Genomic DNA, 71389 nt, shown 5'->3' with positions numbered 1-71389 from the left:
TAGATCGGATCAAACTACCACTGCTATGATACAGTGTAGCAACATCCAAGATACCAGTTCTCTGTTGTTCAGGATGTTATTTAACCTGTATTACATGGCTTTGTTGAATACTCAGTTCTGATTGGCCCGTGAATGCATCCTGGGGTCTGTTATTCCTGTATAACAGGCAGCTGTTTCACATCTAATCAGCAGTCAGGAAGTCTGGTCCATTTTGTTGATTTCTAATCAAATTAACTGATACCTTGGTTACAGAAAACAAACACTCAGCTAACCTAGAATAGAAACATGGAATAATGCAATTTTCCCAGTGTTACATTTAATTTATTTGAAGAGCACAAAATCTTTTATTGCTGTTTAGAGGCTGAATGATAATCTTACCAAATTGTTTACATTGCAATGGCTGCAGTTCTGCTACAGTGTAACATGGATGCTAGAGTATCTACAGATGTTTCTATGGTGGTTGCAGTCCTGCTGAATTATTTTAACTATTACTTTAGATTGTGATTCTAAAATTCATTCAACCTCCAATCTAACACTGGAGGTTGACTGCACATAAACTTATTACGAGGATATACCCTTTGTGCACAATCCCTATCTCAGTCATCTCAATGCTTAGAAATCCTTCTTAACCCATCTCCTCCCATTTATCTACAAGTCTGAAGTGGATTTAGGTAAAATCTAGAAGGGATCGTAGCTTTCCCCTGGATTCACCTGGTCTATTTCATGGAAAGTGAAATATTGCAATATTGAAATATTGTAGAAACTCTTAGTCAAATTGATGGCCCAACAAAGCATTATGAGATTGGATACAAGAAACTATAACTAAGATTCTTTATTTATATCAACACTTCCTCTCCTCATTTGAATATACAGCAACAAAGTTTCATTTTTCATTTTTATTTCAGAGGATTTAAGAAGCTAAGCATCAAGAAACAACACAATTTAAATGATTATTCTGTATTTAAGACTAATAGCAATACTTAATCTCTTCCTTTCCTTTCCAGCCTGTCAACGGATGTGTGCTGGCAGCAGTCGGGGGGGAGGTGTCGCTGCATGCCCCCCGGCTGCATGGCCTCCGATCTGGGAGACACCACAGAGGACGAGGAGGTGCAGAGGGATCCGCGTGCCACTTCCACCTCGCTGTTAGAGGAGGCGCAGGTTGGATATAGTTTTTTCCACCTTAAACTGTCATGACCAAGTCATGTTAATGTCTTACTGTAACAAAATAGAATGAGAGGTCACTATTAAGAAGGTGAGGCTTGTGAGGTTAAAGGTGCTACGTAAACAAATGAGACCATGATCAAGATGGTCAGGTCTCAGTCAGCTTTCCTACTTCCAGCTGGTACTGTATGCCAACAACTACAGTAAATTAAAGTGCTATGTGTAGCATTTTTAAACATTAATATAACATTGACAAATTAACTGTGACACTTTGGTGTAATTATTGTAAAAAAATGAGACCATGGTCAAGATGATCGGTAGCCTCTGTCTCACACCAGTGGCATTGTTAGTGCTAGTGTTTTCCAAAATTAAGACCGCATTTCCCATAAACCCTGTTGCTTCTGGTCACATGGTGGTTTTTGTCCCCCCCTCCCCCTCCTTAGCACCCCCTCCATTTGTTTCCTCTGTTTACTGAAGAGGATAAACACGTTATACATGATTTTTCCGTAGGCTTTTCACTCCTTCCACCATCTGCAATTTTGAGAAAAAGTTTTAGCTCTGTTTGCACTGGAAGAACTCCCTTCCTTCCTGTTTTGTGCCATAAAGTAATCCCACAGATTTCCTACGAAATCCGACCTGGTGGCACACAATGTAAAATGCAGTGTAGAGGCTGCCAATCTTCTCAGCGATGGTAATTATATGAATGTCTCAAAATGAATGTGGTAATGATTTATCGATGTTAAAATTCTACACGTAGCACCTTTAGTAACAAATTAGAATTGCTATAAATGCAGTTACACCCAATGCAATTCAAATGAAATCTTCATTACCACCATCCCCCTTTATCACCCTCTCCCTCCCTGCCCACCTCCCCCCTTTTGCGCAGGTCGACCCGCGCAAATATTCCCACAGCAGCTCGGCAGAACGCTTCCTGGAAAACTCCCACCCCTCTCTGGACCGGGCCTGTGGTCTGGGCTATGCGGAGCTAGACTGCGGCCGCTCCTGTGACTACAAAGTGGGCTCTCCCTCGTATCTGGATAAGATCGCCTGGAGGGAGGGCAAGCCGCAGCACTACTCAGAACCTAAGCTGATCCTGGATCTGTCTCACTGGAAGCGCAATACTAACACTCTGCCTGTCCCCGCTGAGCCTATCGGAGGCAGTGTGGAGGACCTGGGAGAGGCGAAGGAGGAGGAAGCAGAAGAGGCAGAGGGAAAGGGAGAGGAGGAAACGGGGGATTTATTCCAGGAGATTTCTCGCTGGGTGGAGAGCACCCAGTCTCGTTTGCACTCGCCCAGCCCCCCTCTGGGGCCCATCTCCCCCTCCTGCTACACCTCCTCTCCCCCTCTCCCTCTCTCCCCTACCGACCTCCCGACTCCGCTCTTCCATCGCTACCCAGAAGTCGTGCGCCAACCGTCGGCCGATTACGACGAAGACAGACTAAGCCCTCTTCCTCCTGTCACCTCTTCCTCTAACTCTCTTCCTTCACTGCTGCCCTCGTCTCCCACCTCTCCGCTCCCTCCTCAGTCGCCTCAGTCGGTCTCTCCTCCCACCTCGCCTCTTCTTCCTCCCCGAGAGTCTCCACCCCCGTCTTCCACGTCCTCCCATTTCCAAGCGGTTAATGACGATCCTTTGGAGCCGCTGCCCGTCAAGCAAGAGGAGAGACTGTTTGACCTGGATGTGTTCATCTCCCGGGCGCTGAAGCTGTGCAGGCAGAGTGAGGAGAAAGGAGAGGGGAAGAGAGGAAAAGAGGGAGGGAGGAAGGAAGAAACCAAACAGGTGAACATTAATCGAAGGGTGCCCAGGCTTCCGCCGCCACAGACTCCCAACTCGTGATGCTGAAGCTCAGTTCCAAGGCAACCGCAGATACAACATAGTAATGGGTTTCCAAATGCTCACAGTGCTTTACATAGTGAGTATCAACAGTTACATAAAGTTGAAAGATTAGGCCTTAGTCTCAGCACCTGTTGTCCTTGTGGTACAAGATCTATTGCACATTAGGTGACTAAAACCCTCACTTGGCGTTGAAGAAGAATGTCCGCACTCACAAAATATGATTAAATGGGTTTAAACGCACAGCAGGCCTCACTTGAACAAGCAATTCTGCTGCTTCGCCTAGAGGTGCTTTCAGGCAATAAACATGAGGAATGAGAAAAGCATTCGGGTTAAAATTAAAGAACCATGCTTAACTTTGCAACATATAAAAGGATTTCTTCCGTCACAAGAATATCCAGAAATAATCAGCCAGTTAGCGAATGTGATATTCATGGTGTGCTATCATAAGTCAAGGGAAAGATGTGCTGGACTTTGACTTGAGAGTGATTTATTCTGTTACAAAAAACATCTGCAAATGTCTGACAGTGAGCAGATAACAAGAGCTGGGCTACTGTGCGCTGCATAACAATAACTTGCAGGAGAGGGTTCACTGCCTCTGTTTGGTTTCAGTTTTCTTTACATCTGTTTTCCTAAACCAGATCCCCTGCTGTGGTTCAGTCCGTCATTTTTCCAAAAGTCAAACAGTCTTCCGCCACTGTAATTCACCAAATAATGAGAGTGACACAGGAAAATTTTCTTTTGTTTGTCAGTTGGACGTTTTTCTTGTCATAGAGACAATGTGGAGTCTGAATGTATTTACTGATAAACAATCAGTCAAAATCTGCAGCTGGGTAAACCATGAGGATGTTAGTGTTATATTTCTCACTGTTTTAACACTCCCACAGTGACATACTGAGCTCTGTCACTGCTGTATGCCTTGTAAACTTGTATAAAATCCCAAACTTTGTCGTCATATTTAATGCTATAGTATATTTCTGAAGACTGTTGTTGCTGATATTCTTTGTTGACTGCTGTTAGCACAGTTCTATGTTTATTTGGAGTGGGTTTTATCTTGTTTAAATGTGGAGTGCTATGTGGTAATAATTTATGATTATTCAGCAAACTTTGCTTTATTTTGATGGTAAGCGGTTTAAACTATCACATAAGTGCAAATCCTGTCTGCCTGATGCACTGAACAAGGTCATCGTCTGCTGTATTCCTATTGTGTGTCTGCAGAGGTACTATTCGCCTCAGTACTAGTCAGCTAAATATCTGTCTCCATTTTGCTCAATTATATGTTAGTCACAGAAAGCTATAGCCTAAATGCAAAACAATGGGACATACAGTGTATTTATTATCTATCTCTTACACCCTTTGGAGAATGTAGTTCCTTTACAACCTTTATAGGAATTAATGATTGACATGCTGCATACCCAATGCTTCTAATTATGCCCGTTAACCGTATAAATATATGGGATGGATAATAAAAAACATATATTTTTGAAATACTTTTCTATCCAGACTGTTAGACAGTAGACCCTCAGAATGTTACTTATTCTGGCATCTGATGTCACCTCGCCAAGTTCATCATATCAACATTCATAACAGATGTAATGTATTGCTGGATGAAGCCTGCTGGCCTTTGCCTAGTACAGAATTCACCTCACTCATCCAAATTTAATAGAAGCTAGTAGTGATTATATGGAGAAAAATACTCCTGTTGGGCTAGTGCCAAAAATACACAAGTTCCATCCCCATGCTCCATATTCTACATTTTAACCTGGACTTAATATTCAGTCACATAAGCTTACGCCATCCCTAGTCTCACTGTTTAACTTGTAAAGCTTTACTGTGATGAAAATGAAGATGTAGAGGAAACACTGCCAACACAGCTACAACACCTCAGAAGAAGTCATGCATCACATGTACAGTGGGCCAATTGTCGTTCAGTCCAATATTTCATTCTGACCTGACCAAACCTCCAATCAGTTAGCACCGACTCTTCTGTACCTATCCATTTGTATCCTCCAGCTATACAAGCTACAGCTTTGTAACAGTAGCAAGCCTTGTAGATGATTTACTACCATAACTGATAACAGACAGCCTCAGGACTACATCCATCTCTCTACAATACCCCCAGCTGAAAAGGTTAAATGGGAAAAAAGAAAAGTTTCTTTTTTTCTTGTCAAATGCTTTTGCAGCTGTCAACTGTGAATTTACACATTAAGTTGTTCTGAAACGGTTGACTTCCATAATGTTTGAACCTATTATACATAGGTTATAAGCAGATCATCACTTGCACAACATCGTATGACTTTCCTAAAGGATCGAGCCATACAAAGGTATCAAGGTATATTCTTATCTATTCACAACAGACATAAAGCACATTCAATTTTAGACTCACTAGCACATTCAGAAAGGCAGGCCTGTTTTCCTCAGTCACACCTGAAACAATACCATTGTCAGTTTCAGTCAATAATGTATCTCTATGGTAACAACCAGACCTGAATTGGAGTGCTGGATCAATTGACCATGAGCAGGACGAAAGCGGTGATTGTTTGATTAAACGAAAAGTGCAAATTCTGTCCATCTTCTGTTCCAGAGCCATTTATCTGTTTATAGAAATAGATACAGAAGCTGTACTCCAGGCAAACTAATTGAAAGGAATTTAGTTAATAATTGATACAGGTCTGGTCACATTTTGCATCAGTTTCCTCTGCAGGTAACCTAACAGCCAGCAATAATTTCAGTGACACATAACACAAAAATAACACATATGGTTGCTGAGCCTAAGTACTTTCTTTTAAGTGTGTGAAGCAATGTAGAAAATGTGCCTCAGTACACCTTGATGCTTCCAGCTTGCTGAATGTAACATATTCTCTCCCTCCTGCATGGCTTTCTGAACTAGCTTAAACTTTGTTGTTTTTATTATGCGTCACTTTGTGAACCAGTCAAAACTTTGTGGGCTCTTCTCTCTTTTGTACTCACACGCTTTAAGGAGGCCTCAGCTTTTCATGGGAGAAGAACTGTGAGGTTTTTAATGCTCAGTATTTGATTGACAGTATCTCCTTTTGCAGTTTCTGTTTTTGCTGAAACATATGTAATAAAACACTACTAAAACTATTCTTTGACATGTGTTTTCTTTTGTCTTGGTGCAATTGCTGATGTCAGATGAATGTTAAATTAAATATTGCTGATACTAGTCTTTCAAGGTTGTTTCCTATGTGTCCTGGTGTGACTGCTTGTGCCAGCGCTGCAGTGAGAAAGGGGTAGAAATCCTAAATGTAATTTGGCAAACCTTGGGCACACTCGACCTTCAGTGTGAAGCACAGCACAGGTACAGGTACACAGGTGGGAGGGAGAGCTGTGAAAGGCTGGCAGTGATGAGTGCATCAAACTGTATCAGAAGGCACTGGGTATACTTGGCCACACTGGCTCTCTTTTGGTTTCAGAGTGTGTCAAAACATATTAAGTCACAAGTAATGTGAATTAAATAATACTTAATGTGAATAAATATGAGTTAGAGGTCCATAAGTTAAACCAAGGGAAGTAACTAAAGTATGTCACTGTCATTATGTAATGAAATTTCAAAATGCGAAGAGAGTTTTCTCTCTCTCTCCCCTCCCCATGCACATATGTGCGTATGTTTAGAGAATAATTTACCCTCCAAAAGCTCCAGATTCTTTATTTTGGATTGCATTTTGAAATCTGAGGTTAAAAACAGATTAAATACATCCCTAAATCCAACCCATGGTCCAAGCAGACCTCTGCTGTCCTCTAGTGTTTATTGTTACATAGTGCACATGTAGATTCTTGCTGCACTGAAAATCCTGCAGTAATTCAAGAAGCCAAGGACCTTACAGTGGCTGCTATAGTGCAATATTATAAAGTAAATGTGTAGATAATGTCTCTGAATGGCTTTTAAGGGGATGTCTCTTTAAGGGGAACACTTATGGGGTGACAACATGTGGTAGGTGTGCAGCACTTTAATATCTAATTTCTCCATAACATACATTTAGGAAATGAGTGTTTGTGTTTATTTTGGATGAAAAGAGGTGTCTTTGGCGTGTGCATATAGGCTTATGCATGCTGTATTATAGAGATTGATTGTACATTAATTATTACCACCAGTAGTAATTTCATGCATGCAGCTGTTTAATTTAATTTTAGTTTAGTTAAGTTTAGTTTTTAGTTTTTAATTTTTTGTTTTTGTTGTTAGTTTGAAAGCACACACAACATCAGATAATGTAAAACCTCCTTAGAGATAACCCTAGATTTACCGTAACTACGAATGATGGGCCTCTCAAAAAACCTCTTGCGCATGCCTTTACGGTAGCTGAGGAGGAAATCCTGGCATGTGATTGGCTGAGCGGCTAGGTTCCTCCACACACCGCTTTGGAGCTCATCTCTCCACCGGCTTTTCGCATCTGACGCTGCTGTCAAGGGACAAACGAAGCGGTCAAACTGCGGTTGTCCCCTGAAATCTTGAAGAAATATGCTCTGTAAACTGTAATCTGCAAGGGGAAAGTGCGGTTATACAATCATATTCAAGCAGAGGTAAGGTGACTCGATTTTCTCCAAACATTACAAGTCTGTAATCTGTGATGTGAGAACTTTCCGTTTCTGAGTCAAGACATTCATTCACTAGTGGCTAACGTTAGCAAACTGGGGCTTCTAATGAGTGGCAGCATGCTAGTCTTTAGGATGAACATCTCTAACAAGTGTTGTGTTTTCGTGTCAACATGGGAAACCTTTACAAATAGTCGGACTGCGGGCTTTTAAGCTTTTGACAACCTATTCGTGGAAGCTGGAGCACGATATCGCCTGTTCTGTTTTAGTTCTTAGCTAACCGTTAGCTAGCAGCTGTCAGCTGTGTGTGTGGCTGTCTGTGAGGGTGCTAAGATAGCTAATTAGCTGTCCATTGGAGCTGGTTGCAGATGCTGATACATGCCCACTCTATCTGAATAATAAAAAAAAAAAAGTGGGGTTCTGCTGACACATTTTGTATGCCATTCAGACACTTTCTTTCTTGCTTGATCCTGCAAGCCTCGTGTCTGCTGTTGTATTTCCATTTTGTTTATCTATCTAAAAATAGTCTTTTGTCATTCTCATTCAACAGTAACATCTCAGTGCTTTTCCACAATTTCTTTAAATGCTGATCCTTACATGTTCTCTCACTGTAAAGGTTTTGATCTCCCCACTGTGGTTATCACCCCATCTACAGTGTAGACAACTGTGCAACTCTATTCTAAATCCTAATCCAAAACATCTTCTCAGATAGGGAATGCATATCTATTTGGGGTCCTGAATGAAATGAAGAAGTTGAGGACCCCCTGTCCTAGACCGCTTCTCCACCACTTCCAAAATAACCAGTTCATTCAAATGTCACTAAAGGTCAAGTGTTGCATACAGCTAACAGGAATAGCCTGTCTTTGAGGCCAGGTAATTGAATTGTGTGGTAGATACAGATATGCTATGATTGTCAAAGGTAGGACACTGCTATGGGCATTTTGTTACATGCAGATGAAGGACAAGATGACATTTGTTTGTCTGTCTGTCTCTGTGTGTGAGAGAGAGAGAAAGAAAATATTAACACTTGCCACTAAAGCCACACCTAACTCACCTATTTGTGTAATTACAATGAGCCTTGCCCTTTTGTCAATGTGAGATATAATGACACTATATAATACTACTGTCTAAACTACTTAGGTCTGTTTCTCTTTATACCGGCGGTGTACTCTGATCCTTGTAAAATTCAGCTATAAAATTACCATAATAATGCTACACAGAGAAACCGGTGCGTGGGTGGTTGCTTACTTGTTAGATTAGAGAGGATGCATACTCGATATAAAAGAGAGGAGTGGCTTTCCGTTTACCAAGCCATTTCCTGAGTGAAACCCATCGTGATTACATTATGTCTAGGTCAGTCAATATGCCTAGCCATTGTTTGCCCAAATTATTTCTATGTTAGAGTACCTCCAGAGCCAGTGATATGGGCTTAAGAGTTTGGCCAGTTTATACTATGTGTCCCATGTTGCTGCTACTTCTGTTAAGAATCAAAAAGTGAACATTTCATAGTAGCCTACATTAATATTACCACAGAGCCAATGGAAATGTTAATGTGCAAATCTTATCATGTTAGTTGTGAGGACTTGGACCTGTCATATTCCACCCTTGTCAAGATATTTGTTTGGAGAACTTAGCAAGAGCTTTGAATAACCAGTTTACTATAAGTTTGTTCAACATTGAGGAAGTCCACATGCTAGAGTTGGTTCCCTTCATTTATGGGCAAGGTATGGTGTCACACTTACTTGCTAGGCTGGAATTCACACTTGCTGTATTCCAGCTGCTCCTCCCTCTAAATATAAAATCAACAGAGTATTAAAACGTCTGCTGATTGTTCTCACTGCCATTTATACAAGCCGGCCTATTTGGCTCTGGCTTAGCTCTGCTTTCTAGGTAATGTTTCCTGGAGATGTGATCATAAGCCTATGACGAGGGCAGTTGGCTACGCTTGTAACGTCATTCATCAGACAATTTGCTCCAAGGCCAAGACTCATGAGCAGCCAGTAGTGCTTCCTCTGAATCCATTCTTCAGCAACACCTCCAGACTAACAGGAAATTAACCCCACAGTTGCAAATAAATTTTAAGGTCAATAGAAGTTCATCATCCGGTTTTGTTGTTCATACCAAACAAACGTAGGGTGATTAAATACAGGGATAGTAATCAAATCCAGAAAAGGCTAAATGTTGGAAGCACTGTGTCTGATGTAGCACATGTGCGGCATCTTGTTTGAAAGCTTTCCCCTTCCCTTTGTATTTGTTTTACCTTATCTCTGTGTCTGTTATCTTGCAACTTACTGCTGCCTGATTCTGATAAGGCTATGTGTGAATAGATGATACAATGATAATAGGAGTGAACTGGAAGGGTGGTGTAGTGGTGAATGGAGGAGGGTGGAAAAAGATAAACGTTGACTGCTCAGGTGAGTGCAATTTGCCATTAACTGGCCTTGGCTTTGTTCTATAGCCACCTGAGCTCAGTTGCCAGTTCCAGTACATGAAATCATTCAATGGGATTACGTCTCAAGCCTTTTCCATGTGTGATCAGCCTATAGGGTTAGCTGATGTAGAAGCTGAGGTACTGCAAATCATGCTTAACTAGAAAAAACAAGTTCTTCCATCGGAGTTCTGCTAGCCTTTATCACTAAACCTGCTGCTTTTTTGCTCAGCCTTAGGCCAGTGTGGAAGATTTTTGAAGAGCTTAAAATAGAAATTGCATGCAGTAATGCACATGTTTCTGTTCCCCAAATAACTTGCTTACAGGTCCAGTTGCATTTCCTCTGGGTCAGATCCTGTTACCAAGCAAGGCATATCACTGGTATTGTGAAAGGAATTTACGCTAGATAATGAAATTAATGAAAACATAAGCAAGTGAGCAGAAACTAGACTTGAAAACAGCTGGGTTGAGAAATTATCCCATCTCCTATGATCCTCGGCTCTGCTCATTTTGTGACAGGGTGATGCTCGAGCAATGCGGTATTGCTGAAATGAACAGTTGTTTATTGACTTATTGGCTCTGCAAACTCAGAAGGATGGCAGGGTTTTGCTACCGTTTGCCTTCTTAGTTTTCGGGAGCGACCGATATCCTTGTGCAATACAACCATGACTATCGGCAGGAAAAACAAAAGCTAGACTGTAGTGTCTATAACTTACAAAGGCACATCGAGGGAGCTGTGACTGGCCTCTTTCTGCACCCAGCATAGCACAACACAACACAACAAAACACAATATAGCAATAAACCACCGTTCTGTACTCTAAAGTGAGTTAGTACGCATGACATACCAGTTACAATGACTGAGCCTATTCCAGGCCAACCAACAGCAGCTAGAAGTAGGATAGAGGCCCTCATGCGAAGTGAGTATGGATAGTGCTTGTTGATGGTGCATTCATGGGAGTGACATGTGACATGGCTATCACTCTACAAAGGAAAATTCCACCCTCAGGTACTCTTGCACAGTTATCTATCTGTGATATTCATTGCATTCAAGGAGTATTTTTGTGATGAAGTGTTGTAATTTACGTTTTTGTTATAGCCACTTTTACTTCAGTTAGTAATTTCTTACAGTGAGTATCGCGCCTCTTACTCAAAATGCAGCATGTTTTGTGGCTGAGTTGCATTATGGACTATTGATGCTACTGTCAGTGGAAAAATTTGTACCTCTGCCTCTTCTACAATGGATTTCTCCTTGTATGATTTTTCAACATAGGTGCAAAATGGGTAGTCTAGAAAGAAGCACTTGTTCTCCTTGATTCTGAAGGACTGACACCAAAACCTTACATTTACCATTGATGTTTTAGATCGTTGAAAAATGTTCTCCCATTAAACTCCGTTGTAGCTGCGCTGCAAATAAATCAACGTGATGTCACGTCATCTACGTTTGGACAGTCATCCATGGGAATAAGAAAAATACACCACCAAACAACAAAATGGACCCAGGAATGCAAGGTGCATTGCCAATGGCTGTTGTTTTAACAGTGTTACTGTGTTAGTGTTTTATGGTGGATTTTTCCTTTTAAGAAGTCTTTTTTATAATTTTAGTATCAAATTCCACTTGTTACAGACCTAAGAGAATGTGAAAATGGGTTGGGTTCAGATATTTTCTACTTGAGTTCCTCATAATTCACCTGCCAGACCCCTGCATGTGCAAATCAAGAACTACACCTTTCCCCCTCCTTTACTCCCCAAATAGTCAAAATCATGAACTTTTTTCCTGCAGATTTGGTCTGTAGAAGCAGTATAGACTTATTATCCAATACTGAGGTGTTGTGGTGGCTCATACCATGCACTTCCAACATTGCGAGTTGTAGTCTTTCTCCCAACCTGTTACATGTCATGCCCATTTCTTTCCTGTTCTTCTTGTCTGTCTACTGGTCTGACCATTACATATCTTGTTCCGAGTATGTATTTATTTCCCTTTCTTCTTTTGGTGCTTATTGCAAAAAGGATTATGGCAATCTTTTCAAGGCTTTGTTTTTCAGATTACACACTAAATTACTTCTCTCCACATCCAGATTAATGACTCTTCACTGCTGTCATCACTTGTAATCCTTCTGTGTGTGGCAGTGTCCATGCATGCACACACAAAGTGCATTTGTGGGCTTCTGTGACTGACAGTCTTTACTGACGATGACTTGATGTTGTTCCAGGACATAGTGAGGGTGTTGATGATGTCATACATTGAAAGGTCAGATTTGGATTCTCAGAAGCAAAGTGTACTTTAGCCATAAAGCAATAACTTGAACAATCTTTTACACCCAGGAATAGCCTAGCTTTACTTGCAGCCACAGACATCCAAATTGACATTAAGCGGATTTTTATTATCTTTGACTCTTGTGAGGAACTAACTGTGAAGAGATAGCTAACAATAAATGTTTGCTTTATGGTCATGATTTCCCCAAGCCTGTATCATCAAAACGGTCACATATTGGTCATGTGTCTCAGATAAAACTTAAGCGTAGAAAGAGGCTTTAGGCTAAAGAACTGAAATCTGTGTCCATGAAAATATCGACTACACAATAGTTCTCCCAAAAGTCCAAAAAGTCCTAACCCATAGCTTAAATATCTATTGACACTGTCTCCATACCATTTTTACTACCTATGCTTTGCTGTCAAATTCTGGATAGCTCCATCTCCATCTTTGCCACATTGCTTTCTCTCTCTCTTTCTCACTCTCTCTCTGGCCTTCAAACACAACTTTAAGTTTGTACATAAAAGATTGTGTGTGTTTTTTTGTTTTTTTTACTTATATGGATTTCTTTTGGGAAAAATAACACGTGTGAGATAGGGGTTTGCACTTGTATTTTTTTTCATGCCTTTTTTTCATGCCTAAAATAGTCTGTCAATTTTGTTTCTCTTTTCCTCCTCAGAGGCTTTCTTCCAGTGCAGCTAAGAGACCAGTGACTGTCCAGCATGCTGTCCAGGTTGAGGACAACCTCGACCCTGCGGTCCTGTGTCTCTGTTTGCAGATGGGCACACACCAAAGAGAAGGGCAAGCCCCTCATGCTCAACCCTCGCACCAACAAAGTGAGTGGACTACTAACTCTGTGTGTGTGTGAGAAAGAGAGGGTGTGAGTGTTTGTACATGGGTGCACGTGTGTGCATGTACAGTCAGCATTCAGAATGTGCTTTACTGAAATATAAATGGTTGTTGTTTTTCAGGTGGGGTGGCATCTCCTCAGCAATGTGGCTCACCCCACCCTTTTCAATGGCAAAGACAAACACTAGTGTGCAAGCATGTGTGTGTTAGGGAGAGAGCGATAGGGAGAGAGCGAAGATGAACATTTGAAAAGACATGGTGTGTAAGCAGATGGCAGCTTTTATGAACATGTTTGCAATGTGTCAGCCCATTTGTTCTAAATCCATGCCAATTATGTAATGATATAAAGTAGGCTAAGTGGCATAAGCCTTGTGCTTGCCAGAGCGACCCATGAGGCAGGTGGTTTATTAGTTTCCTTTCCCCCTTCCTCATAGAGATTAACTATGGCAGGTGAAGGAATGCAGGTTATGGATTATGTCTTTTAAATGTCATTTTGGACAATTAATTTCATTTCTAGCAGGATTTGTTAATATGCATTAGCTACTGCGGAAAATGACTAACCAAATGGATTGCAAATCATGACTGGAACATACAATAAAATGTCTATTTGTCAGTTGTCTCCTTTTGACCAAGTTTTAAGCTTATCTATTAATCAATTATAATTAATTTGCCTTATAAACTTTACTCCAATATTGAGTAATACCTAGTCCTTTTTTCATTCAGCCTAAATCTGTTCGCTCACATGGCAGACTCCCACAGTCCTCCATCTCTTAGGAGGTGACAATTTAACTGTTTATATCTCAGGATAAGAATAGCAGAGAGCAGTGCTGGAGTGTGACGGACTGAGTTTGACTTGGAGGGTTTCACATGTTTGACAGGCTGTCGAACTTCCATGAGACTAGATTTTTCTATATGGTTAGGGACACATATTTCAATTTTGCATTTTTGGCATTTAGCTGACACTCTCATCCAAAGTAGAATATTCTTCATAAAGACAGCATCCATGGATAACCATCACTGAAAGTAGCTTAGTAATATAGAGGTGCAAGGGACAGCAATGCAAAGCTAGGAATAAACACAATATAAAAGCACAAAATGAATGTGTCCAATAATTGTATGTGTTTTGTGGCTCAAATTATAGAAAGTTGCTTCTATCATAGAAATGAGCCAGAGAATCCACGGTTTATCACTTTAGAGGTATTGATAGGATTTGATTGACCTTTAATTCCAATCTGTAAATGCCAGAGATTCACAATATTGACTAAAAAACATGTATCTAATTGTACAACATTTGTGATATGACATGCTAAAACTTAGAATTTGCTTGCTTTGATTATAATGACACACCATACTATCCTATGGTAACAGCAGTATGGAGTTTCCCTGGTGTTTTTAGGTAATTTGTGCAAGTGGCAGGCCAGGGAAGACAAAGGATATAGAGTCATGCAGTGGAAAGGAATGTGTGTGTATTTACACAGCGCTAGCAGCACTGCTAACATGTTCAGTTTGTGGTGGGCCTCTCACAAACAACGTGATTCACTCTGGTGAGAAGTTTTGGCAGGCGCAATCTTGTGCAAACACAAGGCTGCATTCAAAGAGCGTAGAACTTAATAGACATTGATACTTCAGCTTCTAAAATGTTTACTGTTAGAAAACCTTGGCGTTTTAAAGCACAGTTAGTAGTGACATCGGTTAATTGCTGCATCCCTAGTCACAAATAAGCCCAGATGATGGATTTTCATTGTGTTTTTCTTTTATCTATTCTGTCATTTTCTTCTAGTAGGGAAGTAGGCCTAGTTTTCCAGCATTGAATTTAGTGGAAACACTGAATAGAAGAATAGAAAGGTCACCAGAATTCTAGCCTTTCAGCCCAGGGCCAAACACAAGACTGCTGCTGTTACATGTTTCATATATGAGAAGGCTCGCTACTCTCCCCCTCCCCTTTTTACAGTTCTGTTGTAGCCCCGTCCACCAGCTTTGCTATGTGATGATGAACTGCTTCTGTCCTGTTGGCCTTTTCTTGTTTTAAAACTGTGTAATGGATACAGTGACCTTAGCCATACATGGATAGAATATATACATTGGATAGACATAGTGACTCTTATTGCTAGGCAAGAAGCAAACAGAAATGCACAAGTCATTTTCATTTTTTTGCCAGCCATAATTGTTATAATAAAAAATAAAAATAACAACAGTGATTGGTATAGTAGAAAACAAGCACATAATTTGTCATAAGCTGCAACCTATTTGGCTTGAGAAATAATAAAATAAAAAAATAAATAAAAGCCTAATTTGCCCAGGATGTGACCCCCGCTATAGGTATTGTATCCGCGTGTTTTTTTTTTTTTGTTTGTTTTTTACATTTTTGGGACCAACAGACTGTCTGACTGATGGAGTGACTTATACTAGCTGCTGGTCGTAGCTAAAAACAACAACAGTGTTTGATTTAGTAGAAAAATTTAACAGCCACAGCTACAGATTTTCCAACAGCTGGCTGGTGGCTGCTGTTAATTTTCTCATGCTGTCTGACTCGGCTTAACTGCAAAAACTTGATCCATGGGAGACCTTCAAGGGATAGTTTGTAGCCATTTAAGAAGCTTAACTGATACATGTCATTTTAGTCTATCCAAAAGGCACTTAGACCATTGGTTTGATTTTTGAAATATTGGAAGCAGAAATTGTTAGCAATGCAAGTACAAGTGAATAGGAATAAACACACTTCTACTCCCAGGTAGCTTCCAGTCTCACAGGTGCTTGTCGATACAGAGGGGTGGAACCTACAGTAGGTCTCCCTGCTTGAAGGATGGTCTCTCTAACTACTGGGCCTCCCTGCCACCCCACGCAGGTTATTCTAAATATAGACTAGACTAGAGTAGACATAATGTTGGCTAAATATAGACTAGCTCTCCAGCCTACATGTAAACTAGTCATAATGAGCTGACTGATGTCCCTAGAAACATGCATGGCAACTGTATGCACACTGTACATCAGTGTTTCCCATACAATGCTAATATTTGGGCGGCCCGTCGAGTACATTTTTGTTCTGGATTAATTTTGAGTGCTGTGACGCATGAAGCCGCCGATGTAATTTTCAAACAATCAAGATTTAATGCTGCCAAGTGCTAAAAGCATGTTGGTGAACTGCAGTGACCATAATTCATTGCACCTATGAGGCAATGCATCTGTGCATTGGTCACTGCAGTTGCGACAATTTGAAAGGTAGCCTCGATAATCAGATGTAAGTATAATGGCTAATGTTGCAATGCCATTATACTAGATTGAGACTTTAGTGTCTGAAAAAATATGAGTTACTGGGCTAAATGAAATGTTAATAACAAGTCGTCATAGAGAAACACTGTGCACAACCATAGGTCTAATTGTTCATGGTGTTTATTTTGCCTATTTGGATCCAGTTTAACAGTCTATGTGTTGGGGAAACTGAACTTAGATTTGCATTGTGTTTAAAATCTATTAAACTTTTTTGTGCTTTTCAATCAGCTTGAAAGTCATTGAGTTTGGGTAGCTGGCCGTCATTGTGTATTGCATCTCAAAACCATCTGACTCTTAAAACTGTGATGAAACAAGACGAAAACAGCAGCATGCTGCGTACTCATTGACCTTTATTTGGCTGGAGTGAGCGGAGTGCATCAGCAGACTGCATCATCGTGACTCGTCAGTAACCAGAGCTAGAGAGGTCTAAATACATTGTATAGTTTCAATGATCTGCCACAGTCTGTAATGCTGTTTTTATATTAAATCACACTGTCAATGAGATTAATTCAAACAATGAATCTCATTGTAGTAGGCTAAATAGTAGGCTAAACAGTAGGCTATTTTTCTGTCTAGTTGTGGAACACGAGGCTGTAACTACTTTGTGGGACGTGACCACACACTCACCTCCCCTAGTGTTATTTATGTGCAGAGTTGGAAACTGCATTACCATTTAAGACAAAAAAGTCTCCATTGAGATACATTACTAGTGAAATTCTTGAAAGTGAAATAGCAGGTCCTGTAGGCAGGGGGCCTGATCTGTTTCAGGCAATTTCATAAACACAGTATCAGAAGAAGGGAAAAGATCCCTTATGCCACTGTCCTATATGATAAATTCAGTTGTGAACCTGGTAGAAAATCTATATAATCAATATATGTGAAACCCTGGAGGATGTAAACTTTCAATTCAAGTTAAAAAGGGAAAAACATAAATTTGAGTTCCAGGGTTTGCATTTTAGTGGGAGGAATCTGAGTACTAGAGACGAGTGAAGTGAAATGCATCATCAGCATGACTCGGCATTATGGCAGTGGAGCCCCACAATTCATTACTCCACTCCACAACATCAGAGTTAGTTAGACACCATCCCCCTCTAAACCAAGGAAGTTATGGCTTCCATGTGTTGCCTGTTATGGCTCATATTTCACACACACATACCTTGCACGAACTTGAAAACACTTTGCACCCCACTCCCCCTGCCCCCCCACCTCCCCTACTCGTCTCTCTTTCTCTTTTCCATGGGGCGTTTCTACCTAGAGTCGTCTTTATTGGCTTCTTGGAGGCCATGCCCCTCTCTCACCTCCTTTCCTTTTCCTCTCCCCTTCCCTCTCCCCAAAATCGCTTCCTTCTCGTCTCCCCCCTTTCTCTCTGCTGTAGCCTCCTCCTTTCAAGAGTTCCATAGGTCAGCCTGGTCTGACATATGGAGGGTATACAGGCGATGTAATGTACCCTCTGGTGGCCATATTGGAAGTTCTTGTTCACAGCTCTTGGCAGCAATGACAGAAAACAGCTGATGGCATTTTAAACTCCTCATGCCTAGTGCAGCTTTACAACTCTGTTTAAAAGCTTTATTGAGATTCTCCTTTGACATTATGTGAGAATACCTGCTGTATTCTCACGTAATAGAGAGTAGACTGATTTGACTCAACACCGGACGCAATGAAGCAACCCACAACTTCAGCAATGTGCAGTGTAGTGTTGACTGTGTGTAACTATAGGTGAGCCATGCCATAGTGGAGCTGTCTCTTCAGTGGTCTGTCCCGTATGTATGTGTGTGTGTGTGTGTGTGTGTGTGTGTGTGGTCTTGCAGTGTGCTGTCATGAAGCAGTTCTTTCTGTCTGTTTCAGTGAGACAGTTATATCTTCTCTCTCTTTCTCTTGTCTCTTCTGCTTTTCTTTCTTCACTCAAGAAATGTGGAATATGGCCGGAGGAGAGGGATCAAAAGAAAATCATTTTCTTGACAAAGCAGCCATTCAATTCTCTCATCTCTCCCTCCCTTTAACTCCATCCTTTCGGGAACTTAGATATTCTGTAAGAAGGACTTCTTGACACATGAGGTGGAGACCTTCATCGATTCCTCCCCGTCCCACCACTCATCCTTCTCTCTTTTTATCCCTCTCTCCTCAGGGCATGGCCTTCTCCCTACAGGAGCGACAGATTTTGGGGATGCAGGGTCTATTGCCTCCGAAGGTGGAGACTCAGGACATTCAGGCTATGCGTTTCCAGAATAACCTCAAAAAGATGACTGACCCCCTAGAGAAGTAAGGGCATAGTCGGCTCAAAGCATGGTACAATGTAGCCATAATAGGATCTTTTGGAGATATTCAGTTTTGCCATAAAGTATTTGTTATTCATAATTTATCCTATCTATCTTGCATATTTAAAGACCTGTGTGTAGTTCTTCTCATCTTAAAAAAGGGAAACAGTGTGTTACAGCAAAGAGTGAAATTAATCGTTGTCTCTTCCTCTTTCCTGTTGTACTTTTCATCTGCTTCCCTTGGTATTCTTCAACTCTGTCCGTTTCACCGCACACTCCGCTCTTCCTTCCTCTCTTTCCCCACCCCCGCTTCTCTCTCCCTCAACACCCTCTCTCCTTTTCCTCCCTCTTTCCTCCTTCTCTACGCAGGTACATCTACCTGATGGGCATCCAGGAAAGGAACGAGAGGCTGTTCTATAGAGTGTTGATGGAAGACATAGAGGAACTGATGCCTATAGTCTACACTCCCACTGTAGGCCTGGCCTGCACACAGTATGGACACATCTTCAGGAGACCCAAGTAAGAATGCAGGGGTGGTAGTTGTAGCAGTAATAATAGCTGTAGTAGGAGGAGGAGGGGGCGGGGGGGAAAGTAAGAAGCAGTAGAAGAAGTTGCAGTAGTCGTAGTAGTAAAAGCAGAAGCAGTAGAAGAAGAAGCAGCACTAATAGTAGCATGTGATGTACCAATCCCTTGTGCCTTCTGTAGGAATCTGTATTCCTACAGAAGGCCAATCTACTTACAGGGTTGAGTGTGTGGGTACAGGTATGTCAGCCTCTCTGACTTCTCTACCTTTGATAGAGGTATCTCATATACTGCAAAGGGCCACATTAGCAGCAGCAACAGACCAAATAGTAGTAGAAGAAGTAGCGGTACAAGATGGAGGAATATGCTTACAGTCTATGCCCTTACTGTAGGCCTGCCCTTGCAATATGGACATATCTTTAGGAGTCTAAGGAATTAATCCGTTAATATTTAGAACAAAATAAAACTGATACCCCTAGTAAGAAAGGCATTAGCAATAATAGTGCTTGATACCTGTAGGCCTGATGTGCACATACTACAGACTCCTATTCAGGAGTGCAACCAAGAGACACAGTTGGAAATTTTAAAAGAACCCTCTTGATAAGACTGGACTGGATCTGTATGAGGCACTTAGGCGTGACATTTTCTATTTTCAGTCAACTTGGTGTCAGCACCTTGATAAAATATTGTCAAGGAAGATGTTGCAGTATTATACTGTCTACTTTTTTTTCTTTTCCCCATTCATAGTATCTAGAACCTTGGCTCTTACAATAGCCAACCACCATGTTGTTTCTCTCACCAGAGGCTTGTTCATCTCCATTCTTGACAAAGGACACATCCGCTCCATCCTGGACAACTGGCCAGAGACTAATGTTGCAGTGAGTAACTAGCACTCCACCTGAGTATTAGTATTATTACAACCTAGAAGAGACCGTGAGGGTCATCCATCCCTCCTTATCCCAGAGTATCTTAGAACTGAATCATAGATATGAAGATGTGGCCATTCGACTATGAAGAAATTAAAATCTGGATTACAGAAATTACCAAAGGTCTATCTGATTGCCCCCCACTCCCATGCTGCCTACATTTTGCCCCATCCACCTGGCTAGGTTGTGTGCCTTTTAAAATGATAATCTGCTGTGTTGCTTACTAATGCATCTCTTCTCCACCTTCCACTCTCTGTCTAGGCGGTCGTAGTAACTGATGGAGAGCGTATTTTAGGATTAGGGGACCTGGGCGTTTATGGCATGGGCATCCCTGTCGGAAAACTTTGCCTGTACACTGCCTGCGCCGGCATCAGACCTGAGAGGTGTCTGCCAGTGGTGATAGACGTTGGCACAGACAACGAGGTAGGAACGCAGTCTGTGTGTTTGTTGTTTTATATGTGTGTTTGTATGTGTGTGTGTACGGAAGAGTATTAGGGACAGGGGTTAGGGTTAGGGTTAGGGTCCTGAAACTCTGAAATTCTGAGATTAAAGTCAGAAATTTGCAAGAAAAATTACATCAGAAATTTCACCTACAATGGCCCTCTCTTTCGTAGTGTGTGAGAGAAAGTGAGAAACGGTGTTAAACTGTCTCTCATCACCCTGTGTGCATGTGTCTGTATGTCCTTGTCCTCCAATCAGACCCTCCTCAGGGATCCGTTCTACATGGGCCTGTACCAGAAGCGGGACCGCTCTCAAGCGTACGATGATCTCATTGATGAGTTCATGGAGGCTGTGGTGGAGAAATATGGCCAGGACACACTGATCCAGTTTGAGGACTTCGGGAACCACAACGCCTTCCGCTTAATCAGGAGGTACAAGGAGAAGTACTGCACTTTCAACGACGACATCCAAGGTTCGCATATAACCCTTTTCACTTGGGACTAGTACGTTCTAGTATGTCAAGGCACATGGCACATGGTTCTGTCTGTGTTTATCTGTATTTGAAGGAGTGCAACCCCAATGACAACATTGAAGAATATTACATCTACAGTTTTATCTTGTTATTTTTTTGAGCAGTCATCTTGGTTTAATGTATTTCAGTTCAGTATAGCACAACTTCATTGATTATTATTCATTCATTCGTTTCAAGTCAGACCACCAAAGTTCGACTCAAATAACTGCTTTGTTAAGCTCAGTTTATCTGTTCAATTAAAATTAATTCAGTTCAGCTCAGTTTAACTCACTTCAGCTGATTTTACTTCAGTCCCATTTAGTAAATTGATTTCACTTTAATCAATGTTACCTCTGGGAAGCCTACCCTAAGGTAAGTATTTTAATCTTTACTTTGTCTTCAAGGCAGACTCTTTATTGTACACTCATGTGTGTATCTGTGTGTGTGTATCTGTGTGTGTGTATGTGTGCGTGCGTGTGTGTGTGTGTGTGTGTGTGTGTGTGTGTGTGTGTGTGTGTGTGTGTGCTTCCAGGCACTGCGTCTGTAGCCCTGGCTGGTCTGTTAGCAGCTCAGAGAGCCATCGGCAAACCCATCACTGAGCACAGGGTGCTTTTCCTGGGAGCTGGAGAGGTAGGCTGTGTACTTCCATCCATCTATCTTTCTCTTGTTTGTTGCATTCTTAGCTTCCTTCCATGGTCATTTTTCCGGATTAACCATGAGGAAGCAAGGAGAGACACACTATTTAAAACAAGGGAATGTTCAGACAAAACGATATTCATGCAAGCAGAATGATTTCATTAAGTTAGTGAACCTTTGTATTTGAGATTAATTTTATAAAGATCTGTGCTATGCTTCTGAACCTTGGTCACAATATGTCTTTTTCTTTTTTTTTCTTTTTTTTTTTTAAAGAGCAAGTTTCCTCAGTCACCTATATAATGGGTGAATACAATTTTAAAAAGTACTTTTGACGCACCATCAAAAAACTTGACATTTAAAATTTAAATGTTGTCATTTTCTCCATAGGCTGCCCTGGGTATTGCTAACCTGATTGTCATGGCGATGATGGAGACGGGGATGACCCATGCTGAGGCCAGACAGAAAATCTGGATGTATGACAAACATGGGCTACTAGTGAAGGTTAGTGTGTGTGTCCATCTGTGTGTGTATATGCCTGTGTGTGTGAGTAAAGAGAGACAGATTTAATGTTGGATGTAAGAGAGGTGAAAGGAAATTTGTCTGCATGCTTGTTTTACCCAAAAGTGTCTTTTTAAAAAATGAACATCACACAGGGATGAAGATTTAATCATGAATACATGGATAACTCAATTTTGATTGAAAGAAAAAGTCAAATAGAACTTTATAATTCCAAGCTCACAATATTGTGGCAACCCTATATTTGTCTCCAGGTCTGACCCCAGGAGTCAGACAATAACCAGAACTTATTTGTCTGTCTGCCTTCCTATCTGTCTGACTGTTAGTATATAACTGGCGTGTTGTGGTTTTACTATATTGTTATTGATTGATTGTTATCACTGCTCGTCTGTCTCCAGGGCAGACCTCAGGAAACAGACACTAACCAGGAGGCGTTTGTCCACGACAGTCCAGGGAGTGTTCAGAGCTTCCTCGATGCTGTCAACACCATCAAACCCACCGCCATCATCGGTAGGGAACTTCTCGTTTTGTGTATCTATCTGTGTAACTCTTCACACACTCAGTCCTGTTTGGAAGGTGCATTTTTAAGATGGAGCATGAGAAGAACCAGACATGGAACGGTGTAATAAAAATGTTTTGTGTTTTTTGAAACTATTTAATTAGATGGATCAGATTAAATGGATGAACTTTATCACTTTATATGACTTTATTACTTGGCTTTGTTGAATACTCAGTTCTGATAGTCCAATGAACACACTCTGAAGTCTGTTGTTTCTGAATAACACACCACTGTTTCACATAACAGACCGCTGTTTCAGAGCTAATCATATCACTCCGCAGTCAAGAAGTCTGGTCGATTTTTGTTTATTTCATTACTGCAGACAGTCTTGTGGACCTTTTTTTTGGTATTGATTTTTGTAATTAAATTATTTTAAATCAACATTTTGTATCAAATGATTCATGTTTTTGGTAAGTAGTCGAGTAATAAGCAATGTAAGTAATGTACAGTGAGCCAGTCAGTATTTCAAAATAGTGTCTGAAATCACTCTGTCAGGACTTATTTTGGTGGTAATGACCGGCTCACTTTACATTATCCCTTATCATATGAACTAATTTTTTTTTACTCTTTCTTTACACTTTCCCTCAACCTGCCTCGTCTACTTCTACTTCAGTTAGTAATGTCCTACATTTCCCAGAATGATTTTCAACAACTCCCAGAAACGCGCATTAACTTGTTGCGTTCAGCTGTAGGTTGTACATGTACATGGAGAGAGAGATGGCAATAGCAGAGCAACAGTTTTTCCAGCTCCAATCCTGAAAGTCATCAGGGCATTAAACTGTACATGTGTACCAACTTTAGTGTTTTTTTTTACGCAAATCTGAATGCTGTGGAATATTTCACATTGACAATAATGACAGAAGCACCAACCTTTCTTCTTTTCCTCTTTCAGGTGTGTCAGGAGCTGGACGGCTGTTTACCCATGATGTCGTCAAGGCCATGGGAACCCTGAACGAACGGCCAATCATCTTCGCCCTGAGCAACCCCACCAACAAAGCAGAGTGCACAGCAGAGGACGCCTACACACTCACTGATGTACGGTTTGATATTTTGTTTACTTATGTCTCTCTTTTCCCTTCTTTCTTTATCACATAATTCTAACATAAATCTGTCCTTTCTTCATCTTCACTCACTCCTTCATCCTTGCTCTTTTTGACTCGCTCTAAAATTAACCATTCTAAAAATACTTGAGTTCTTGTGCTATCAAATAACTATTCCTCTTTTTATCGTTTTCTTTCTCCATCCATCACTCTTTCCCTTCATCTTCTGTGTCCTCCAGGGTCGATGTCTTTTTGCCAGTGGCAGTCCGTTTGATCCAGTGACTCTGAGTGACGGCCGTGTCTTCACTCCTGGACAAGGGAACAACGCTTACATCTTCCCAGGTGAGAGGGAATGGAAAATCTATGTATGTAATTGAGATTAAGGACTAGGAGAGTTTATGAAAAATGTACATACATAGTGTGTTATCGTAGTGTTAAGAAACAACATAAGCCTTGTTAGCAGGTGTCGGTCAAAGTAAGTGTCTCTGATGATGAATGTAAATTACAACAGAAGAGGGGGGAAGCCGCACACTCAGAACTCTGATGCATTGGTTTTATTGTATATTATGGATCAACATTTCGGCATACGTATAGTGCCTTCTTCAGCATAAAATATCACATAATCTCAGTGACAAATATAGTTTACAAAACAGGTGTTCCAAATCAATGACATCACCGGGCAATCAGCATGAGCCTAGGAATAGAGTGTCTAGAAAGGCCATTCATCACCAAGACAGGCCATTCACATCCTTATGTCTACAATATTCAAGGATCCACCAGATTCAATGTAAAGATTCACAGAATATAAAAACAGTGTAAAAACATTAGAATACAAGTACATACTACAATTAAATATATATAAATAGAGAAAAGTAGTAGGTCTATTCAATAATGCACCCCAATATGATGTCTGCCCTGGCAGCCAGCACCTCACCAATGTAGGTGTGTGTTTTCTCTTCTCTTCTTTCTTGAATGTAAATTACAAACCATTAAAATTAAAAATAAACACAGTTTGCTATAAAACATGTGAACTTGTCAACAAGTAGAAATGCCAAGCTTGAGTATTGTGTGTGTCGCAGGTGTGGCCCTGGCTGTGATCCTGAGTGGAGTGAGACACATCAGCGACACGGTCTTCTTGGAGGCAGCCAAGGTCTGAACCATCTCATCTCCAAGTATTTCACTATCTATCTCTTCTTTACCCCGCCCTGAGTTCATCTTCTCCTTGCCACATCCCACCCCATGCTGCTCCCTCTTTCAGACTTTGTCTATCTGTCACGTATGCTTATATGTGCTAATTCAAAACCCTCTATAACCCTGCGGTGTCTCCTGTTCCCTCTCTCTCTCTCTAGACCCTGGTGTCTCAGCTAACAGATGAGAAGCTAGCAAAAGGCTGACTCTACCTTCCTCTTTTTTTTTAACTCTGTCCTTCCCTTTTTGGCTGTAGAACTTGAGTCTGGCCTTGAACTGCATTTGACTACATGCAACAATTTGAAAGTCTCGGTCTTATTGAATTGACTTGGATATTTTTTTGTGCTAGATCTTGTATTTTTGTCCAAGACCAAAGCAGTTAATCACAAACAATCATGAAAATCATGAGATCCTGTCTTGCCATCATTCTCTCTACATTATGTGATATTCTACTGCTTTTGGTATTGAATTTAAATGCAACTGGACTTTTTCTAGTCTCAGCCTTGACTCAAGCTCAACTAGTCCACATCTTTGTTTGTTTTGCGCTTGACTGAGCTGATTTACAGACTCATACAGGTTTTGATTCACTACTAATATTTAGGAAGCATAATTGCTTATTTGCAACTTCCCTCCTGATAGTTTGTGGTTGTAGTTTGTCATCTCATTGCATCACTCACTACAGTTGTTACAGAAAAAAATCTGATAAAAGAGACTGATGATCAGCGGGTAGTTTTCATGTCTCTGTATGTCGGACCCTGGTATTTGATACCAACCAAACCTTCTAACACTGTTTTCCTGTCCTTCCAGACGCTTTCAGAGCAGGTGACAGATAAAGAGCTTGCAGAAGGCAGACTCTACCCTCCCCTCTCCAACATCAGAGAGGTCTCGGTCCAGATGGCTGTCAAGGCAAGTCTCCTGAAAATATTGATTCCTCTGAAAGCTTTTAAGCTCTTGTCTGTGAACCTAAATGTCCTTAGTTTGACCCCAACCTTAGACAAATGGTTTTGCTAATGCTAGCCCAATTAATGCTGACCCTAACCTTAACCGAATCACCATCCCAGCCTAAATTTGACCTTTTCTACCCATAATCTTAGCCAATCCCTTCCCTTTTCCAACCTCAACATGACCCCAAACAACTTAGTTAGCCACTAAATGAATAATGCCACCTAGCTTACATCATGTCTGTTCATAAGGTGACATTTTGATGACATGATGCCTGACCAGATGCCAGAAAACTGCTGCCAAATCAAATTTGCTTGTGGTTGTCCCATATCTTTGGCCGATTTTACTTACTACGATTCTACTGCCGTTTTTCTCTCTGTAGTACTTATGTCTGCTGTGTCTCTCTATCTGAATTGTCTGTTTCTCAGTATGAGTCAGTACTAAACTGTCTGTCTTGCTATAGGTGGTGGAGTATGTCTATGCTAAAGGCATGGCGTTCCGCTACCCTGAGCCTGTGGACAAGAACAGCTTTGTCCGTGCTACTGTCTGGAACACCGAGTACGACTCCTTCCTGCCAGACATCTATGACTGGCCAGGCGCCACCTTCAGCCCCAAGACTGACTAGAAACACAACCGACTCGATCCCGACTGTGTCCCATTTCATTATGTCACTCTCTTCCTTTGCTTCCTACTTCACTCATCATCACAGATCTTTGAGATAATCATAGGCACCTTATTGCAAACATCAGCTTAGAATAATGGTCATACCAGCCTCTCACTGTTGCCACCTTGTTATTTGCACTAAGCCATTCTTATTAGATCTGTGAGAAGTTGGAGCGGAAAATGGCAGTTGAAAGGGAATGGACAGTTGTACTTCACATCCCAGTTCTTCATCACCTCTGCTTCAAATGGCCACTTGGTGCTGGAACAGAAAGTCAGTGTGGAAATCCGTACTCCGTAAATCTGTCAGTTTTCAAACCCATACATACAGTTTAACAATCCATACTCAGTTTTTAAACCAATGCGCACAGTTTACCAATCCTCAAAGTACCTACTGTATTCCTGCTGCAAGGGGACATTGTTGCACGAGCTACGTCAAGCCAGCCAGAGATCTCTAGAATAAAACTGGAAGTTAGGCCATTGGGCTTTCAAAATAAAAGCGCAAAGTATGTCACTTTTGGAAAAAAAAAAAAAAAAAAGTTCTTTTTTCAGAACTGACCAATTTTACTCCTTAATTTTGAACACCAAATCACCTAACTTCTGATATTATTCTGGCTGTATCTAGCTTTTGTGACACTAATGTAACCGGAAACTGAGTACGGATTGCTTAACTAAATGCAGAGTATGTATTTCTACATCGCCTTGTTTCCCCATCAAGTGCCCCCTGGTGGCTCCATATGAACCAACTAAGGTCTGGTGTAAGAAATATGGTGGAAACCCCCTTTAAACCATGCTTACATCAGGCCATATTTTTTGGATATTTAAGAAGATGGGAGTCCACAAGATCAGAATGTTAAGGTGCTCGGCCTCTGTGTGTGGACTAGGGCAGAGAGAGAGGGAACAATGTAATTCAGGGGAAATGGGATGGGCATTTGAAGAGGGACTTCTTAATGGAAAATAATGAAGAGATTATACGTAGGGAAATTAAATGAAGTTTATATTTAAAAACACTCAAGAATCAAGCAGCACTTGAGAAGCCAGCATTCACTCATTTTTGTCTTTTATCACATTTTATTTATTTCTCTGAGCATCTACTCCCGGGTTTTTATGTGTTTTTTGGCTATTTAGATGTTTTGCCATTGTGCTGTGTATTAATGAAACAGCCCTTTCATTGTTTTATAAGTTTTACATTTGTGATCAACACTCCTCATTGTGGTAAACTGTGCAGCTAGAGAGGAAGAATACACAAACTCCAGTGCTAAAGTAACACTCCTTGTTTTGGAAACTCTCATCACCCCTATGAAAATGAACAGATTTGCAAAAGTATAATATACAAATTAAAGATGTGTTAAAGGAAACTGACTGTACGTTGAAAGAGTATTTATAGAGTTGTGTTAATTACGTCTGTGTTGACATGTCGGTCTCACTCTTCTGACTATATTCAGCCTGAGGATGAAGTTAAAGTCTAGGTTTTTATTCTTCACTTTGATGCCACCTGTAATCACTATCAAATCTTTTCTTGCCACTCAAAACAAACACATTTAGGGGCTGAGACAGAGGCACAGTTAACCTAGTTTATGAAAGATGAAATATAGAAAGCAAACCAGTTACTGTAAATTGTAAGCTGCTTGTAAATCACCCTGCCCTTGTTTGTACGGTGCTTCTAGCTGTAAATGACTTGAGGTCAGTCAGTGATGTAATATGCCAGCTGCTTTATCTATAGTTAGGGATGGAAATTATACTAGCTCGCTACTCAGTTTGTAATTTACACTGTGGACTATTCAAAATACTTACTTATACTACAAAAATTAAATGAGGGTAAATTGTGAATGTATGGAGATGGTGACCACATAGCTTGACTTTATAGTATGGCATTTGTCTTCACCAGAAACTTGGCACATTCTGAGAAAACAGTTTCTACTACCTAAAAAAATTCCTTGCTGTTATTGTTAATGTAATTGAAACTAAAGGGTCCTGCTGGCTACAAGCTAATCAGATGGATTGCAACTAACAGTTCCTATTATAATGAGGCAGGCCAACAATGCTAACAAGTCATTTTTAGCTACCTGAAGTGTCAACAGAGAAATATTTTCTGGATTGAGATTGTTACACCATTCCTTTTAGTATGGCAGGTCTGCTAATGTTAGGCACTGTAAAGATTAACACTGCAAACTCAGCGACCCCGAACAGCTGTACATCAGTCAGTAGACACTTGTCACAGTTACATAAGAAACTTATAAACTCTCCACAAGGTCATAGCATACTTAAATGAAAGTTGAGGCTGCCAAACTATTTTTCCAAGTATACTTCTTTTTCTTTCTAATATCTTCTTTAAAGCACATTTTATATCCGTATGTCAGTTTGATTCACTGCACTGATCTCAATTTTTTTTTTTTACTCACAAGCCAAACATGCTGGGAAGCAATCTAAATGCAAACAAGCTAAATGTGCATAGATGCATAGATGAGGTTGGCTGTAAGTTCCTTATTTATCGTTTTATGTTCTGACTTTTATAGTGAACAAGTAACAGATCTAAAATCATATATATGATATTCAGATCTACACACCAGTCTTGGGTGAGGAGGTGGACTAGAGAAGGCCACTGTGTTATTTTAACCTCAGGATATTCTGCTAGGAGTGTTTAAACCACCTGCACTGAAGTGCCTGCACAATGTTCAGTGTCTCTTCACTTGCAGGCTCCATGTCATACACCTAATAATACCACCCTGCAGGCATAGCCAAAGAACAACATAGAGGAACTATTGGCATACAAAAAAAGAGGTACTTTAGTATAGATAGTATTGTACAAAATCTTGAGATTTGATCTGTATTTTGTCTTTCCATCTAATATCAACATGTAGCTGTTGCTCTGATAGACTGTACTGCCTCAGGTTAAGTTTTCGTCTCAACAAATGTTTTTTTAAATCATTTGATTTTTGAAGGAACCATTTAGAAACAGTTTTACCCCTTCTTTAAGTGTTGGCCCATCTGTCTCTCCAGTACCTGTTACTTACTGTAATAGTTTTTCTGTGTTGTATTTGAACTTACTGGTTAATATGTTGTGCTCATTCGATTCTTCCTGTGTCCAGAAGTTAAGTCCCCATAAAATAATTTCCCCCCAGTTTCATTGGAGTGTGCATTCATACGTTGCGTACTTGTCCATTTTCCTGAAGTTTATTTTTGTTACACAGTAATATTGCCTTAACGTATGTACGCACAAAGCAGCATCTTTGTGCTGCTTCATAATACATGTGTGTTATTAAAAGTGCAGATTAAAAAAATGTTTTACCTCGACTACTTGTTTACTGCTTTTAGGAAAAAAAAAACCCCAAAAAAACTTCTCATTTTGTGCTTGTGGTTTCAGACTGAGCAACATCATTCAGCTAAATTTAATAGTTGCGCTGCACAGAGCCATAATCCTCTCATGTCCCTAATAGATGTTTTGGGATGTTTTGGGCACCTAGCATGAGAAATTTCATTGTAAAAACAGGACAAATAATATTGATGAGATGTACAGCTAATGTACAAAATATCAGGGACACTTACTCTTTTCATTAAGTACATTGGTGAGGTCAATCCAAGTAAAAGCCATTATCCCTTATTGATTTCCCTTATTAAAACTATACAAATCACAAAGGAGGAGATGTAGATAAAGAGACATAGAATTTGTCTTCCATTTATACGTTTTCATAACTTCTCCAGGCCTGGAAAATACTATTTTAAAATGCCAGAACTTTCCTGGTTTTCCATGAGTGTGTGAACAGAGCAGCGCCCTCTTCTGTCCAGAAAGAGTAAAAGCTTACAGCACCTGGTATTCCCAGGCGGTCTCCCATCCAAGTACTAACCAGGCCCGACCCTGCTTAGCTTCCGAGATCGGACGAGATCGGGCGTGTTCAGAGTGGTGTGGCCGTAAGCGATTATTACAACCACAGGAAGGCCTTTTATAGATGACTTATGGTCGGAAAAATACTTTTTTTTTTCAAAATAAGCCACTAAATGAGCCTAGTTCTTACATTTCTATTATAATTAAACAAGGGGTGTAAAGCACACCTCAAGCACATATCAAATCTATGGAAGCCCATTCCCGCCACTCAATAAAATAAAAAATGACTTAATTGTGAGTTTTTTTCTTGCAATCCTGACTTTATATCTCACAATTCTGACTTTTTATCTCAGAATTCTGACTTTTTTTCTCCCACTTCTGACTTTATATCTCAGAATTCTGACTTTTTTTTCTCAGAATTCTGACTTTTTCTCTCGCAAAAAAAGAAAAAAGTCAGAATTCTGAGATATAAAGTCAGAATTGTAAGAAAAAAAGTCAGAATTCTGAGAGAGTCAGAATTCTGAGAGAGTCAGAATTCTGAGGAAAAAAGTCACAGTTGCGAGAAAAAAAACCTCACAGTTGAGTCATTTTTTATTTTATTGAGTGGCGGGAATGGGCTTCCATAGGTTTGATATGTGCTTGAGGTGTGCTTTACACCCCTTGTTTAATTATAATAGAAATGTAAGAACTAGGCTCATTTAGTGGCTTGTTTTGAAAAAAAAAAGTATTTTTCCGACCATAAGTCATCTATAAAAGGCCTTCCTGTGGTTGTAATAATCGCTTACGGCCACACCACTCTGAACACGTCCGATCTCGGAAGCTAAGCAGGGTCGGGCCTGGTTAGTACTTGGATGGGAGACCGCCTGGGAATACCAGGTGCTGTAAGCTTTTACTCTTTCTGGACAGAAGAGGGCGCTGCTCTGTTCACACACTCATGGAAAACCAGGAAAGTTCTGGCATTTTAAAATAGTATTTTCCAGGCCTGGTGAAGTTATGAAAATTTATAAATGGAAATTTTTTTTTGGAAAAGTCATGACAGTCTATTGGTAAAGTTCATGATTTTTTTCTCTTGAATACTGTCAAATGTCCCAAAAAGCTGTGGCTGGCTCCGAAACAGTCTAGATCTCAGCAACTTCACAAATAAAATGTAATGACTTTTCCACATTTTTCTTCCATTTATAATTTTTAAACATCACTTTTATTGTTTGAAAATCAACTTGCAGTTTTGTTTTTTTCAATAAGTTTTGGTTTATCCTGGCAATTAGTTTTTCATTTGTCACTTGGGAATCATAAGAGAACCACTGGCCTTCTGTCACGAAAACTCTGCAAGTTAATTTTCAAACAGTAAAAGTGATGTTGCTTTAGTCAGTGGCGGTTCTACACCATTTCAACTGGGGGAGCCAGGCTGGGGCCAGTTGTACTGGTAGAGGGGCCAGTTACATTAGACTTTATTGTTCTCATATAGTTTTCCTCACTGCATTGCGGGCATTTCAGCACCATGCTGGCCCGGTCCTAGACTGCTTTGATTAGGGGGGCAGTAACAGATGCTGGTTGGTCAACTACTAGTGTTAATATGAGTGTTCTTCAGGACTGTAAGCTATAATGTGCACTGTTTGTATTTATCTAAAGCCAAAGTAAGACAGAAAAAAAATATACAATTTAAAAAAAATAGCATAGGGATGTTTAGGACTACTCATCAGTCCATGATGAATATTAATAATTGAAACAAAAGGAATATAGAAAAGACACAATTTTTCAGAAGGTTTCCATGGAGAGATGAGATCAGCCACAGTTATTGTCTGGACTAAGGCTTCTCCAGCCAAGGCGCCAACAGACCGCATCAGATTACAGCTGAAGTCCACAGCAAATCTAATCACTAATGTAGCCTGAAAACACCATAGCATACTTCAAAATTACCTACACAGCGGCTTCTTCTCAGTCCCAAACATAAGGATCTCGTTCCCACGTGTTACTAACTCGTGGCCACCATTATTTTATTAACATGAGATGTCACCAGAGGGGCTCCGTAGTTCCGCTTTAAGGGGTCCCACTAGAAAATGTGTTGGGTTACTTTTGTGTTCCGCTTTGCCACTGTATGATCGCAAAAAGTAATTCTGTAACAATTATTTCAGACTCTGCATTTAGGGGGGCCACAGGGGGGCCAAGCTTGTTGGCACTGGACCCCCCTCAGGACCGCCAGTGGCTTTAGTGCTTGTGTGTCTTGGGATGTAGTCATGGTTTGATAAGCCATTGTGCAAGAGTGCTTCATCACCTATTTTTTAATTATAATAAAAATGTAAGAACTAGACTCAAGTGACTCATTTTAAAAAGACAATGTATTATTCCCACTCTGAGCCATGTATAAAATGCCTTCCTGTGGTTGCAATAATCGCTTACGGCCACACCACTCTGAACACGCCCGATCTCGTCCGATCTCGGAAGCTAAGCAGGGTCGGGCCTGGTTAGTACTTGGATGGGAGACCGCCTGGGAATACCAGGTGCTGTAAGCTTTTACTCTTTCTGGACAGAAGAGGGCGCTGCTCTGTTCACACACTCATGGGAAAGTCATGCCATTTTAATGTAGTATTTTCCAGGCCTGGAGAAGTTATGAAAAATTATAAATGGAAGAACAATTTGGAAAAGTCATTACAGTCTATTGGTGAAGTTCATGATTTTTTTTCTCTTGAATACTGTCAAATGTCCCAAAAAGCTGTGGCTGGCTCCGAAACAGTCGAGACCTCACTGTTGGAGGAAGTTGGATGTTGTTCGCTGACTGTTTCTTGGTGACAGAGTTAAAATATTATTATAATCCTATCATAGTTTGATGTTACAGCCTATATGAGTTATTAATGGCAACATAGGATGAATCCAGTACTTATTCTGCTTTCCTATTCTTATACACTTTCCTTACTTGAATAAAGCAGTATGCATGCTTATTTTTCACTGCCGTGACACTCATAGCAGAGGGAACTATTTTAAATTTCCTTTCATTTATTTAGGTTTTATTTTTCTTTTTAAAAAACTCTGAAGCCGTGGCTGGGCTCTTGTGGGAGTGAGAAACATTCACTCTTAACCAAAAGAGATCCGTTACTTTATTCAGTTTTCTTTTTTTCATGTTATTACTGTAATCCATTTTTAACTTATTACAACACAAGTTCTTGATGTTGTGGTTATTGTTTAATGAGACTTTTGGTCATATTCAGAACTCCATTAAATTTGTTGCTTTTCTTCATTCAGTATTTGAGCAAATATAAACTGAAATCTGAACAGTTAAAGCAAATTTCAATATTTGCTTTCATTATTGCCATACTACATATGTTGCTTTTTCAGTGCCAGTGTTTGGGCATTGGGTATGATAAAGACAATGGAATATAAACATAATATAAATGCTTTATTCAAGTAAGGAAAGTGTATAAGAATAGGAAAGCAGAATAAGTACTGGATTCATCCTATGTTGCCATTAATAACTCATATAGGCTGTAACATCAAACTATGATAGGATTATAATATATTTTAACTGTCAACATAAAACACTCAGCAAACAACATCTTCCTCCAACAGTGAGGTCTCGACTGTTTCGGAGCCAGCCACAGCTTTTTGGGACATTTGACATTATTCAAGAGAAAAAAAATCATGAACTTCACCAATAGACTGTAATGACTTTTCCAAATTGTTCTTCCATTTATAATTTTTCATAACTTCTCCAGGCCTGGAAAATACTACATTAAAATGGCATGACTTTCCCATGAGTGTGTGAACAGAGCAGCACCCTCTGCTGTCCAGAAAGAGTAAAAGCTTACAGCACCTGGTATTCCCAGGCGGTCTCCCATCCAAGTACTAACCAGGCCCGACCCTGCTTAGCTTCCGAGATCGGACGAGATCGGGCGTGTTCAGAGTGGTGTGGCCGTAAGCGATTATTACAGCCACAGGAAGGCGTTTTATACATGGCTCAGACTGGGAATCATAGATTGACTTTTCAAAATGAGTCATTCAAACAGCCTATGTCTTACATTTTTATTATAATTAAAAAATAGGTGATGAAGCATTCTTACACAATGGCTTATCAAACCATGACTACATCCCAAGACAAAAAAATAATTGCATTGTTACACGGCCGTTCACCACACGGCCATCTTGATAGGAAAACAGCATAACAGGTGACTGTAAAATTAACAGGTGACTATGTGCAAATAGCTACAGCCACTGATTGAGTGTAGGGGGGGAGAGCGCGCGAGGAGCACCTCTACTGCAGATGCTGCCTGGAAGAAAAATAAGCACCACCTGTCTTTTGACCACGATGCGATGACGACGGAGCAAAACCCAGAACAAGAGGCAGCTTCCAACAAATGGGTATCCCCAAATGAAAAATGTGAATGGAAAGAAGTTTTCATTCTCTAGTTGATTGACTGAGGTCTTGGTACAGGGAGTAATACTACAGAACAGAAAATCTGAGTTTTAATTAATTGTATTGTATTCGGTATCTACTGCATTTTGGGGCTGTAATAGGTTTGGTTACTTTGACAATGTCTGTAAATACTAGAGTTAAACAGACTTATATTCTGTTTTATAAAGGGCTAAGAAAGTTTTATCAACAAGTGCTGTTTTTTCATTATTTTGCACTGGCCCGCACACCCTAAAACATATTAAAATGGAAAGTAACTTGTACTTTGAGTAATTTATTAACCAGGTACTTTTTTACTTTTACTTGAGTAGGTTTCTCAAACGGTAATTTTCACTTTTACTTGAGTCATTTTTTATGGGAGTAATTGTACTTTTACTTGAGTATAGATTTTCAGTACTCTACCCGCCACTGATCGTCACATATTCCTCTACGGGACAGAAAACACCCCGCGGCACATTTTGTAATTCGCCTTCTATTAACTCTCGCACAAGCCACTAATATTCGGCTTCACAATCACAGGAGATATTTTTACAATCTGTTGAGTTTGACTGACAGGATCTGGCTTGAAGAGGAGGAGGAGGAGGAGGAGGAGGAGGAGGAGGAGGAGGAGGAGGCCATTTTTAAATCTCAGTCCCACTCCCGCCGCCTCTACTTCTTCTTCTTTTAGTTTATACCAGCACGAAAAGCTGCATACCGCCACCTACTGGAGGCGCTGTTAAATTCTGTAATATTAATACTAATTTACTTTACTTTCACTTTACATACTTTATTTCTGATAGAAAAAAATGTTTAAAGACCATTTTACTAATCCGACGTCCTGTGATTCTCTATAGGTCTACACTGAGAATTGTTCAATAAAATAATAATAATAAAAAATAAAAAAATCCCACATAATTACCAGTACGAGGCTGATATGAACGGTTTTTCCTAGCTGCCGTCTCGCATTTTTGTTAATTCCGAGATGACTTGAATGCGCCATTTCCGTCGCTCGTCTCATACGTCATCACCGCGTGCCTGTGTTTACAGCAGAGACATGCCGCTTGCATCATGACAGCAGTAGTCAGTTGAAGGTAGAGTTTCTGTGAAGTTGTTTTCTTTTTTTTGGAGGGGAAAATGACAATGGATGTGACTTTCCTCGGGACCGGCTCCGCCTATCCGTCGCCTCACCGCGGCGCCTCGGCGCTCGTGCTGCGGACGGAGGGGGAGTGCTGGCTGTTTGACTGCGGAGAGGGAACCCAGACCCAGCTGATGAGGAGCCAGCTGAGAGCCAGTGAGTCAGACAGGCTTCATACAGGGTCCCCACGGTCATTGAAAATCCTTCAAAGTTTGTGGATTTGAGAAGAAAAATAAAACAAAGCCTTGGCTGTTCTTGAAAACGATTGGTTGGCCTTGAAAGTACTTAATGTTTTCTTTTTCTTTTTCTTTTTTCTTTTTTTAACATAGCAGCACTCACATTCACCAATATACTGTACCTCAGCTCTTGGAACCTCTCTCCAGTTCTAACATCAACACTTCCCATCCTGAGGAAAACCTTATGATGGGTGTTTGCATTGATGTAGCAACAGTTTTAAAATGACTTCAAATGAAAACTGATTTCACCATCATTTCTTGACTTAACAAGATCATGAGTAAACAAAATGAGGCCTCTGAGTGTCTAATTTGGACTAATGTCCTGTCAGCCTACCCTGTCACAGTTTGGAAATTAATGGAAAACAGTGGATGACCAACCCACCATTGGCCATTAGGGCAGGGTGATAATTCAATATTATCGATTATCGTTTTTCAGTGGAATCGTAGTGGTTATATGGTGATTTTGGGATATCATGATACACAATTCTGCTGTCTAAATTGATGATAAGCAAAATGCACAAGCAAAAACAAGCAAATTGTATTCTCTGACAACAAGAAGTATGGTAGAAATATTATTTGAAAATTTTGTTTGACATCACATTACCATTCGGTTCAATGGGATGAACATTAATTTAGATTATTTAGCGTGATTTTGCATATACATATCGCGCAATATGTATCAATATCGAAAAAAATCCTCATGATTATTGTGATATTGATTTTAACAATATATCTCCCAGCTTTACCATAGGAAATGTGGACAAATTGCCATCTGACCATGTAACTACGACCTCAGTGCTGTATGTCCGTAACATCTACTGGAGTGTTACCATATTCTATCATGTTTTCCATCCAGGTCGAATCACCAAAGTGTTCATCTCTCACCTGCATGGCGACCACCTGTTCGGCCTGCCTGGTCTGCTGTGCACCGTCAGTCTCAACAGCAGCCCCAGTCCCACGCAGGACCCGCCCACTGTGGACATCTACGGGCCCCGGGGCCTCAGACACTTCCTCAGGGTGACGCTGGGCCTCACAGGGTCGCAGCTTCTCTTCCCTTATGCAGGCAGGTCCATCATGTACAGACTCAGTTATATATATAGTATATGTGTGTATATATTTATTAGTAGTAGTCTTATTATTAGTATTATAATTATCATTATTATTTGATTAGATTATTATTTATTTATTTATTTTTTCATTTTTTATTATTTATTTATTTTTTCATTTTTTATTTTTATTTATTTATTTTTTCATCTTATTATTATTTTTATCCTATGCTATATGCCTAGGTATTACGTAGGCATGAGTTATCCGAAGCCAGCCAGGGGAGGGGAAGGGAGTAAGCTAGGGTGGGGAGGGGAGGGTGGGATAAAATGTTACGTTTCTTTATCTATTGTTTTTCTCTCTCTTGAATTACAATGTCCGCAATGTCCGCAACATATTATGTTATGGAGATGTATGGACACATATGAATGTGATACATGATTTATTATTGTCACACCATAAAGAAACAAAATAAAAAAATTTGATCACAAAAAAAATGTACAGACTCAGTTCTAATGTCCACACTGCAGACGACAGACTTGAAGACACAGAAAAAAACAGCCACAGCCAGTAATGTGTTGTACATTTAAACATGCCAGTTGTCCACTACAGCATCCTCAAGAGAACACTGGTTATATTTCTGAAAACACAGAAAACGGTTAAGAAATGGAGTGTGATTGGCGCCTCAGGGTGTGCATGCATCGGTGGCAGCCTGTGTCTGTATTGTGGAATTGTGAATTAATTTGTCATTGATTGCACATCAAGCCATCATGCGTTTCCACATTCCCTAAAAGTCCAGTTGTCCATAGTGTGGATATTAGGATTCAACCATAGATATTGATTTTTGCTAGTTCTACTGACTCTGGTTGTTGTATGTTGTACAATGTTATGTATGATTTTTTATTTTTTCTTATACCATAACTTGGCTACAAAAAATGTTGTCCATTGCTGCCTATGAAGACTTTCTCTATTTGTTGCATTTCACTCCAGTATTATCAGTTCTGCTATGGTCTACTTTATTCTAGATTATCTTTATTGTACTGATTCTAATGTACTCTGCCTTGATCTGCTCTACTCTACTGTACTCTACTCTGTGCTACTGTCCTTCACTCCAGTCCATGAGCTGGAGCCCACTCCTGACCAGAGTCCACCAGAGGGGCAGCTCAGCCTCGAGGTTTGTGATTGATGTTATTCATATTCAATAACAAATCACATCTTACTCCTCAGTGCAGTGCAAAACACTACAGTACAATACAGCATAGTGTTAGTGACTGTATGGTTGGTTGATTTGATACAGGACACTGCAACACAGTAAAGTGTGTGTGCATGTGTTTGAGTTAGTGCATTATCTTTTATTTCAATTCAGCAGTGGTAGCCTAGAGGCTAGAGAAGGGGGTTTGTGAGTGGAAGGTTGCCAGTTTGACCAGCTGGGAAAATCTGAGCTGGGACAGTGAATGAGAAACACACTCCCTTCCCAATGCCAATTCAATTCCTGGAGTTGGAACTGGAATTGTAATTGCACCCAGCTCAGGAAACAGAACTGGAATTGAATCAGAATGACCGGAAACAGAATTGAATTCCATTAAATTCCACTTCTAAGAGAGGTTGTCTTTACTTGCTCAACATTATAAATCAAACATTATGAATCAAATAAAAGACGGTTAAACAAATAAAATACATTCAGTCATAATGTATTACAATTACATGTTATGCATCAAATACCACCTGAAAGGTCCCTTTAACATTTTATGATATTCAGTATTGATAATATAAAACACTACGTGTAATCTCAGATATGTGGTAAGAAAAAAAAAAAAAAAAAATGGAATTTCACAGAATTTCATTGAATTAAATTACACTTCCTGAAATTCCAATTAAATTCCAATTCTGTTTCCTGTAGGTTTTTTCAAATTCCAATTCCAATTCCTCAGTTGAATTGTAATTGATTCAGTTAATTCATGAATTGACCCCAACCCTGGTGTGTATTGTACTGTTTTTTTCCCCCTTTCTTTAGATGACAGCAGAGTCCGGTCCTCTCCACCCCCAGGAGCGCCCGGGGCGGACCGTTTCCCTGGACGTCTCCACTGACTGTTACCTCCTCTTTGAAGACAAGAGGTTTGTGGTCAAGGCCTTCAGGTTGTTCCACCGCATCCCCTCCTTCGGCTTCTCCGTTCAGGAGCGGGATCGGCCCGGGAGACTGAACAGCGAGCTACTAAAGGAACTAGGTAAATCCACTTGAGACACTTTCTTTGTGTTTTTTTTATTCGTTTTTTTTTTTGGACAATACAGAGGACAGCAATGCTAAGAGAGGAAAAAAAAAGTATAACCACCCAAATTCAAACCTGTGCAGTCACAGTACATGGAAGGTTCCCCAACTAAGTGTCCAATGGGTTCTCAATGGACAAGGTAAGCATAAAAGCATAAAGAAAAAATATTTTTTGCACACATGAAGGTATTTGAGGTGCACAGCAGGACAAAAACTAAAAAGGTAGATACTGAGAAAGAAAACTCTGCCTGATGAAGGTCTGAGCATAAGAGCAATGTTTTATTAAGAAAATAGAACAACAAACAAACGCTTTACACCTTGTATATATCATGTGTGCTTTGCTGTTTTTATGGGTTTTTTTTAATTTACTTTATAAACTTAATTTAATTCTATTTCAGAATCACTTGTAGGCCAGAATATGGCACTAACATGGCCAGGATTGATTCCCACTGGGGTCACCCATGTTAAAAATGTATGCACTTGTGGCACTGTAAGGTACTTTAAGTAAAAAGCGTCCTCCTGATGGTAGTTGCAGACTACTTTGACTGGGCCAACTTTGTGTCCCCTAGGCCTGAAACCAGGACCGCTGTATGGGCGCCTGAAAGCCGGGGAGTCGGTGACATTAGAGAGCGGGCGCGTGGTGTCGCCCAGCGAGGTACTGGAAGAACCCATACCAGGGAGGAAAGTCTGTGTTTTAGGGGACTGCAGCTCCGTCATGGGGGAAGGGCCGCTGAAGGCGTGCAGCCGAGCGGACGTTTTGGTCCACGAGGCCACGCTGGGGGACGAGCACCGGGAGAAAGCGGTGGACCACGGGCACAGCACACCTAAAATGGCGGCGGCGGTGGCCCGGGCCTGCTGCGCGCGGCGGCTGGTACTGTACCACTTCAGTCAGAGGTACAAGCCCGGCGCCCTGCAGAGGGACGGGGACGAGGACGACGTGGAGGAGCTCAAGAGACAGGCTGAAGACGCTCTGCAGGGCAGCGGAGTGGAAGTGACGCTGGCTGAGGACTTTCTCACTCTGCCCGTACCGCTCAGAAGGCCGCAGTAATGCTCAGCTGCCTTGGTTTTATATTAAAAACAGACTGAGCGAGTCAGTGAATGTCTGGCTGGATGAAATAAAACACTTTTTAATGCCTGTCTGTTTACTCTGGCCTTACACAAAATGATCATTATAATCCAGCACCTACAGTGTATTGTATGATCATATCCAGAGTTGGACTTGATTTGGAGACTTTTGGATAAGAATCACACTTTTTGTCAAAAAGCATTGTTCTGCTGAATAAACTCTATGGACTTTACACTTGTTATTGGTACATTTTCATGCATCACATGCATATTTGCCAGTTGACTGCTGGCCTTATTCTCTCGAAGTACAGTATGATTACCTTTGTTTAGAATTGGCTCATAATACAATTTACCTTGAGGTAAGGTGTTTCACACCTATCTGTCCGGTTTCAGTTTTACATTTTTGATACATAATCAGAAATGTATAGCCTTTTGTTTTTCTCCTTGATTTTGCTGAGTTCTATATCCAAATCAAAGTGAAAAAAGTCTGATTTAATGGGGGTTTATTTCAGACTTCAAGACAATACATTTAAAATGGTGTTAATTCTTTCAGAGTGCAGTAGTCTCAAGGTTTGCCACATTTCCTTTATTTGGTGTTGAAGCTGCACTACTCAACTGATACTCTATTATCAAATGTATGTACTATTTGGTGAAATATGACAAGTGCAGGGATGAATGGAGTGTGAGCCCTTGCTTACACTTGCTATATCCAATTTACTCACAAGGTGGTATTACCATGTAAAATACTGTGTAAGCATAAATAGAATCATAGTAAATCATATACTTAATCAAAATACCACAATGCATAGATCAGTGGTTCTACAAGTGGGGTTCAAAAAGAGGAATAGTTTAATGCAAATATAATTTATTCGCTAGAAAGTATCCCGATTGGAGAATGTATGAATAATCTAATCACAGGTTTCGCTCTCACCACTATTATCTCCCCATTTACAGTGTAAACAGTTATACAATTCAATACTAAATCAGCAAATATCTTCCCGTTGGGTCCCTGGGACAAAATCTTATCAAATCAGGGTATATGTCTTTTCTGGGGTTTCACTACGATTCAACTACTGTGTGTGTGTGTGAGAGTGAGAGCGAGAGAGCGAGAGAGAGAGAGAGAGAGATAATGAATAAAGAACATGCAATGGTCTCAGAACCTTTTCCAGAGCTTTATTTCTGGATCTGTACACAAGGTATTAAAGTACAACAGAAAATACAAAATAATGTTTAACAAAAGAAAAAAAAAACCTCAATGTTTATGTACAATTCTTATAAACAATAAAGATAGCTTCTTGAACATTTCTCATAGTGAAGGTTTTGATTGTCTATATTTCTGGATATACATTTTTAAGTTTTGTAGGTTTTTATTCACAAAGGTGTTTTCTTTTTCGTCAAAGGACTCGAGTTTTCTTTTTAAAACCACAACTGCTATAATTTTTTCCTTTTTAAACTTCAAAACACAATACAAAATATAAAATAAATTTGTTTAGTGCTTGCTTACACACACGTCTCATACCAGAGATATCAATAAAATATCACATTTTCGAGAGTTCACAGGGTGGTGAAAAACCTACTTCTACTACTTAGTTAATGGCCTTTACATTCTGACAGTTTTTCTGAGTCTTTGTACAAACCACAGGTGAAATAAATATCACTGCACTGCTAAAGCTAGAAGAGCTTGGAGGACCTACTGCATTATGCACATTGCATTAAGAGAAACTAGCTCTCCACATACTTACAGCAGCAGCCATCCCTTTACCATCAAGACAAACAATATAAGACGACGACGTGTAAAAGAGTTTTTTTTCTAGGAAAAAAAAGAAGATGAGCGTCTTTTACACATGGCTGCAAGTTTTGAAGTCAAAATGCAACATTGAGTACTATCAATACGTCTTAGGTAAAGCCGTTTTCAGTGGTACACTTTTGAGAACAGATACAGCTGGCATGCGTGGTTCAGCTGTCCCCTGGTGTCTGGGTATAATGTCTTTCCAAAGAAGAAGAGGAAAAAAAAAAAAAAAAAAAAATCAAACACCAAAAGTCAATCGGTAAAATGCAAAAACAAAATGTCTGTACATATCTACAAATTATTGCCTTTTGACAAGGAATCAAATTAAAACCTTTGTATCAACACAGATTCACAAGTGTAAGAGGTCAGTTAGACTTTTTAAAGGCTATTTGCTAATTATTTACATGAAACGCAGAAGTGAATATCTCCTCTGATGCTGGGCTTGGAAACTGAATTACTAGATCAAACTGTTAAAACTACTGATGGTTCATAGGCAAGAATCCTGTCTGTACACACACATAACTGAATTATTGGATCTATGGACATGACAAACATTCATAACAATGTACCCCTGAAACAAACTAATTATTCATATCACAATGCATAGATAAATTAAGTAAACACTACTACTGCATCCAATCAACTGACAATGACCTGCCAAACATTTTACAATTCACAATTACGTAATTCAGTCAAGAGAAAACAGCTCCATTTCTGCTACTAGACCCCAACTGGACATGAAATTGTCAACCAGATAATACAAGGCATTCTCTAGTCAGTACAGAGGTTAAACACAAAATCAGAGTGGCTTTAAATAAGGAAATAATACTGCTAGCAGGTTTATGCAAGCTTCCTAAGTGGTTTGAAAATGGCGCTACTTATTTCAGAAGCATTTCCCAACATTTCTTTTACTACAACAAACATGACATATACAGCTAGCTAAACTTGCCTAAGAATACCATGAGTGGAAACCATGAGTTTTAAAATATCATTTAAAAAAAAAAAAAGTCTCACAATGAAAGTAAAACTATATGCAATAGTTAAAAACTTTATTGTGCCTGATGATGTCTATGCTTTAATGGCTATTAACCCAACCAACATCTTGTGCAGTTCAATATTGCTGTGACAATGGTTTGCTAGTCTGACTGATTTCCTACTCGACTGTAAAGAAGAGGTGGCTCCTGTTCTGTTATTCTACACAGGTTTCCTTGATCACCTGCTTCAAAGTGTGACAGGAAAACAATGTATGAGGGACCATGATTTGGGATTGACTACACAGGATGAAAAATGAAGACTGTTACAAACATTCACATGTTCCAGTTTGGCCACTTTGAATTGTTGAAAAAAGTAAACAAGCAGACTAACCACTAAACAAGTTTCCACAGGAGAGAACAAAAGTCAAAGAAAAAAAAAGACAACAAAAACTGAAGTGCTCCTCGCCACGACGCTTCCTCCATGCTAATGAGTGTTGCTTTTCATACAATATCTAACCAGGTTTAACTTGGGACAAATTTAAACCATTTGCCCCAGCCTGGTTACTGTAAAGTACCTGTAAACCAAACACTGATTTTAAAAAAAATAAAATAAAAATAAGTACCACTTCAAATAACAAAGACAAGCAACTAAACACTAACAATAGAGGCAGAACTAAGCTGTTTTTTGGCAGCTGAAAAGAATGGCAGGATAACATAACTCTGAAGATGTTGTGTGTAGATGTGTGAGGGAAGGAAGAAGATACACAACTCTCCTACTGCAGCCTCTGGGCCCCACTGTACATGGACGTTACACATCTCAAGACCGCAAAACAAAAATAAAATAAATGGCTATATAAACTCTTGAGAGAAATCAAGATTTTAGTTCTATATGATAGACATCACTGATGTCATATTACACAAAAAATGAAAACAAAAAGTATATTCATATACATATATATAGATATATACACACACATATACATATATATACACACATATACATATATATATATATGTATATATATGTATGTATATGTGTGTATATATATATATATATATATATATATATATATATATATATATATATATATATATATATACACACATATACATATACATATACATATATATATATATATATATATATATATATATATATATATCTATATATACATATATATAATAGAATTTAAACAAATCGGATTCTCCAGTGAGGTGAGTCTTATGTACAAGCAGGATAGGGGGTTTCAAAAGGGAAGAACAGGGGAAGGAGACGAGGAAGATCACTCTGACTGGAGCGCCGCGGTGTGCTGTGTGTGGTGCCGTGCGTGTGCTCCCAGAAACCCGTTGGGTTCGCCGCTGCCAGCCAAGCTCCCAAAGTCTGTGACAGACACTGCCATTTTGGCGCCGGTGATTCGGTGGTGGTGCGTCGTTGTCCGTCGCCCTTCGAAGTCCACTCCAAGATTACCCACAGAGACGTCATTGATAAAGGAGTCAGGCAGCGCCATCTTGAGTCTCTTGGAGGGGCGCTCGCAGTCCTTATTGACACATACTCCTCCTAGTTGGCCCAGGTCCGAGTGGTAGAAGCCGGCATCGAGCATGTTGAGGCAGTCGGGGTCCGCTCCGTTGGAAGGAAAACCCAAGGACTCCTCGTGGTTCAGGGACCCACGGTGTAGACTCTCCAGAGGGGGAAAGCTGTAGGAGTCCAGGCAGTTGACCTCCGCAGGGCTGCACACCGTGGCTACACTGTTACTCAAAGCTGCAGGGACATGGGAGACAGAAATTAACACCAGGTACCTGGGGCACTTCTAGGAATTCTGGTCAATATACATGCTGATTGAGGGTAAAAAAAGGGTATTTCCCAAAGGGATGGGACGATATATCGAAATTCAATATATTGCAACACAAAAATGTGACAATACACATCATAAAAGAGATAAATGAATTGTGATATTGGCTACATTTTATTATGCTGTAGTAATCACAAATGAGAAGACTTACCCATCACAATTTCACAAGCTCTCCATCCAAATTATATTATTTTCACTTTGAAATGACATTTTTAAATTGTTTATATTCTAGCAAGCCAATGCCATTGCTAGAAAGATTTGTGTCTCAGAAATAAACATAATTCTGGACGGACTTTGCTGTCATTGAACTTCTATTTATTACATCGTATCGTAGTTGTATCAAATCGTGAACCCCATATTGCATATCGAATCGTATCGTGAGATAAGCATATCTTCCCATCTCCAATTCCAATAAATAAACAAATAAAATAATAAAATGAATGAATGTAAAAATAATCATTTTCCATAACTTTACCAGGCATGCATAACTTCTTCAGGTTTTCCATAACCTTACTACTGACCTGTGAGGTCGCTGGCAGTGATGGAGTTGAGCAGGCTGAGCTGCTGGTCTGTGGTAGGCTCCATCCTCCCACCTCCACCTCCTCCTGAGCATACAGAGGAAGAACTGTCCACTGCCAGTCCCTCCGCTTCATCCACCAGCCTGTCCATCAAGTCACTAGATAAAAAAAAAGAAAAAAAAAACTTTGTTTTTTGTCCAAGAGCTTTTTTTTCCCCATTATTTCAGATGTGGCTAAATAAAAAGAATACCAAAAGGACATATAGAACAGCAAATAGACGTGTCTCTTTCTCTCTCTGTCACTCACGTTACACCAGGATAGCTGCTGTACTTCTTTTTCCCAAACCGATTCTGCTGAACAAAGAAGTCAAAGCGCTCTGACTTTTTCCACATGTAGTAAAACGCCACACATTCTGCTACTGTTCGCGTTGTGACCTGAGGAAAAAAAGGTGGTGAGGTGGTGAGAAATTTTTCTCTTTTTGTGAAAATCAGCTTCATGTACATACCTTTTCATACATGTGTAAGCATGCATCACATCAACTCACAAAATAAGACTCACCTTGTGTTTCTGTATGAGGTGAAAATTCTTGTCATACATCTGTAGTGCATGTTCAAAGTTCTTGCATTCCTCTTCTGACCATGGAGGTGATTCTTCTGTAATGAAAACAATTCAGAACAATTCAGAACAGTACACAGACAAGTTTCATGAGATGGACTTGAACAGAAAATGCTACTTTCAACTAACAACCACTTCAACTAATATTATCATCCTTAGGAATTTCAATATGACAACTCATCATGTCACTCCGCAGCTGAGTTGCTGAGTCTTCAGTTGTTTGATTGTCTGGTCCAGACAAGTGCCACATACATCCAAGTGCCACATACATTTCTGCAACTGGGGAACCATTGACCAAGCTTGTCTGACCATGGACCTGCTGACCTCCATGACCCCATCAACACTCCAAAATTCAGCTGCTCAGCACCTGCTGGTGCACTATCCAAAACCTTGCCTACCATTAAAGGGCCTCAAAGTCCCTTAAAGAAGCAGGGTCAGTTTTACTCCAACCGCATCAACAATAACCCTGAAGCTGCAATTTCTCTGACCAATGTAGACAGAGGAGCACTGAAACACACTCATGGACTTTTTCCCCGAGAGGTCAACAACATCATCTCTCCGATTAGAGTTCCTTCTCTTTGTCTCCTGCCCTGGGCCCTCTGCCTGAGACCCCTCCAGCCTCTTCTCTACTTCACTGAAATCACCCAGATAAGTTGAGGAAATCATCTGTAAAATGAAATACTCCACATTTCCCCAGGTCCCATCCCAACTCCTCTCATCCTGCTGACTGCCAAAGTCATTAACCACTGTCTCCAAGCTGGACGTGTTCTACCTGCACTCAAAGACTGCCATCATCAGCCCCCCCATTTCAAGACGCCCGGGACCCAGAAGTTCTGGCCAATTACAGGCATCTCCAATCTCCCTTTCCTGGCCAAGGACCTGGCAAAGATTGTTGCTGCCAGGCAGCAAAACAACTTCAAAGTCAACAACTTCTTTGAGAAGTTCCAGTCAGGATTTTGTTCAGCCCACAGCACTGAAACAGCTCCACTCTGAGAATGACCTGATGGTAGCTGACGCAGGTTCATGCTCCATACCAAATCTCCTGGACCTAAGTGCAGCATTTAACACCATCGAAAATGCCACTCTCCAGCTCATGCACACGTGACACATGGACACTCTGGTTTTGTCCTGAACTGCTTTGAGCCCCACCTCTCTATTAAGGCCTACATTCACACTACAGGCCTTTGTACTCAATTCCGATATTTTCCAATTCTTTTGTCTGACTCTTCATATTCATTTTTGAAAGTGACCCATATCCAACATCAGTTTGATGGACCTCCATCCTGATTTGACCCGCATGTACAAATGAACAACAACAAAAGACGTCATGACAGTGTGTCATGGAAGCCACTTAAATTCTGGTCCATGCCCAAATCCCAAGGAAGGTTTGCTGTGGAGGCTGGATGAGACTTCATCAGCTGATGAAGGTATTGCTGCCACTTCTGTGCAGAGACGTGTAGGCGGTGGATCCGAGATGGGAAAGTTCACCGAGACACAATTCTCGCAGAAAAAAATCAAAGATCAGATCAGATTTAGGACTACATATGAATGTGGTCCAAATCAGAAATGAAAAGATCAGATTCCATGTTTTTTTTCTGCACTCAAAAAATCTGTGTAACATAGGAGTAAAAAAAGCTACATTGTGGCACAGCAGTGTGAACTTAGCCCATGTTTCACTTTGAGGCTACAGATCCAGAGCACATGTTGCCACCAGAGGGGATCCCACAAGGATCAGTCTTCAGCACCATCCACTTCATTCTTTTGCCACACATTACATTTTACTATGTCGTCATCTGCTTTCTGATAACATAACCAAACGCTAGACTGTTTGTCCATTTGTTTAAATTCTCAGTATAGTGGCTGTTTGTATGCCAGTCATAGCCGAGCTTCTAGAATACCACATTGTATAACGATGAGTCTATTGGTCTTCCGTCTTTTCGGATTAAGAGCATAGAAACGCATTGTCTGTCATTATTTAATGTCATTGGAACCGAACATTGGTACCAAATTTTTCAAAGCCATTTGGTATAAATTGGTACCAGCAAAATTCAGTCAGTATCTCTAATGTACCAAATTCCAAATTTCAAAACCCATCCCCAGGTGCTGCAGACAGTACAAGACTGTGCTTCTTATATATAGCACCACCATTGTACCCATAGTCACAGTAGTTGCTATAATGCAGCAACTATCCACTGTGCCATACCTAAAAGTCTAACACGACAATATGACCAATATGGTGAGTTTTGCTGTTGCAGCAAAACTCAGGAAATGCTGGTATTGTACTTGGTGATGTTGAATCTCTGTTTCCTTCACTTACCTTTTGAGGATTTTACATGGCTGCAGTATCTCTCTAGTGCTTCACGGGTGTTGTAGTTGCACTTTACAAGTTCATGCAAAGCCTATGGCAAAATTGGAGAGGAATGGATTGGTCAACACTGGAATATTAGCCAAAATAAACAATGTGCACCATAGAAAGATACAAAAAATTGAATTCAAAGCACATTACCATTGGATGTGGCAATTTGAACTGAATTGACTATTCATAAAAACTGTGTAAGTTCACATACATCATCATGAATACCATGCTCAGCATCATGTCACAACATGAATGACTTGATGAATGAAGAGATGACTGAATAACTGACCTGCTCGTTGTCTCGGACGTGCATCACTGGTTTGTCACATCCTGTTTTGTCATCTGTTGTCCGTGACAACACGTCAGACAGGAAAACCCTAACCTTGTTTTCTGGCAATGTACCCGGGCTCCATAATAACTGGTCTTCATCTTCATATACTGCACAACAACAAAGCACAACTCTGTAAGATTTCTCACTTTGTGTCCATTGCCTTGTCTGCATTTTTATGGATAGTAACATTATCAGGCAACACATTAAAGAGTACAGGCTTACATCTGTGTAAGTATATTCACTACTTCATGCAAATAGAACTGAAACTAGCTGAGCAATGAGGCAGTCACCTTTCTCTCCATCTTTGTAGTGACAAAGGCAAGAAGGAACTTCCGCCTGGTATTGTGTTCCCACCATTATTTCCTGTGATTAAAAAAAAAACACAGATTAATCCATAGAATATATATCACAAGAGAGCAGGCAAATCTCTTTCTGCAACTTTTTTGAGAGTTACATTCAAACCATCAGTCTCCCTGGTCAAGCCTTATTCATTAACAGTGATAGTGATGTAACACAACACACATGAAGCAAAGTCAACATTTTATCCCTTATTCAATGTGTTCCAACGCCAAATGTAGTTATGTACCTTTCTGGAGTCCTCTGGGCTCGGGCCATCTTCATCACACTCGGACTCCTTATCACCGTCTGAGATAGCGTTGGCTGACAAGACAATAACAAACAACGGATAAGCGCCTTTCAATGCACTGAATTCCTATGTCATGTCTATGGCTGGGTTTTGGACACTGACCGAATAACGTTGGTACTACTGACTACCGAAAATGTCAAAGTTCAGTACTTTAAAGGTTAATCTTAAATCGTCTTTCATCCAATCACCATACCTGCTCTTTTATTTAAGCGACTGCTGATTGCCTCGCTAGGCAACTACTTGCCACAGGCAGGAAAAACAAACTTGTCCAGGCATCACTACACCTTTGCCTCTCGGTCTACACACTGTACACACTGTCGTAGAACCGGTCCAAGGTCTCACTACATTGTATCTTGAAAGCACACAGTACAATATTTGTGACAAGAAAATAATAAAGCACCTCAAACCTAATCAAGCACTTAATAGTGCACAATATGAACTTGAGGCTAGAGAGCTGTGCCTTGTGTGACTAAAAGAAAAATAAACTGTGACAAATTCTGCTTTTTTTTTTCCAACCATACTAAACATAATTTTAAATAAATGCATAGAAAATTTACAAGCACTTGAAATTCTTGAAATGGTTCTAAATGTGAACTATTGTTAACACGGTTCTAAATATTTAAAATTTAAGCAATTAATTTTCATAGTTACAATAAGGTCTTGAATCTGATAGTTTTGATTCAACAGTGTTTTATACTGTTAAAGTGAAGAAAAATAAATACATAAAATTTAAAACTTGAAAGTTTCAATGTTATTTTAGTTGGGTAAACTAATGGCAAAAAGTATATAACAGTAAAAAATGAGGCTATTGCATTACATATTGAGCTTGTATTCAGCAAAGGTATAAAAACCAAAAATAAGTACCATTTTGGTACCAGTATTGAATTCAAGGTACAAGTACCGAAAATTTTTACCGAAAAACACCACCCAGCCCTAGTCACATCCTGCCTATTAATTTATTATAAGATGGCAGATATGGTCATACAAAAGACAGTAGATACAAATACTCAGAGAGAAATTCTGAAAAAACACTTTTTAGCAAGTACTGGATAAGTTAACCTATCCATACTCTGTGTTTAATGCCCTGTAGAGAGTTAATTCTTGAGAACTTTTGACAATTTAAGTGAAACCAGTCGCTTACATCGAAGTGTTCTTGGGAAGAAATCAGTGGCCTCATGGGAGGTCACTGAAGGGGTCAGATCATCAGCTGAGGACTGGGTCTCCTCCTCATAGTCCCCAGACAGCAGGTCTTTAGCAATCTCCTCCTACAGAAAGGAATAAGAGTTTCATCCATTGTACACTGAGAGAGACCAAGAGGGATCAATGGCATACTCCTGGAAACTGAATGCCATTTTGAGAGTGAACATATGAACTCTTGATTTCTTTCCCCAAGTCGATTTTGCTTACTATACAACAATTAACTGTGTGACTTCCCCAGACAACAGCAGCCATGTACCTTGTCCAGAGTCATGTCTGGCAGCTCGTCAGTCAGGTCTCCAGAGGAGCTGTCTATACTGGAGCCTGCTGAGGCCTCATAGCGGTAGATGGCCAGCAGCTCCTCCAAAGGCATGTTCCCCTCCTGGTAAACCAGAGGGAAGGCACAGTTAGCACTGCATACATTAAAGAAGGTTATGATGTATTGTTTCCTATATTATTCAAACTACAACAAAACACAGCCAAAAAATAAACCAATACATTCCATTTTACTCCAGTTTTACACATACAGACATCTTGACATTGAACAACAGTTTATTTTGATGAGATGGTTGTTGGTGATTTGGATGGGAGAGAAAACTATTGAGCAATACCCTAATTTAGGAATGTGAATTTTGAGTTTAATACTCAAACTAGAAACAACTGTCAACTCTTTATCAAAAAGAAAATCCACATTCAAACAGAATTCACACTGAATTTGTGAACATGATCAACCATGGCTCTAAAACATGTTGTTGACATGGAAAGAACATTTGCTTGTGCATTTAGACTTAATTGACATTTTGTTGTTGTTGCATTTGCAGCTATGAACCAGACAGGTTGCCCTTATCACCATAAAGGTCACCCTGGCAATTGTCATTGTGTCCACAATATCATATTTTCATTCACCGGCAATAGAGCTCCAATATTTGTCATGTTCTGGTATTATAAAGAGAGTGGACTCTGGTTTCTAGGTTTAGGATAGACCTGTTCATGTTCATAGATTTAGACTGAACCATTTAAGATCATTATACCATGTGTAAATCCTGTTTTAGGGCAATTTGTCCATTTACTAGTTTACCTTTTCGAGATCTGCAATCTCAGAGCTGAAATTCCTCTCCCCCTCCAGAGACTCTTCCTCCTCCAAAGTCCTCTCATCGTCATACTCATGAACTAACATTTCTGCTGTTGGGTCAAAGTCATGATCCTCTGACGATAAAGAGCCAACTGCGAAAGGAAAAAAACAACTGAGTCAATATCATAAATGTCTTAGTATGATCAAACAATTGACTTTTTGTTCACACAATAAATTTAAGTTTCACACTTCAGAGACACAGTGGCATCATTATCAAGTAACAGCCAGGGAAGCATTATATTTTGTCAATTCCAAAACCAATTTTCTCTGACAAAATGATCAAATTGTACTAGTATGTAATTCATCTTGATTATCATTGGAGTTAAATTTCATCCAACTAAAACACAGAATAATTAACTAGAGTCAATCACAGCATAAAAATATAGAGCCAATACTCTATTTGCAACATAAGTTATTTTACCTGGACTCGAACTCCCTAGGGAAGCCTGCAGAAAAATGAAACCAGAACACAGATAAGTGTGTGAGCTGTTGTTCAGAGGCGTCCAAATGAAGTACATAGGCAGAGTAAAAAATACTGTTAATGGCCCGTATCATGACCACCGAGAATAGTTGGGCAAGAAGGCTGCATTTACCGCTAACGTTACCTGAAATAGGTAGCTAAGACAACGTTAGCCACAGCTGAATGCTGTACATGGGGGAAAAATGTAAGAAAAGGGAATTTAAGAACTATAAATGAAGAATATCCCGAACGTAAGTGGCAAGCGAATAAAAATAGCGGAATAGTCTGGGAGAGAAAGTATGATTTGTGCAATGTCGGTTCCCCTAGCTAGCCAGCAAGCTAATCTTTTAAACCCAAAGCCTAACGTTATGCTTCGGAAAATGTAAACACTAATTTCGTTTGCGCGGTACTGTTAGCGTTTGTGTTACACACACTTTACCACTCGATTGTCGCGAATTCAACCTAAATAGAAAAAATAAATTTCCATTCATTGCAAATCTGATATGATCTGTTATTTCCTTTAACCAGCAAGCTAACGTTAAATTTACGTATCAATTTACACAGTCGCTATACCAAACCAGCTGAGAGAGAGCGAAGGCGCAGCGGCCTTGTAGTGAAGGATCAATCCACACATTCAAGCATATTTTAGACGCATAAACGTAACAATTATAACACGAAACACGCTATATAGAAGGAAAAAACCATAATTTGTCCAATCGATAACATAGAAATAAAAAATATAAAGCACACATTTTAAAAATATCGATTTAAGATCGATTGCTTCTCCCCTGTTTTCCCTCTTACCTCCGCCATATTGGTACCTTTAGCTAATGGGCTCGTTCTAGCGCAGTACCCGGATCAGCGCTCTGAACCAATCAGAGATCCAGGTGACAGTTCTTGTCGTGACGCCGTTCAAACCAACCGCTGCTCAGACTAACGGTAATCATTTATAATTGGTAAATCGACAGAATCTAGTAAGAAACAAAACTATATCATATGAATGCATATCAAATGTATATCAATGACACGGTGTTAAGCCCGTGCGAATACCTCTCCAAAAAATATCACTAGAACATTCCTACATCCCTACCAATCTCACTAGAATATGCCTACAGGGATTTAATATGCACTTCTGTGTTGCTTATCTTACCTTGTGGTATTTTTCTCATCTCCTGTGGTATCACCATACCATTTCTATAACCAATATCCCCAAAGGGACGTTTCAGTATCATTCTAAAATTTATTGTAGGACTACTTTTCGTATTAACCGCTAAAAAATAGGCTATGTAGGCTAGCATATAAACAGATTTCTTTATTTTTTTTAGGAAGGGTAGGCCATATTTGACACAAGGCATGGTCATTTATCTGTCAGTGGCTTTTCCCTCTTGGCACCTTAATAATATGTGAGATAAGCATTTGAATTTCTAAAAACTGGGCTACTTCATGTGAAACAAGCAATAAAGGAGGCAATGTGTGCTGGAGGCCTGTACTTTAGCACCTATATCATATAAGCTTACCACAAAAATGAGACAAATGATGTAAATGTATTGTATGTCTAAGCGTCCACTCCATATGAGTTAAAATATATATGGCCAGCAGAGGGCAAACACCTCTCAACAATATACTCTCTCTATTCCTACCACTGAGATCCCATCTCCCCCCCTTCCCTCCCTCTGTAAAATCCTCCTAATGAATGAAACCTCTCTGGTAATGACATTTGATCATATAGCCGAATGTAATCACAGGTTCAATCCCCATAGCAATATCTCTCTCTGCTGATAGTTAACAACTTGGTGGCTTCGTCCCTGTGGCATGGCTCGGCTGTAGGGATGGGGCAATATATCGAAATTCAATATATCGCAATACAAAAATGTGACAATACGTATTGTGGGGCAGAAAAATAAATCATATTCTATTCTGCTGTAGTAATGACAAATGAGACGGCTTGCCCATCACAATTTCACAAGCTCTACATCCAAATTATATTATTTGCACTTTGTAATGACATTTTTAAATTGTTGTTTACATTCTAGCAAACCAGAAAGATTTGTGGCTCAGAAATAATCATAATTCTGCACAATCATACTTTGTTGGAATGTAACTTTTATTTATTAGATCGTATCGTGGTTGTATATCGAATCGTGAACCCCATATCGGGTATCGAATCGCACTGTGAGATAAGCATATCGTCCCATACCTACTTGGCTGCACTATCCCCTTCTTCTAGTGGAGATCCAGAAGAAGCTGGTGGATTTGTTTTGGTCAGGACATCACTGGCTGAGAGCGGCTGTCCCGTACCTACCTGGAGAGCAGGGTGGCAGGTTTCCGGGCCCACAGGCAGCTCAGAACTAACATCTGCTGGAGAGGACCGGCATGTCCACTGCTTCCCTTCCTGATGGAGTTGGAGGAGTGAACAATGAAGGTGGACACTCTCTAGATTTTACACATCTGTCCTGAGGGCCTGGCTGTACGGTGTAGTGCCTGTAAAGGAGTAAAAGTAAAAGTACTGGTGTAAAAATCGACTTAAGGAAAAGTAAAAAGCAGCTCATTTAAAGGAGTAAAAGTTATTGAGTTACTTTTTTAGAAAAGGGATCATTGTTAGATGTGATCTTTCCCATGCAATTCTTAAAGGATGAGAGGACAGAGTTAAAACTAGATTATTTTCATTGGAAAAATTTGAAATGACAAAATAAAGTGAACAAACAAAGTAAAGCCAGATTGCTCTTCTCACTGTGAATGGCTCTGAATTGGCCATTGTTGGTCCAGTTTCTGATGCTTGTTATGGAGAGCCACAAAATCTGCGTTCTGTAATGGATGTGATTTAAAATGTAGCTACATACAATACTTCAATGAAAACATGCTTAAGCAAAATTACCGACTTTAAAAAATACAGTAACCCTACAACAGACTGGACTGACCTCACTGAGGCTGCTGGTGGTGTTCATCAGGGAAGTGCTGGTTCCTTTCTGTGGAGTATCACAAAATGTCGTCCATGTGTTTTCACAATATCAGCAGGTTACATGTGTTTTGAAATTGCTAAGTGTCCTCTGTGCCAGTATGTAGCTGTGTGTGTGTGTGTGTGTGTGTGTGAGAGAGTGTGAGTGTGTGTGTGTGTGTGTGGATGGGGGGTTGGTGAGTTTTTAAGGTGATTTTAGTTATATCTGTTTAGTTATGTCTGTTTTGTTGGGAGATGTTTCAGTAAAGAAAATCAAAAGTCTCTCTCTTTCTTTCTCTCTCTCTCTTTCTCTCTCTGTTGTTCAGGTTGCTGTTTGGCTTTGGGTTCATAAACGTTGATAAATAGTGATTGCACTAGAACATTTTTATTTGGGGCTTTAATTAGGCTCAGGTTCACAAAATGATATACTGCTCAGTCTCTCTCTCTCTCTCTCTCTCTCTCTCTCTCTCTCTCTCTCTCACACACACACACACACACACACACACACACACACACACACAAATGCACAAACAAAAACAGACACATCAATGCATAAATGCACAGAAAACCACACAGAGGAGAGGAGAATTCAGCAGATAGAAAGGAGTCACGGCCTGCCATTGTTTACATATTGGTCCCATTTATTAACACTGAGGTCATGTTTTTTGGAGTTTGTCACAATAACTAAACACCGCTGTGTTTTGCAAACAGAGTCCCCCGTAAAGCGTAGGAATGGACATATTTATGAGCAGGTGGGCAGCGTGGGTTTAGATTGGAGGACTTTGCAAACAAATGAGTCACTGTGCAACAGGGTTCAGGGCCACATCCCTCTGCAGGCCACACTTCCTAACTTATTACCTGAGCTAAATTATACCCCAACTTTAATCTGATGTGGTACTTTATTGACCCTTCACCCTTCAAGGTTCTCACTACGCCGCTCTGCTGCCCAGCTTCTGCTCAGGTATTAATCATGAACTGGCAACTGATGGTTTCAAATCTCACACTCTGCTCTCAGGTGGGTGCTGCACATTAGTTTTTGTCCAGATGAGATGGAGAAAGCAACAGCCTGTTAGCTAACCACCGCAGATATAGTGGAGTGTAAACCCACCTTAACTCAGTTTACCCACCTTTTTGTTTGTCAAATAGAGTTTACCGACCTTTTCAAGCATATGTAGAGCTTTATGATCTAAATTCCAAGTATTTAAGTAAGTTTAAGTTAAAATTTAAGTAAAATTTAAGTATGAGACTGATGTAAGTTACTTTTTTTTTTTCAAGAAAATATAGTAAATTAATACCATTGTAAATAGTTTTTTGTTGATATCAGTGGATGTTTCCATTCTGGCGATCGCTGACTTTAGTTCATACCTACAAAAGCCAAAAAGCAATACATGTGTGAGTAGTGAAGTATTGTTGGTACAAAAGTGGAATGTATATAGTTTAGAAGTATTTATAAGTATAATTTTGGGTGATATGAAAGATAATCCGTAATCTTGACCTTTGACTTCTAAAATACACAAGAAGTAGGCTAGTTACTACTGTTTTTTGTAGAGCACTTGCCTACCACTGCAAACCACCAGTTTGTTCACCAAAGACTGACTTGTGTTGGGCACTTGGGCACTGCTTTCACAATCTGAGCCTTTAATTTTCCCCTCAGGCAGGAGTATTTTTCACAGTGGAGGAGGAAGGATTGTTATTATCATTACTATTATTGTTATTATCCTTTTATTCTCTGTGTCTCTCTGTGTAGGTGCTTGTGCCTCTGTCACAACAGAAATAGGTCAATTTATAATTTAGTTTTTCCTTTTTTTATTAGATAATGGATACTGCAGAGAAACGGGAAAGATTGAGGAGGAGGGGAGGGGGACATGCGTCAAAAGTCCGACGCCAGTTTAACACCCAGGACGTCACGGTTATGGTATACACCTCAGACCACTGAACCACCGGGACGCCCCAGTTTTTATGATTTAGTGGGGATATGTAAAATAAAAAGAGGCATAACCATCTGCCTCTCGTCATTCTTTTCCCTCTGCTTCCATTATGATTTCCATCAACATTTGTTAGGCCGTCTAAAGCCTAGTTTGCGCAGCAATGCAGTCAGGAAGACGTGGGCCTTCACCTAAGCAGTGAAATTGCCAGGTCAACAAGTTATCCTGTGACGTAGATTATGGAGAGGCGGGTGACAGCGGGTCAGAATCCATTGTTGCTCTGTAAAACGGATGTGGCTGATTCACACTGGCCCACACCTACTCTGGTTTTGTGATTCTCTCTAGCCACTGCCCACTCAGCTGATGTGCCATTAGAGAGATTAAAGGGCAGAGAATACATTCTAATGCTAATCACTTCCTGGTATTTGCAAATTACATTTCATGTCAGCAATTTGTATGATGGGGAGCATATCTCACTGAACTGCAATCCTCACACTTGTTATGTTTAAACAAAGAGGTGGATGTTGTCAAAACATGATTAAAGCATTCTCTGACCCTCCATCCCTGCACATATAAGGATCTGGAAGCTGATTCACTGAGTTGGAAAGAAACATTTTAAAACTGTTTGGTCTTTGTGCACACTGAATGTGGTTGAAGGAAGAAATCAAATGCACTTAACCACGATGCTCAGGGTGATTCTGATAATGCCTCAAACTGGAAACCTCATACAACGGCCCAGTGAACAGCAGAGCAATTTAACAGCAAATGCATCATCAAAGTTCCTTAAATTTAAAACACTAGGGATTTAAATTACCATGTAATCATAGAATAAAATGAAGCATTTCATGCACACGCAGCACAGGTTTTAATACTATTATGCTGCGCCAAAGGTAGAGCCAAGTCAGCATTTTGAAAATATTCACTACCTACTTTACATTGACAATTTTTGAGAGTCTCTGTAAAAAAAATGAATAAAAGTGCAACCACCAGGTGGCAATGTGTGATAGCCTTGGGTTCTTTATGACTCAACAGCTTTAGCATTTTCCATCTCCACTGTGCTTCAAACACCACCCTGGACTCCACCATGACAATGACTGCGTGAACACTGGCCCTCTGCTGTGTTGATATTCTGGAGTGAATCATGTAAAACCCCCAACATGCGTAATGACACAGATTTGTGTGTGTTTACAAGCAGAACACATCCATGCGCACGAGGAGAGCTAAACAGTCAGCAGCTGTAGAGAGTAAACCTTTCTGAAGGACTAAAGCCATTTTCAAGTTTATATTGTTGAGCAGCAACGTAAACAAGCTGTTCTACTTGCTGTTAGATGACGGAAATTTCATGAAATGCTTGAGAGGTGTTTGCGTGCATCTACACTTATATTTCTCCATGACATTGTAGTGGGTAGAAATGCAAGTAAACAATCAGCAGCTGTAAAGTGCGGCTCTGTCAATAAACCTTTCCACAAAAATAAAGGCATTTTGAGGTTTACACTGTTGATGAGCAACATAAACAAACCACTCTACTGTATGGAAGTTTCAGTAAATGCTTGAGAGCTATTCCCATGCATCCCGAGTTTATATTTCTCAACATGTAGGGGGTAGGAAGAATGGGACCTCGACGTGAACAGTCGGGATGTGCTATAAACCATTATTTTGTTTGTTGGTGACAGCTGTATCTGTGAGTCAAGTTCTCAAATCCTTACCAGACCTTTTGACAATGCCACCGTCTGCCTGCTAGAGGGACTGGACAGCACATGGGGAAAAAGCTTAGATTCCCCTCAAGATCAACAGTATGCTAGAGAGGAATCTCAGTCACATTGTGTTTCAAAATTCAACATTTGTTCCACAGTACACTCCTCACCCCTAACTCAGAGAGAAACTGCTCTATTGCATTGATATATTTAAGATAATAACAGAAAAGTCCTATCATTGTCAGCGGAAAGTAAAGCATGAACTGTGGTATGTTTTCCACCTTGAAGTAGACAGATCTTTGATATGAACCTTTAGCAACCGTGTTTCACATTACATATCGATTTACTTGGTTAGTTACATTTGAAACCATGGAAACAGTGCATTGCACATAGCATGTATAAGTTCATTAGCTACTGTCAGAAAACAGGTATTGAGTACCAGACCCTGAGGCTCCATGTAGGCACAAACATTTCTCTTGCGTCAGGGACCCTCTACTCTATTGGGTCCCTGAGCATGTGTGTTTGGTGAGTCATTCTTGGCCATAAATTTGAAGCATGGCTGCCTTCCATAATATAATAGTATTCATCAGTCCTGCCAAGAAATTGTGAATTTATGATTGGAAGTTTTTCATCCGAAATAATTCACAGGCTTTCAATTTTGACGAGGCACTGCCCTACTATCACATAAAACTCCCCTCTCATCCTTTAAAAATGACTGGGGCTGCAATTTTAATGAGTAATAATTCTCACATATTGATAACAATGTGATTTAATGGTATTTGACTGAAATCAGGTCATGTGTTTTGCCTCACCATTTTCCTCCATCTCACACCTTTTCCCCAAAAATAAACACAGAAAACACCACAAATTGGTTTGCGTTTAAAAAAAAAAGAAACCCTCTGTGGAATCCCAGAAAGACTGATTTATCCCATTATAAACGCATCCATTCAGCCTGTGAAGAGGGTATTCTGATGTAATAAGGATGCATTAGCAGCAGCAGCTACATGCAGGCAGGCAATTAGAGATGCAACACAACAGAAATGCTCCATGAAGAGGATTCTATGGAGATGAAAATTGTTTTTGAAGAGCATTAAGCGGCCCATCTCTACTAATCTGTGTATGATAGATGTTACAGTTTTGCTCGAGAGATACAGACTGCACTCGTTTAAAAATGAGTGACTGCAATAAAATGATAAAACTGCAGAAATATTCAGGTTGTTGTGCTTGTACTCAGAACATTAAAGCTACTGTTAATAAAACACGTTTGATCAAATATCTATATCAATCTGGGGAAATTTGAATTCCAAGAGTGTAGCCCCTTAAAAGTCAAAGCTTTGACCAAAGTGTCCCTCCCCTCTGTGTCCCCAGTCACTTTGTGTTGGGCAACAGGAAACCCTCAGAGGGAACAGGTCAGCTCCACTCCTCAGCAGGTACAAGAGTTTTAATGAAGTGTTCCCAGAGGCTGGAAAATGTCTCCGTGCTCCAGCTGGCTCCTCATTTTAATTGAATATAGTCAATAAGAAGATTTTGATGTTTGATCAAAATAAGGGACAGAATCTGGAGAAATGACACCATGGGAGAACACTGGAGGAAGGGATAGATGAAAATCAGGAGGGTTGGCAAGAACCATTTCGTTTTTGTAAAGATTCTACTTCCACCTCTTATTTTCTGCCTTAAAATATGCTAGAGCTCAGAGACTGTAAGTCCCAGAGGCACCAAATTGAATGGATAGGTTTCAAATCTCCCCCACTACTCAACCAAAAAAACATAAAAATTACACCGATCAGCCAGATGGTGGCGTTATGACAAGTAACTGTACGTTTTAGCCCATAACTCCTGAACCGTATGGCATAGAATCAGATTATCTTCCCCTCAGATTCCTTGGCTCAAGACAAATCCATTACAGATAGGCTACTGGTTTTCATTTCTGCCATGATAGTTTTTTCTGCTATTTAGAATTTTATGCAAAACCAATTTTTTGCTAGCCTGGTTCCAGACTCCTGAATCGCGTCCCGCCCACTCTTCAGATTTGGTCGAGCGATTCAGAGAGTCTGGTGTTGCTCTGTTCAACGGCGATTTCTAGCTCGGAAAAACGATCGGACCAATCAGCGCCTTTGTGGGCGGGACTAAAGTTTGAACTGTTCGTGCAATGGTTTTTCATTGGTGTTTCGGCAGAATAATGTTTGTTGAAATCACCCAACCGACATATCTGTCTTTGCAAAGACAATATTTTTGTCAAAAACGACCGACATTATTGGTAAAATTAAATACGCCCAGCATCAGTGTAGCCTAACTGAAAATAACATCACAGTGGGAAAATCAACAAGACAATCTCAGACTGAATAATGGAGTGGTAACGATATGGCCATTCAGTCTGAATATTAGGCTATTTTTTTGCTATGTCTCCTGCAAAGTTGATCCAATCTTCATGACATTTTGCACAGTATATTTGGACTTCCTAGATTATACAATTACATTACACAAACTTCTGAAATTCTGAAGTGTTTGACTGTGACACGTAAACTACGTTATGCCTCTTTCACAGAATTTTGATACTTGTGCAACAGTTGACTGTTGAGTGAAGTCGTCAAACTTGAAGTTGATGACTATGATGCACATAGTAGGCGTGATTCCTAAATGCTTCATAGAGCAATCAAATTTGGTGGATAGGTTTCAAATCTCTCCCACTCAGGTAAAAAAATATGTAACAAATAACTTTACTTATTGGCCAATAACTCCTGAGCCGAATAGCCCAGATTTTTTCCCCTCTCAGATTCCTTCATTCAACATGAGTCCATTTCACATAGTGATTTCATTTCTACTGAACTGATAGTTTTCTGCCACTGAATTTTATGCAAAACCTCTTTTTTGCTATTTCTCCCACAAAATTTATCCAATCTCCCCAGAGTTTTGAACACAGCATATTTGGACGTTCTAGATTACAGCTATTATGCAGACTTTTGAAATTCCAAAGTGTTTGACTGTGACAAACAAACAAAGTTGACGGCGAAGATACACACACAGGAAGCAAGGCATATTTTTATGTGATGGGTGCACCCCATAGAAGAACCATCAGTCTATTGCAATAACTTTTTTTATTATTACTCATGCAAAGATGACTCAACCCCCGCCAAATTTTCTTTTCCAGAGAATTTTAATACACGTAACCATTTGGCAAAGACAAACAAGTTGACAGCAATGATGCTTAAACGTTTAATGCTAAAGTAATCACAGTTCACATTCATATTTGCAAAGTGGTTCCAAAGTGTGTGAGATAATGTTGCTGTGAGGACAATTGGCAATGTTGCAAATTGCGATATCTCAGGCGTGTGTGTTTGGCCCATGGACTTGGACCCTGCTAATGGCGGCTTGTAGCTACATTTGTTTTTATTATTATTTACATGAATCCAAACAAGCATGGAAAATTAGTGAAAAATAGGAACACTTTGTTTATTATTAAGAATGCTAATCTAAAGTGTAGCTTTATTGAGAGGTTATTTATTAAAACCTCATCATGAAGCGCCCCTCACCATTACTTTAATGCAGCCATTATAAGTTGGTACACAAACTTGCTTGAGATCTGCTGCGGCTCCTCAGGTGAAGCTGTGGCTGGTTCGTCCGAGGGCATGACATCGCCAAGAGTCTGAATATTAGCAGTTTCTCCCTGTCTCCCTGACCCCATACTGAGCTCTGCATCACACCTTTCACCACACTGTCTGACTGTCTGAGAGAGAGAGAGAGAGAGAGAGAGAGAGAGAGAGAGAGAGAGAGAGAGAGAGAGAGAGAGAGTTTAAAATAAAACAACAAAACAACTAAACTATTAACTAAGTAACAGGAAATAAATGTGTATTTGTTTAATCAGTAAACACTGTAAAATATGCTTGAGAAATGTGTTCTGAACCTAATCCATTGTTTTTCAGTGCACAGCCAGTCGGCAAAACAGGAAACGTTTTTTTTAAATCATGTAGTAAAACTTCACACTTTATCCTCGGCTCTGTCCTTTTTACTAAATGTTTGGAACATTGAGCAGCAAGAGCTCACTTCAAGGAGGAGTAACAATGAGTGGGCAGAGCAATTTCCTCTTTTTCTTTAGTCACACGCAGTATCTACTCGTGTGGGTGTATATATCCGTAGCTTGCGTCACACTGTGGACTCACAGGTTTTAATGAGATTACTTCTTTAAATTACATTTTTTCCCCCACCAGTAGCAGAGGAAATGTCCATATTTGTTAAAAATACAGGAGAGAGGAGTTTTTTTTTACAGAATTCTCAATTCCGAAAAACAGATTTCCAGCAATTTGTCCTCCACAAACTAACATTGTATAGATAATGGACTAATGACTTTCAAATGAGCCTGTAATTACAGACGATTTCACTTACCATTGTTCGACAGATTCGAAGGTATCATTTCCACTAGCAATATGTGATGTCTCTTGTCTTGTATTTTATGCTCCTGTTGCAAATATCCTGTCTACCAGAGTGTGAGGCGTCACATCTCTCCCATCTTTAGTCATTATTTGTTGCAAAAAAAAATGCTGTATATCTCACAGGAAGACCACAAGGCCACTGAGCATGCTGTTGTTTCTCTCACAAGTGACTCAACAGCAGCGAAAATTCTCACTACCACTTCAAATATTAAACAAAGCCTTCTGGCAGCTCAGTTTGGACGCACAGGTCTAAAGAATGATTTGCTTTTAAGTACTGTGCAAAATGTGCAAAGTGATGAGCAACACAACAACTGTGAAGGGTAGAGGAGACAGCTGTGTTGTCATGGATAAGAGGCTCCTCATGACAAGACATGTGGGTGATTCTATCTCCATAGTAACCTAAGATTCGATGACAGGAACAGTTTGCGAAGATGCAGAACAGAAGATGTAGAGGCTGAGGAGTTGGGAGATTCTCACTTCTCTGAGGAGACATGAATTCAAATGCCACACATCCAACTCCCATGCTTGCAGAGACATTCTCGCAGTTGCCAAAATACAAAGGAGTGCTGTCATTCTTACCCACCCACATGTTGGCTTCTACAAAAGGCCGTGGCATTTAATCATGAGTTAACAGTTAGGCCTGCAAATGTGAGATGATCACCTGTCTTGTGTAAGGACATTGTCAGTTCTTGATTGAAATTTGAAAACTTTCGGTCATGGCACTACATGACCTCTACAGGCCGTTTTACCTAACCTCTTTTTGATTTGCACCTCTGTGAAAACTAAACCACCTGCAAGCTCCAGACATGTAGTGCCTGTCCTCATATCTTTCCCTCGCAAAACTTAAAATAATGTCATTATTTTAGGATTGATCAAAATGCACAAGCTTTGTGGGTACAGTACATCCTGTACAGAGGGAGCACTCCCTCCCGCAGAGCACATTTTCATGATCAAACTCTCCTAAACTGTTTCATTAAACTGTTTTACAGTTTAATGCTTATAATAAAACACTCGCAATTTGGTTAATTAACAACGTCTACAGGGAAGCTATAAAACGAGAATTTTAAAAAAGATCAAATGTTCATTTAACAGTCTAGGATTACATCAGTTCCAGTCAGAAAAAAAACGTATTTGTAAGCTACAGGTGCTCATCCTCCACATTTGTATACTTCATTCAAATCATGTAAGTGCATTATGTGTATACTCTTGGGGTTTGTGGGATTGTGGGATCCACCTTGCAGAGGCTGAGGTTTCCCTTCGGAGCAAGAGAGGTTGTGGTCAGTGAGCCACTGTTGAATGGCTTTGTTCAGCATGCACTACGAACAGCTAATCCCTTAAAATAACCTTACATTTACATTATTTTACATGAATCCACCCCTCAATTCATGCAACATCCCCTTAAGATTAGTTAAAATTAAAGGAGGAGATTTCTTTGGCTTTCTAATATAATGAAGAATTCAGAGAGACAGGAACTTTCCCTTAATAACTCATTAATAACCCTGTAAACCATGCACAAAAGGCATAAAAAATCCCTTAATTACTAGTGCCATCAACCCATGAATAGATCCCTTAAAAACCCATGATAGTAACCCTTACTTTTTTAAAGCGATGCTATTTTAAATGGATAACTGTTGTTTATGTAATGGAGAAATTAAGGACATTTCAGGGATAATATTAAGGGGTTTGCTTTCATAGTGATGTGTGTAGAACTTGTAACCAACTCTAAACCAATATTCATTGACTTGCTCTCTCTTGTATATCTGGATGACTCGAAATGTCGTGAGGCTGAAGTGAGAGGGGCAAAGCCAAGAGAGAATGGCCAAAAGCAGTGCGTACCCATGCTCCTCTCCCCTATTATTCATGGGCAACAAATGAAGGTTTTAGAAGTGTCTAACAGGAACAAGTAATTTTTCATTTTTTATTTCAATCATGACATCCTAAGTGGCAGCTGATTTATCACATTACTGGTTAATTTACTGGTTACTACTGGTTTATTACAGAAGAATTAACTGCTGGGAGAACTGTCTGTGCTATACAAATTGGTATCTAGAGTCATCAAGGACTTTCATCAGTTTGCTGTTCCAGTAGATCAATGTGTTTTCATGCACAAGGTCAAGGTTCAGAAGAATAACTCATAGCTTTTGTTCAGGACAAGCTGTTGCATCTTTTACAATGCACAACAGCTTACAACAAAAGCAGATAGAAAGATAGATAAACACATAAAAGATTAATCATGACCAGGATAACAGCTTATTGTTGTAATTGTGCATGGGATAAGAATGATTCCTTTCTTTGTATGTGTATGCAAGTTGAACAGTGGAAGGGCACATGGCTTTAGGGCCTATTGAGCCTATAATTTAGCCTAATAATTAGTTATTTTTGACAGTGACTTCTAATGAGCAAACATGTCTTTTGCTATGTTGGTGGGAGTGTGGGATGAAAGTTGTGCTGAAAGTCGAGCTGTGAGATGACCGTGACTTCAGTTCACTAAAACTAATAATAGTTGGCTAATAATTTTGTTTTGCCGGCAGCTAAACTGATTTGAAATTGGCCGATGAATTTTGATAAATTGATGATTTTGACTTTAAAGGACCCAGAAATAATTTTCCTTATCTTCACACTCATTTGCAAATTCTTTCAAATTAAATTTTCAACTTATACTTTTCTGTACTGAGGGGGCCGGTCTTTCATCAGGCTCTGAGTGCTGCTGAACAGGAGCACAGTTATGTAAAGGGAAATCTCAGATGCAACCACAGGTGTGTGTCTGGAAGAATGAGCCATCTGCAAGCTGCGATAAGGGGACGAGAAAGTGTCTATAACTATTTCCTCACCCGGAAAATTTTTATCCCTGGGGCTTCTCAGCTAAGGCAGAATCTGCAGCAGTCTTTTGTGCTGTTTCATTATCTCACTCACAAAGACGTCTGATGGGGATGGCTTTTCTGCAGTGCAGCGCTGATATCAGATTGTTATATTAAAATGTTGTGCAGTGCAGATATCAGATTGCCATGAAAACGTAGTGCAGTGCAGATTTTTTTTTCCCTTTTTTTTTCAATTTCAATATCAGATTGAACATGAAAAAAAACCCGACTCTGCTCAATGACTTTGTGTCCCCTGCCACTTTTCTACTAAAAAGGAGAGAGTTGGAAGAAATTTTTATTCTTTATTTAGACAGTGGGGGAGTAGAGAGGGGAAGAAGGGAAGACACAGTAGAGAATCCTCAGGCAAAATTTAATCCCAGGACTATAGCTCCAGAGGTGAGGGAATTTAAACACTAGACTATTTTGGGGTAAAGTATCTCCCTTTTGATGCCGGTTCGTCTAGAGAGCTCAAACTCTCTCAGACAGTAACCTGGAGAGCTGCCTGGAGCCACGGCTATTCCCCAGTTGACAGAATTACAAATCTATTTTGATAAGTGACAACTCGATGATAACTGTCTTTGAAGTTTTGACAAAGGCACAATGTCGAATCGTGTCGCTTTTTTAACAATAAGGTGAGCACTATGCGTTGAATAAGAAGTGGTCACAGTCTTCCTAATGTGGGATTTTTTTTAATGTATATTTGACAGCGTTACAGTTTGCTTGTTTGTGTGTGTGTGTGTGTGTGTGTGTCTGTGTCTGTGTGTGTGTGTTGCACATTGCACATCAACCTTTGCCTCTAGGCTTGTTTTGATTTAACAAAACTTGTTGTCTTTGTTGCTCACAGGAACGAGACTAAAGCATTTAATTCCTACAAACTACTTGATGTTTTTTCCCCATGAAACGCCTCATGAATCAACAATTCTACCTAGCATCATTGTCTATTCTCCCCTACCTGAATGAAGTGGGGTTTTTGACACAAAAGGATCCACTGAAAGTATCAGTGATGCTGGCTTTGATTTGAAAGGTTATTGATTTCTCATGATTGTTTTGGAAATGGGGTTGCTAGTTTTTTACATATACATTTTTACATATACATTTTTCTCCTTCTTGCTCCTTTTCAGTCATGGTACACATAAATACTGTATATGTCTGGGTATATGGGTGTGCATATATGTATATACATTGAGTTGAATATTTTGTGTTTATAATGTATATGTACATACTTTGTTATGGGTTGGGTGGATGATCATGGTACGCTGCCATGAACGAAATAAAAAAACATCAATCAATCAATGTAAAGTGCTATACAGTGAGAGAGAGAGGGAGCGGCCTCGAGGAGAAGTTGCAGGAGGCGGGAGGCTTGCAAAATTAATTCCAGCTGATATGGATACCATGTGCTAATCATGAATATAGTTTTGTGGGGAAATAAACCCAGGAGCAAAATGACCCACTGGGAGCAAAATGTCAGCATTTTGAATCATGCGGAACTTCAGAAAGCACACTTAATGTTATTTGTTGCTGAGATATTGCAATAGCTCAGTGAAAATTTCTGATCTTCCCTGCATGCTGTTCTTCACAGGTCCATACTAGCTGAAATTGCTTCCTGCTGGAATTTACCCATACACACCCACAACTTGGAGCTGCACAGTACAACCACAGTCTTGTCTTGATACATTAAGCATGGAGCATGGAGCCTGTAGCGTTCAAGTCATCAAATAAATAGAGTTGCCTGATAGTAACGTGTCGCTTAATCAGAAACTGTGAATGGTAAAGCAGTAGACAAATGAATTGTGAGACGGAAAGTAAAAGAAAAACATATTTTTAAATGGAATAGCAAAAAGTAAAATTTAAATGCCTTTTTTTTAATTGTTTGGCAAATCAATATAAAAACGCTACAGGCTCTGTGACAAAGCAGCTCCACTGCAGGAAGTGTATTTTAGGCGACTTGCTGAACAACACAGTGCTAGTAGTTACTGAGGGAAGGTGACAGCCCTGCTTGTTTCCCTCCTCGCTCAGACTTTCATGATGACACAAAGAATCAAATCAGGGACAGTCTGGTGACAAGCTGCTCCTTTAACCTTCAGGTTACTGCCACTCAAATGTCCCCACTGCATGCTTTCAACATGTCCTCATACAACATATGATATCTTACAAAAAGGTTATGCACCCTTATACTTACACATTTAATTCATACCTACACATGTCTAGCCACATAACCTGTCACTGCAGGTTAAGGTTATGGTTAAAGTCACAGTGGAATGAAAAATGACTTTTTCCATAACAAATGCCTAAGAAATAACCAAATTTGTGTTTTCATGGATTTTCATATCAAAATTCCATTACTTATACTTCCTGGAAAACGATGTATCTTTAGTGATTACTTCATGGTGTTCCAGTAGGCGTGCATAAACACTTAAACCAATAAACAAAGAACAGAAAACAGATTTTGAACAATCCCGCCGCTCCTCCCTTCCCATCATATAAAACTGCCTTTCTCTTCTTAATGAATATCTCATTGCTTTACACTTTTGAATGATCCCTCCCTGTGTCATGTCCCGTCCCAACATCCTGTTTCAACAGGAAATACATCAAATTACAGAAGTGAGAAGCTCTCAAAATGCTGTTTCATTGTGACTTTAAGGTTAGAGTTAAAGTGAGGCAAATAAAACAAGTCAGGTGAAGGTTAGGGTTAAGGGAATGGTTATTTTTAAGTAACTAAAACTTTGGTTAAGGTTAGACAAATGAAAAGGTTTTGGTCATGGTTAAATAATAAACACTTGCAAACTTCACAGCATGATTCAGAAGGCAAATGTGTACACCCATCCACCGCCCCGACCTCCACGCCTTCACATTCCACCGTGCTATTTCAGTGTCAAACTATCGCCTGTTTCTGTCACATGAGCCCTGCCTTCTTTTTCACTTGATTCATAGAATATCATATGAAATTATGGTGCATTACTATTCAAATTACATTATATATTTAAAATAACAAACTGTGCAAAGTTGTTTTTTTGTTTTATGGTGTTGGAAGCATGACTGTGGAGCATGCAGCTATCCTGCTGTTAGTAGTTTTAGTTTAGTATGCTGTGACCTCCCACTGATTTTTCCAATCCCGCCCTTTATCATACTTCTATTTTCAAGATCTTTGTCAGGAGAAGGTAGGTGGCTAGTTTGGAAATGGGAAATGATTTATGGAAATCACTGGTGGAGTAGCATGTTGTGTTACATTACGTAATAGCTCAGTTTTCTATGCTGTGCCGTAGCTCGGCCTACATATTTCCATTGTCTAAAATTCCTCACTGCCTCCGTCCCTTCCTCCATTCCCTCATTCTGCCTCACCGCAGGAAAGAAATGCTTACAAATATGCTTACAACTCTGCACTCAAGTGTTGTAACTATTCCAGTCACCTTATTTGAGAACAAGACTCCAGCCAGAAAAAAATGGCAGGTGGAATATTAATCAGCTTTGAGAAAAAGTGGTATGACTGGTATGATAGAGAGACAGACAGAGAGAGAGAGAGAGAGAGAGAGAGATGTGAATGAGAAAGGCAATTTCTTATCCACATTGGTTATGAGCACAGAACAGACTATTGTAGCTCTATCAGACTAAATATAGTGCCTGTGCGACATCCTGAAAACAAGTAGGTAGCTGTATTGTCCTCGCTATTCTGATTAGTGAATGGAGTTTTGAAACGTGAGAATGCTCATGACAAAAGTCTTTTTGGCACAAGAGTCGAATTCTTTAAACCCAAAGCGCCTTTGTCCTGCGTTACCAGTAGTGGAAATTTGTACCGAAACTAGTTCTCGGTAGCAAATAACACATACGTGGTAACAGGAGTTGATTGGGCTTGACGTGCCGGGGCAGCTTGTACACAACCTAAAACCTGTCTGGTCTCATGTGGTGTGAGTCTGTAATCCATTACCTGGAAGACTTTAGGTCAAGGGAGAGGACCAACAAATCAACTCCACCCCCCCCCCCCCCCAAAAGCATGGTTGGACATGGGGCCAGCAACCCTATTCCTTAAAAAAATCATATATGCTACGGAAACAGCAACAAAAGAAAACCTTACATCTGGATGTGTAGGCCCACCGGAGTTCCAAACTCATAGGCCAGAGACAGACAGAAGTGGAGGGACTTTGTTGCTGCCCTATGCACCAGCCGGCGAAATGGGAATGAGTGAGTGAGTGAGTGAAAGCGCCTGGGAGTTTTTTTCTTTGTTTCATTATTTTTTGAAGTTGTGGTTGTGAAGTTGTTTTAATCTTGTTTTAATTGAATGTAATCTTGTCTTGTATGTATATTTGTATGTACCGTATGTATATACGTTTCTGCAACTTCATGTGTAATTTTCATTGTCTGTGTTTTTGCATGCACCCCAGGAAGACCAGCTGCTGCTTTAGCAATGGCTAATGGGGATCCAAATAAACAATAATTACTTTTATATTTTGTACCCTTTTTATTACCTATGTTATTCAACTAAGACATGCTATCATCAATTTTTATTTACACATTTTGGCAAAATCAAGTTTCTTCAACATTTTCAACATTTAGCAACAATTTTCTAGAAACTAGTCTCCTAATCTCTGTTTCAGCTGGAGAAATCTTCTTCTTAGTCCGTGTTTCAATTGAGCGACGTCTGATTCATCTATGTAATTTTATTTTCACAGGTACCTGCCAAGGAAAGACTTGAGAATGCTTTGAATTCTACACAAAGGCCACGGGAGGTAAGATGTTCCAACTTGTGGTTCCTGCAGCAGTAATGGGACGTGCTCAGCTCAACTCTCTCCCCTCTGATTCACAAGCGCCTTGCTCTCTAACCTGGGCGGAGGCTGACTTTCACAGCATTGTTCCCAGCCTCCCATATTTCGCCATTTTGTTTCCTGGCCAGAACAGGAAGTCCTGCCTGCAGCTGTTCCCATCGTTGTGAACTAAGGAGCATGTGCAGGCACAAACACACACACACACGCACGCACACACACACACATACACACACACACACACACACAAAGTATACACACATCCTCTTCCTTCTGGCTTCCCGTCAGCCTGAGTTCAGGATGCCCCCTCTGATGTGGAGATGAGCCCCAGGGGCGATGGGATGAAGGCAGAAGCACGTCTGCTTACCTCTGCAGGACATAACGCCTCCCTGGACGCCACCAAACCATGCAGCTGCTCGTCAATTCCTGAAAGTGTGTCC

The 71389-nt window shown here is 40.0% G+C and overlaps 4 protein-coding genes, 3 non-coding genes and 1 pseudogene across 9 annotated transcripts in view; 5 read left to right on the top strand and 3 right to left on the bottom strand.

Annotated features, from left to right (window-relative positions):
- mapk4 (mitogen-activated protein kinase 4) overlaps positions 1–3856 on the top strand; it is a 16458-nt gene extending 12602 nt beyond the window's left edge. Inside the window, exons 7-9 of one of the 3 annotated variants that reach the window (XM_078285217.1) lie at positions 1005–1158; positions 2048–2323; positions 2366–3856. In XM_078285217.1, coding sequence (XP_078141343.1) covers positions 1005–1158; positions 2048–2323; positions 2366–2995 — 1060 coding nt within the window. In that variant the 3' untranslated portion in view covers positions 2996–3856. Of the gene's footprint in view, positions 1–993; positions 1159–2047 lie in introns of all 3 variants that reach the window. The other 2 variants (XM_078285216.1, XM_071907239.2) reach the window with 2 other exon arrangements.
- A 9086-nt stretch (positions 3857–12942) lies between these two features.
- Positions 12943–28415, top strand: me2 (malic enzyme 2, NAD(+)-dependent, mitochondrial). The gene is made up of 14 exons (XM_078285321.1): positions 12943–13059; positions 18468–18601; positions 18967–19116; positions 19922–19997; positions 20307–20468; positions 20745–20958; positions 21530–21627; positions 22021–22134; positions 22548–22659; positions 23601–23743; positions 23988–24090; positions 24828–24898; positions 25744–25842; positions 26342–28415. The coding sequence occupies exons 1-14, from the start codon at positions 12946–12948 to the stop codon at positions 26501–26503; spliced, it is 1752 nt and encodes a 583-aa protein (XP_078141447.1). The 5' UTR covers positions 12943–12945; the 3' UTR covers positions 26504–28415.
- A 1919-nt stretch (positions 28416–30334) lies between these two features.
- On the bottom strand, positions 30335–30453 carry LOC139917990 (5S ribosomal RNA). Its single transcript, XR_011784945.2, has one exon. It is a non-coding gene; the product is annotated as a 5S ribosomal RNA (ribosomal RNA).
- Positions 30454–31140: 687 nt separating this feature from the next.
- LOC139917991 (5S ribosomal RNA) lies at positions 31141–31249 on the top strand (annotated as a pseudogene).
- Positions 31250–32752: 1503 nt separating this feature from the next.
- Positions 32753–32871, top strand: LOC139917993 (5S ribosomal RNA). The gene has a single exon (XR_011784948.2). It is a non-coding gene; the product is annotated as a 5S ribosomal RNA (ribosomal RNA).
- Positions 32872–34154: 1283 nt separating this feature from the next.
- LOC139919326 (5S ribosomal RNA) lies at positions 34155–34273 on the bottom strand. Its single transcript, XR_011784994.1, has one exon. It is a non-coding gene; the product is annotated as a 5S ribosomal RNA (ribosomal RNA).
- Positions 34274–35797: 1524 nt separating this feature from the next.
- elac1 (elaC ribonuclease Z 1) lies at positions 35798–40683 on the top strand. Its single transcript, XM_071909027.2, has 5 exons — positions 35798–36033; positions 36970–37176; positions 38273–38331; positions 39172–39382; positions 39993–40683. Exons 1-5 carry the CDS (start codon positions 35877–35879, stop codon positions 40469–40471), a joined length of 1113 nt encoding a protein of 370 aa, XP_071765128.2. The 5' UTR covers positions 35798–35876; the 3' UTR covers positions 40472–40683.
- Positions 40684–44454: 3771 nt separating this feature from the next.
- On the bottom strand, positions 44455–53168 carry mier3b (mesoderm induction early response 1, family member 3 b). The gene is made up of 13 exons (XM_071909026.2): positions 53161–53168; positions 52318–52342; positions 51843–51988; positions 51024–51146; positions 50709–50832; positions 49508–49581; positions 49212–49284; positions 48880–49028; positions 48552–48633; positions 46178–46272; positions 45926–46053; positions 45623–45777; positions 44455–45010 (listed from the first exon to the last, which is right to left on the bottom strand). The coding sequence occupies exons 3-13, from the start codon at positions 51939–51941 to the stop codon at positions 44535–44537; spliced, it is 1578 nt and encodes a 525-aa protein (XP_071765127.1). The 5' UTR covers positions 51942–51988; positions 52318–52342; positions 53161–53168; the 3' UTR covers positions 44455–44534.
- Between the last annotated feature and the right edge of the window lie 18221 nt (positions 53169–71389).

The sequence above is a fragment of the Centroberyx gerrardi genome, chromosome 8 (assembly GCF_048128805.1).
Source record: "Centroberyx gerrardi isolate f3 chromosome 8, fCenGer3.hap1.cur.20231027, whole genome shotgun sequence".
Lineage (NCBI taxonomy): Eukaryota > Metazoa > Chordata > Actinopteri > Beryciformes > Berycidae > Centroberyx > Centroberyx gerrardi.
Note: the sequence above shows the minus strand (reverse complement) of the source record. Positions and strands in the feature narration are given on the sequence as shown.

Coding starts and splice junctions, on each gene's coding strand:
- me2 (XM_078285321.1), top strand. CDS start 12,946: ATGCTGTCCAGGTTGAGGACAACCTCGACCCTGCGGTCCTGTGTCTCT. Junction 19,998..20,306: donor GGCCAGAGACTAATGTTGCA/GTGAGTAACTAG, acceptor CTCTCTGTCTAG/GCGGTCGTAGTAACTGATGG. Junction 23,744..23,987: donor ACGCCTACACACTCACTGAT/GTACGGTTTGAT, acceptor TGTGTCCTCCAG/GGTCGATGTCTTTTTGCCAG.
- mier3b (XM_071909026.2), bottom strand. CDS start 51,941: ATGTTAGTTCATGAGTATGACGATGAGAGGACTTTGGAGGAGGAAGAG. Junction 50,833..51,023: donor CAGACATGACTCTGGACAAG/GTACATGGCTGC, acceptor TCCTTTCTGTAG/GAGGAGATTGCTAAAGACCT. Junction 49,582..50,708: donor CTTCCCAAGAACACTTCGAT/GTAAGCGACTGG, acceptor TTGTCTTGTCAG/CCAACGCTATCTCAGACGGT.
- elac1 (XM_071909027.2), top strand. CDS start 35,877: ATGACAATGGATGTGACTTTCCTCGGGACCGGCTCCGCCTATCCGTCG. Junction 36,034..36,969: donor GAGGAGCCAGCTGAGAGCCA/GTGAGTCAGACA, acceptor TTTTCCATCCAG/GTCGAATCACCAAAGTGTTC. Junction 37,177..38,272: donor GCTTCTCTTCCCTTATGCAG/GCAGGTCCATCA, acceptor CCTTCACTCCAG/TCCATGAGCTGGAGCCCACT.